The following is a 72,089-nucleotide window of genomic DNA, read 5'->3' as shown; positions in this document are numbered from 1 at the left end:
ACCGGAACATGGCCAACTGGGCTAGATCAAGACCAGGGTACCATGCCCTGACGAACTCCAAGGCCCGCCTGGCGCCTGCCCGGGCCGAGGAGGCCTTCCACGCCTCGAAGTAGCCGACTGCCACATCCAGCCAGTCGGCAGTCCGACTGGGGGTGCATGAAGCCTGGGCGCCTAGCCAGAGGGTGGAGAGCACCTGGGCTCCGACACGCTGCAGCCGGCTGGAGACGAGCCTGGATGGCAAGGAGTTGCTCGTCGAGCGTCCGATGGGTGTTCGGCGCGATCTCTGTGCCAGCTTGCCTCCGCTCTTCGTGGTTGGCTTTGATGGCTTGGCTGGCGACGATGGCATAGCCAGGGAAGTACTCTGTGCAAGATGAAAAAAGAAAATATGAAGTCGGAAGACGGACTATATAATAGGCAGCAAACGAAAAAAAGAGGAAAGATACTCACCGTTGACCATGTCCTCAATTCGGCCGTAGCCGTCGTTCAGCGCCCTCTCCGCGTCGGCCCAGTTCGCTGCCTGGGTCTCGTACTCGGCCTGGAGGGTGGTCTCACTATCCTTCGCCGCCTGAAGGGCCACCTTGTGAAGCTCCTCCTGGTCAGCTAGCTTCTTGGCCAGGCAGTCGCGCTCCTGGGCCACCTTGTTGCGCTCCTCCTCCTTGGCACACAACGCGGTCTGGGCCTCGCCCAACTATTGCTACTAGGAGGCATTGGCCTCTACAAAGATAGCAAAGAAAGACAATCAGCAGGCAATAAAGAAAGAAGTACCAAGAGAGATCCAGCCCGACTGCTCAGCAGTCGGCCCAGATCTCGGGGACTACACCCAGCGGGTGCGTTGACGCGCCCCCGCAAGAGAAAGAAGGCGGAGTGCTTACTCCGGCTTTCTGACAAGTCGGTGATCCGCCGGGCCAGCTCCCGAACATGGGAGTTGAAGGCGGGCGCGCGGAGATTATGATAGTCCTGCAACAAAGACGAACAGGCAAGAAAGCAAGTTAGCACCCGAACCTACTTGAAAGTTCCAGGCCGCCTGCTCAGCAACCGGCCCAGAACTCGGGGACTACACCCAGTGGGCGCGCTAACGCGCCCCCACGGAAGAATACAAGAATAAGAAACAACAAGCAAGAAGCATACCCGGATGGTCGTTCACGATGCCAGGAACTCCTGGTTATAGTTATGGAGGGCGGCGGCCTGAGCCTGGAGCCGAGCCCGGACGTCCTGTGCTGCCATGTTCAACACGGCCGTCCCGCCCCCAGGCATCCACTCCGGCGAGCCGATGCCGGTGGTCTCCAGCTCCAGGGCCGACGAGCATATGCCCCTGGCCTCCTGCGGTTGTGGCGCCGAGGCCACCTTCTCTGCGCGCCGATGTGCCAGAGAGCGGACCATGGGGTCCGCCTCTGCCGCCAGTCCGCCGCCAGCCGGTGGCGCCGGGTGTGTGTTGGGCTGGCCGCCTTGGTCCTTGACAGTCGGTGCCGGCGGAGGCACGTCCATCCCCAGGGCGATGCCGTCGCCCCCCTCCCTCTCCATGGCCGGCTGGTCGCCGCCGGCTCCTTCAAGCGTCGTCGGGCCTTCGGGTGCGGGTGGCACGACACGGAGGGGGTGACGAGTTGCGGGGTTTGGCCGCGGCATCCACCTGGACCTTCGACACGGCATCGGCTTGCGCCTTTGCGGCATCGTCCACCTCCTCCTGCGCTGCTTTGGCCGCCACCGCCTCCTGCTCCTTGCACGCCTCCTGCGCGTTCCTCTCCGTTGCCGCCTGGAGCTTGGTGCACGGTCCATGCGACGGGTGTTGGCGGAGCCCTCCGCCATCCCAACCATGAAGGCGGCGCCCGACCGCTCAAGAGAGAGCGGGGCCCTGATCAAGCAAACAGAAAAGAGCTCAGATTGAATCTGCGAAGAAAAAAGAACGCGAGAAGGATTCAAAATGCTTACGTAGACACCGTTGGGGGATCCTTCACGGCCTTCCGAAAGAGGTTTGCCTTCGCGGCCGCCTCCTCCCGCTTGGTCGCCGCCGCCGAGCCCCTGGGCTTCTTCGGCCGGCTGCCGTACTTCGACGGCGCGTCCCAGCGCTTCTGTGCGCTGCCTGGAGTAGCCGACGCGACTGACGAGCTCGCGCTTGCCCGATCGGTGGCCGGCTGGCGGCACGGCGCGTTCTCCTCATTGTCGTCGTTCGGCCAGTCATCGAGGCCGCCTCCACCTCCGGAGCCGCCTGCTCCGCCAGCACCACCCGTAGCATCGTCTTCTTCTAGGGCGTCCGCCCCCAAGTTGGGGTCGTCCATGTCACTCACCGCTCGGTCGGGGAGATATTCGTGGTTCTGCCCCACAGTGCCGGCTACCGATTGGATGTTGGAGTTCTGCTTTATGGCCGACTGGTCAGACGGCAGATGAGAACCCAGAAACTAAAAAGAAAAGAGAAGGAGTGAAAAGTTGCCGCAGGTGGCGGATGCGCGCGCGAATACAGCTCCTTGCCGAACTGCCACTCCTCCGCCGGGAGCTTGCGGTTTGAGATATGGTTCACCAGGTGAGCCACCTCCGCATGTGGCATCTCCTTGGTGCTCATCCGGCACGGGTCCTGGTGCCTGATCATCTGGCAGATCATGTGAGGCCGGCCTTGAAGGGGGAGCACCCGGCACGCCACTGTGTCAAGCTCATGGCCGGGAAGGGGTTGTCGGCAGCCGGCCTCTGCACCACGACGAAGGTGCCGCACTGCGCCGCTACCCCCTTGGTGAAGGTGCCGAGCTTCGTGTATAAGAACTCGCCCCAGAGCTCGAGGGTGGGGAGGATGCCGAGGTAGCCTTCGCAGATGGTGACGAAAGCCGACAGCAGCACCATCGTGTTTGGTGTGAGGTGGTGCAGCTGGAGGCCATAGAACTGGAGGAAGGAGCATAGGAAGCTGCTCACCAATAGGACAAAGCCGTGCAGGCAGTGCAACCGGAAGATGACGTGCCCCTTCCTCCGGCACCGGTGAGATCTCCCTCTCGGGCGCCAAGCGTACCTTCATGTAATCCTCGTCGGGCAGCCGCCACGTTCGACGGAGCAAGGTGATGTGCTCCTCATGGATGTTGGACCCGTCCCATGCCCCGAAGCGCGCCATGAGCGCTTGAAACCTGGTGGAGGAGAGGTGCAATAGCAAGCACGCGAACCCGCAGCAGAGCAGCAGCGCTACGAGCTAACCGGAGACGGCGACGGCGAACTGCAGTGGCAGTAGAGAGAGGAAGGAAGAAGATGGTAAAGGAGGAGGAGGGTGCACGTGCGCCTGCCGCTCCTCTCCTCCCCCTACTTATAGCCCCAGGCAGCGAAGCCAAGGGAGCGGGGCATGGGGGTCGTGGGATTAACTGCACCCACATCCCCAAGACCCCGCGTTTATCGTGCCATAACAGCGTGCATTAACCACGCCCGGAATGCCAACCGTTCGCCTCAGCCACAGCAGATCCGCATGTGGGCTGAGGCACGGTAGTGGCGGGCCCCAGCCTGCGGCGACGTCCCGTCGCGCGCGTGGGTGATATGTCTCCGTCGTATCTACTTTTCCAAACACTTTTGCCCTTGTTTTAAACTCTAACTTGCATGATTTGAATGGAACTAACCCGGATTGACGTTGTTTTTAGCAGAACTGCCATGGTGTTATTTTTGTTCAGGAATAAAAGTTCTCGGAATGACCTAAAAATCCATGGAGCAACTTTTCAGAATTAATAAAAAATACTGGCGAAAGAATCAATGTTAGGGGGCCCACACCCTGTCCACGAGGGTGGGGGGCGTGCCCCCTGCCTCGTGGGCCCCCTGGACTTCCACCGACCTCAACTCCAACTCCATATATTTGCTTTCATGGAGAAAAAAAATTAGAGAGAAAGTTTCATTGCGTTTTACGATACGGAGCCGCCGCCAAGCCCTAATCTCTCTTGGGAGGGCTGATCTGGAGTCTGTTCGGGGCTCCGGAGAGGGGGATTCGTCGCTGTCATCATCATCAACCATCCTCCATCACCAATTTCATGATGCTCACCGCCCTGTGTGAGAAATTCCATCGTAGGCTTGCTGGACGGTGATAGGTTGGATGAGATTTACCATGTAATCGAGTTAGTTTTGTTAGGGTTCGATCCCTAGTATCCACTATGTTTTGAGATTGATGTTGTTATGACTATGCTATGCTTAATGCTTGTCACTAGGGACCGAGTGCCATGATTTCAGATCTGAACCTATTATGTTTTCATGAATATATGTGAGTTCTTGATCCTATCTTGCAAGTCTATAGTCACCTATTATGTGTTATGATCCGACAACCCCGAAGTGACAATAATCGGGATACTTCTCGGTGATGACTGTAGTTTGAGGAGTTCATGTATTCACTATGTGTTAATGCTTTGGTCCGGTACTCTATTAAAAGGAGGCCTTGATATCCCTTAGTTTCCATTAGGACCCCGCTGCCATGGGAGGGTAGGACAAAAGATGTCATGCAAGTTCTTTTCCATAAGCACATATGACTATATTCAGAATACATGCCTACATTACATTGATGAACTGGAGCTAGTTCTGTGTCACCCTATGTTATAACTATTACATGAGGAATCGCATCCTACATAATTATCCATCACTGATCCAATGCCTACGAGCTTTTCACATATTGTGCTTTGCTTATTTACTTTACCGTCGCTACTGTTACAATTACTACAAAACTGCTACTATTACTTTTGCCACTGTTACCGTTACTTCCATACTACTTTGCTACTAAATACTTTGCTGCAGATACTAAGTTATCCAGGTGTGGTTGAATTGACAACTCAACTGCTAATACTTAAGAATATTCTTTGGCTCCCCTTGTGTGGAATCAATAAATTTGGGTTGAATACTCTACCCTCGAAAACTGTTGCGATCCCCTATACTTGTGGGTTATCAAGACTATTTTCTAGCACCGTTGCCGGGGAGCATAGCTCTATTCTTTGAGTCACTTGGGATTTATATCTGCTAGTCACTATGAGGAACTTGAAAGATAAAAGAACTAAGATTTATCCCTCAACTACGAGGGGAGGTAAGGAACTGCCATCTAGCTCTGCACTAGATTCTCTTTCTGTTATGAGTAAGCTTGCGACACCTAAACCTGCTTCTGCTATTAATTCTGATATGTCGCATGTTATTGATGATGCCACTTCTACTATGCATGATACTTATGCTGAAACTACTTCTATGCTTGATACTACTGTGTCGTTAGGTGAATATCTTGATGAACAACTTGCTAGGGTTAGAGAGAATGAAATTCTTGAAACTGATATTATTGAAGATAGTGATGATGAAGGTTCTCCCCCTAAGTATGAATTACCTGTTGTTCCTGAGGGTTATTGTTGACATTCTGGGAACAGGGGTCCCCAGACTTGCCTGCCTGTGGCCGGCGGCGTGGCTCGAGCGGAGGCCCAGTGCAGCCCAGCTTCATCAGCTCAAGCTCAAGACCCTCGTGAGGGGCCAAGCCTCAGGGGGCGGACGGCAGGAAGCTTCCTTAGGAGCAGCCTCATCAAGCGGGCTCGCGAGAAGGCAGAGAGATCAAGGCAGGGTACCTCGCGAGGTGCCCGTGACGCAAGCCATGACGATCAAGACCAGGCAGGTGCCACGCGGGCGCCGGCCTGTGCAGTGTCCTTGTTTCCCCTTTGGTGCAAAGGGGGCAAGCACAGGCCAAGGCATCAGGCAAAGGTTACCATTTCAGTGCAATAAGACCAAGACCAGCGGAACGGCGGGATGGAGGTCACCGTGGAGCCCAGGACGGCGTCGCCGTCAGAGTCTTTAGCAGACGAAGACCAACTTTAGTCAGGATAAGTGTACTAGATGTTCCCCTTCAAAATGGCCAATTGTTGGCGCCCTTCCCGCTCATTATTTGGGAAGAGGCCCAGGGCCTCCATAAATAGAGCTAGCCACCACAGAGTAGCGGATCCAGATTTTGGGTAGACTAGAGAGGGAGAGAGGCGACAGAACTCACCCAAGCAGTTCATCGCACCAGCTTAAGAACACCCCTCGCGAGGCTGTTCTTCCTTTGTATTCTCCATCATTAGCCCCTAAGGCAATCCACCACACCACACACTGGAGTAGGGTATTACACCACAATGGTGGCCTGAACCAGTATAAACTTCGTGTCCCCCGTGTGTTCTTCTTTCTAGCCTAGATTCCTTGCGAAGCTTCGAGACGTGAGTTGGTAGGGGAGAGATCTTCGCGCGCACCCCAGAGTTCGAACCTCAAGGGTCTGCCGGAACCCGAAATCCGACAGTTATGTTATGGATGAAGAACCTGCTAGAGATTTTCTTGCTTGCAATGATAGATCTAATCTTAAGAAGCTATTAGCTAATCTGAAACAGAAAACTGTAAATGCTAGAATGAAATATGACCCTGCTTTTGCTACTTCACCTATCTTTGTTACTGATGAGGATTATGAATTCTCTGTCGATCCTGAGATAATAATTTGGTTGAATCTGATCCTTTTTATGGATATGAATCTAAAACTGTTGTGGCACATCTTACTAAGTTAAATGATATAGCCACCCTATTCACTAATGATGAGAAATCTCACTACTATTATATCCTTAAGATATTTCCATTCTCATTAAAGGGTGATGCTAAAATTTGGTTTAATTCTCTTGATCCTGGTTGTGTGCGTAGTCCCCAGGATATGATTTATTACTTCTCTGCTAAATATTTCTCTGCTCATAAGAAACAAGCTGCCTTGAGGGAAATATATAATTTTGTGCAAATTGAAGAAGAGAGTCTCCCACAAGCTTGGGGGAGGCTTCTCCGATTACTTAATGCTTTGCCTGATCATCCTCTTAAGAAAAATGAAATACTTGATATATTTTATAATGGAATAATTGATCCTTCCAAGGACCACTTGGATAGTTGTGATGGTTGTGTTTTCAGGGAAAGAACAGTCGATCAAGCTGAGTTGTTATTGAATAATATGTTGACTAATGAAAATAATTGGACTATTCCTGAGCCAATTCCTGAGCCAGCTCCTGAGCCAATTCCTAAACCAACTCCGAAGAAGAGAGGTGTTCTATTTCTCAGTCCTGAAGATATGCAAGAGGCAAAGAAATCTATGAAAGAAAAAGGTATTAAAGCTGAAGATGTTAAGAATTTACCTCCTATTGAAGAAATACATGGTCTTAATATACCACCTATTGAAGAAACACATGGTCTTGATAACTCGACATAGGTAGTAAAGGTAAATTCTCTCTATAGATATGATAAAGTTGAAATCCCGTCTACTAAGTTTGCTAGCCAATGCTTGGATGAATTTGATGACTTTATGGCTAGACAAGAAAATTGCAATGCTTATGTTGGTAGATAATTAAAGAGTAATTCTTACATTGATTGGACACTTGAGTGATTATATGGCTAGAGTTAAAAGGTGAACTTAAACTCATTTGTAAATATGCTTCTATGGTTACCACTCAAGTAGACCAAGTACTTAAAGCTCAAAGTGATTTGCTCGATGAATTAAATAATAAACATGACTTTGTTGTTAGAGTGGCTAATAGAACGGGTAAAATGACTCAGGAACCTTTGCATCCTGAAGGCCACCCTAAGAGAATTGAGAAAGATTCTTAGAGAAATAATTTAGATGCACCTAGTCCTTCTAAAAAGAAGAAAAGGAAAAATGATAGGACTTTGCATGCTTCTAGTTAACTTGTTGCAGACACACCTGAGAATCCCAGTGATATTTCTATTTCAGATGTTGAAACACAATCTGGTGATGAACATGAACCTAGTGATAATGTTAACGATAATGTTCATGTTGATGCTCAACCTAGCAATAATAATGATGTAGGGATTGAACCTGTTGTTGATCTTGATAACCCACAATTAAAGAATCAACGTTATGATAAGAGAGACTTTGTTGCTAGGAAGCAATGTAAAGAAAGAGAACCATGGGTTCAGAAACCCATGCCTTTTTCTCCTAAGCCATCCAAGAAAAAGGATGATGAGGATTTTGAGCGCTTTGCTGAAATGATTAGACCTATCTTCTTACGTATGCGCTTAACTGATAAGCTTAAAGTAAATCCTTATGCTAAATACATGAAAGATATTATTACAAATAAAAGAAAGATACCGGAAGCTGAAATTTCCACCATGCTTGTTAATTACACTTTTAAGGGTGGAATATCAAAGAAACTTGGAGATCCAGGAGTACCAACTATACCATGCTCCATTAAAAGAAACTATGTTAAAACTGCTTTATGTGATCTTGGAGCCGGTGTTAGTGTTATGCCTCTCTCTTTATATCGTAGACTTGAATTGAATAAGTTGACACCTACTGAAATATCTTTGCAAATGGCTGATAAATCAACTGCTATACTTGTCGGTATTTGTCAGGATGTGCCTGTTGTGGTTGCAAACGTCACTATCTTAATGGACTTTGTTATTCCTGATATTCCCGAGGACGATAGTATGTCGATTATACTTGGTAGACCTTTTTTGAATACTGCAGGGGCTGTTATTGATTGCAACAAAGGCAATGTCACTTTTCATGTTAATGGTAATGAGCATACGGTACACTTCCCGAGGAAACAACCTCAAGTTCACAGTATCAATTCTATTGGAAAAATTCCAACTATTATTATTGGAGGTTTTGAATTTCCTCTTCCTACTGTCAAGAAGAAATATGATATTCTTATTATTGGGGATGTTCATATCCCCATTGAGGTAACCTAGTGTTATTTGGAATTTCTCCGGTTCCATGTTATTCGGAATGAGTTTGTTAACAAGACTTGATCAACCTTGTTAGTGGATTCCTTTTGATGAGCATGAGATGGATGAAGTTAGAAGGCACAACCTTCTGTACCCTCCTTTTACTTTCTGTTATTTAGATTAAATAAAGCAAAAATAGTATTTTCTATCTGTTTTTTGAATTATCCATGCAATAAAAAATACCCCGAAAATAAAAGTTCTCCAAATGCCCTACAAATTTAGTATGACTTTTTCTGGAATATTTGAGAATATCTAGAACTGAGAACACAGCAGGGGGAGCTGGCACCTGGCCACGAGGGTCCAGGGCGCGCCCCCTGCCTCGTGGGCCCATGGTGGCCCCCCTCCACTTATTCCTGCACCCACACACTTCTTCTTCCTCCCAAAAAAATCACCATCCAGCTCAAGCACGAGTTCTAGCTCACTTTGCTGCCATTTTCGATCTCCTTGCTCAAAGCTCCATTCACAAAACTGCTTTGGGGGATTGTTCTTTGGTATGTGACTCCTCCAATGGTCCAATTAGATTTTGTTCTAGTGCTTTATTCATTGCAAATTTTTGCTGCCTAGGTGACCCTGTTCTTGAGCTTGCATGTCAAATTTATATGGTCCCAAGTAATTTTAATGCATGATATAGGCTCTCGGCACTTGTGGAAGTAGTTGCTATCAATTTTTTGAGTTTGATTCACTTTTATTTTGAGTTACTAAAAATTTCAGAAATTTTTAGAAAAAGATGAAGAGATTTTTCTTGAGGGGCGCTTCTAGCCAAGGCTCTAAGGATAAACAAGCTAATTAAGGAGAATGAAAAGCCCAAGTATAATCTCCCTCGTGTGGCGGAAGTACGGCCATGTGAATGGCCTTGTGATGATTTATTGAGAGCGGTCGGGATTCATGATGATTTTTATTCGTTGGCTGATAATGCGGGCCTCACCGACTTCCTCCATGACCAGGCCGAACAGTATTTCTTACTCACCAATACTTTCGTGCAAAATTTCTACTTTTATCCTAAGAAATCACCTCCTTTAGTAGAGTTTCATTTATATGATGTTTCTAGGGAGATGTCACTATATGAATTTTGCATAGTTTGCAAGATACCTTTCGGGGGCAGCTTAGAGGAACCACATCGTAAAGATGTGGATGGATTTATTGATACTATTACTGTAGGGGAAATGAGGAAGGTTTCTGATGCAAGAATCACTAGCATACATTTTCCTGTTTGGCGCTACTTTGCAATATTTGCTAGTCGATGCTTAATTGGTCGCGGAAACTGTGGAAACTTTAGTGTTCCTGATATTATTATTTTGTTTCATGCTTTATTTCATGATAACTCTGTTAGTATGGGATCTATTATTGCTAAACGATTAAGCCTGGACCGTACAAAGGGCCCCATCTTTGGAGGTATATATGCTGCACGCCTTGCTAAGCATTTCAGGATACCCATTAGGCATTTTGAGAAAGAGGAAAAACTGCTACCCCATACTTCTCTAGATTATAAGAGCATGGTAGCACATGAGTATATTGTTAAAAATGATGATAAGATGCTTTTGTATAATTTGAGATTTCATAAGAAACACAGTGAGACTATTATTTTGCATGTGCCCTCTTTGTTTGATTTAACTGCGGGCCCTTACCTCGTCTTGCCGGAGGCAGTCTATGCGCTCCGTGGCCAGACATCAGCTCTAGAGCCCGAGCCGGAACCACCACTTGACCCTTATCGACCATCCTGTTATCAGTGGGATCCGGAGGAGATTGCCAGCCAGTGGCAATATGATGACTCTCCTTAGTACACCGGAGAGAGTAGCCATGATCCTTGGGCATAGACCAACTTAGGCCAAAAGCCTAAGCTTGGGGGAGTACGTATTTCTCACCGATATTACATTCATGTTCACACACTCATTCTAGTTGTCGGTGCTCATACTTTTTCATTGTACTATCCATGCTAGTTTAATTTCTTTTTCTAGCTTTCTTCTTGTGCGTTTGATAAACCTTAAGAAAAACCAAAAAATAGTTAGTTTACTTTCCATGCTGTAGTAGTAGTAATTAAAAGAAAACCCAAAAAGATTTCTCGATTCTTATTTTGCTTGTTGGGAGCTTTCCTGTGTAAATAGTTTTATTTCTTTTCTTTTCTTTGGGGGTCGAGAGGAGAAGACCATAATGAAAATGCTGAGTGGCTCTCATATGCATGATTGTTGATTTAACCAAGAGCCCATATTATCTTGTCTTCTCCCTTGAATTGAATGCTTGCAGATTCCAGCTTAGTCCAATACACATGCACTATTATTATTATCCACGTCGTTCGGTTGTGCAAGTGAAAGGCAATAATGACGATATATGATGGACTAATTGAGATGAGAGAAGCTGGTATGAACTCGACCTCTCTTGTTTTTGTAAATATGATTAGTTCATCGTTCCTGATTCAGCCTATTATGAATAAACATGTTTGCAATGACAATTAGAGATTATAGTTGCTTATGTCATGCTTAATTAGCTAGGAGCTTATAATGGTTTACCTTGAGTGCCAATATGCTATTAAAATGGTTGTGATGTGGTATGATAGGGTGGTATCCTCCTTTGAATGATTCGAGTGACTTGACTTGGCACATGTTCACGCATGTAGTTGAAACAAAATCAACATAGCCTTCACAATATTTATGTTCATGGTGGATTATATCCTACTCATGCTTGCACTCGGTGTTGATTAATTTTAATGCATGTTCATGACTGTTGTCGCTCTCTCAGTTGGTCGCTTCCCAGTCTCTTTCTAGCCTTCACCTGTACTAAGCAGGAATACTGCTTGTGCATCCAAACTCCATAAACCCCAAAGTTATTCCATATGAGTCCACCATACCTTCCTATATGCGGTATCTACCCGCCATTCCAAGTAAATTTATATGTGCCAAACTCCAAACCTTCAAATGAAATTCTGTTTGGTATGCTCAAACAGCTCATGTATCAACTAGGGTTGTCTGTATCTTCCATTTTAGGCGAGTTATTCTCAAGAGGAGTGGACTCCGCTCCTCATTCATGAGAAAATGGCTGGTCACCTGGATGCCCAGTCCCATGCTCAAATCAAATCAACATAATTGCAAACAAAACTCCCCCAGGATTGTTGCTAGTTGGAGGCACCCATTGTTTCGGGCAAGCCATGGATTGATGCTTGTTGGTGGTGGGGGAGTATAAACTTTACCATTCTATTTGGGAACCGCCTATAATGTGTGTAGCATGGAAGATATCGAGATCTCATAGTTGTTATGTTGACAGTGAAAGTATACCGCTCAAAATGTTATTCATCTCTATTTCAAAATAGAGCTCTGGCACCTCTACAGATCCCTGCTTTCCTTTGCGAAGGGCCTATCTATTTACTTTTATTTGAGTCATCACCCTCTTATTAAAAAGCACCTGCTGGAGAGCACCGCTGTCATTTGCATGCATTACTATTAGTTTATATTGGGTATGACTATGACTGGATCTCTTTTACCATGAATTACAATGTTTAGTCAGTCCTTGATCTTTAAAGGTGCTCTGCATTTATGTTTTGCGGTCTCAGAAAGGGCTAGCGAGATACCATCTTGTTATATCATATTATGATTGTTTTGAGAAAGTGTTGTCATCCGAGTTTTATTATTATTGCTCGCTAGTTGATTATGCCATTGATATGAGTAAACATGAGACCTAAGTGTTATTGTGAATATGGTTAGTTCATAATCTTTGCTGAAAACATGAATGCTGGCTTTACATATTTGCAACAACAAGGGCAAACAGAGTTTGTAAAAGTTTTTCTTTATCACTTTCAGTTTGTCAACTGAATTGCTTGAGGACAAGCAAAGGTTTAAGCTTGGGGGAGTTGATACGTCTCCATCGTATCTACTTTTCCAAACACTTTTGCCCTTGTTTTAAACTCTAACTTGCATGATTTCAATGGAACTAACCCAGACTGACGCTGTTTTCAGCAGAACTGCCATGGTGTTATTTTTGTGCAGAAATAAAATTTCACAGAATGACCTGAAAATCCACGGAGCAACTTTTCAGAATTAATAAAAAAATATTGGTGAAAGAATCAACGTCAGGGGGCCACACCCTGTCCACAAGGGTGGGGGCGTGCCTACTCCACTAGGGCGCCCCCCTGCCTTGTGGGCCCCCTGGACATCCACCGACCTCAACTCCAACTCCATATATTTGCTTTCGTGGAGAAAAAATTAGAGAGAAAGTTTCATCGCATTTTACTATATGGAGCCGCCGCCAAGCCCTAATCTCTCTCGGGAGGGCTGATCTGGAGTCCGTTCGGAGCTCCGAAGAGGGGGATTCGTCGCCGTCATCATCATCAACCATCCTCCATCACCTATTTCATGATGCTCACCGCCGTGCGTGAGTAATTCCATCGTAGGCTTGCTGGACGGTGATGGGTTGGATGAGATTTACCATGTAATCAAGTTAGTTTTGTTAGGGTTTGATCCCTAGTATCCACTATGTTCTGAGATTGATGTTGCTATGACTTTGCTATGCTTAATGCTTGTCACTAGGGCCCGAGTGCCATGATTTCAGATCTGAACCTATTATGTTTTCATGAATATATGTGAGTTCTTGATCCTATCTTGCAAGTCTATAGTCACCTATTATGTGTTATGATCCGACAACCCCAAAGTGACAATAATCGGGATACTTCTCGGTGATGACCGTAGTTTGAGGAGTTCATTTATTCACTATGTGTTAATGCTTTGGTCCGGTACTCTATTAAAAGGAGACCTTAATATCCCTTAGTTTCCATTAGGACCCCGCTGCCACGGGAGGGTAGGACAAAAGATGTCATGCAAGTTCTTTTCCATAAGCACGTATGACTATATTCGGAATACATGCCTACATTACATTGATGAACTCGAGCTAGTTCTGTGTCACCCTATGTTATAACTATTACATGAGGAATCGCATCCGACATAATTATCCATCACTGATCCAATGCCTACGAGCTTTTCACATATTGTGCTTTGCTTATTTACTTTATCGTTGCTACTGTTACAATTACTACAAAACTGCTACTGTTACTTTTGCCACTGTTACCGTTACTTCCATACTACTTTGCTACTAAATACTTTGCTGCAGATACTAAGTTACCAGGTGTGGTTGAATTGACAACTCAACTGCTAATACTTAAGAATATTCTTTGGCTCCCCTTGTGTCGAATCAATAAATTTGGGTTGAATACTCTACCCTCGAAAACTGTTGCGATCCCCTATACTTGTGGGTTATCAGTGGGCTGGCAGGCTAGTCCTGCCGGTTGGCGTCGCGTGGCGCACAGACGGTGGGCGGCCGGCTCGGCGCCCGGTATGGGAGCCACCTAGCTCTGGCTTCGCGTTTCGAAATAACCAGGCGGCGTGTCTGGCCGCGGCCGACCCCTAGCTGTCGGTTCTTCAAAGTAGGAAGCTGCTGAGGCCTCTCGCCTTTTCAACCGCGATGCCCCACCAGCTTCGGGGACTACTGTCGGAGTAAACGACCACGGGTAGCCTTATATGCTCCCCATGACGTTTCAAGACACCGGGGCCGGCTGTGCCCCTCAAGCATCCAAGACAAAGGGCCGCCTCCTTGTGGCCGGCTGGTCCAAGCGGCCGGCTGTAGGAAGGCGGCAAGGCCCAAAGAGTGGCCCAGAGTGGGACGACTCCTAGCAGGCGGCCACCGGAGCGGCCGACTCCTAGCAGGCGGCCCACCCTTGCACCCTCAAAGTTTGCACCTGCATAACAGCGACGAGATGGGGCATGGCTACAGTGCAGCCTGCCACCCTCGAATCCCGGAGCAGGTGTGGCCATAGTGCAACATACCGGGCGGCCATCCCTAGCCCGGCGCGACACTATTGCCACGTTGACTATGACATCATCCATGGCAAAGCTGCCATGCTCCCACGATGGGCTGTCGGTATGGCCCACAGACGACGGTCCCTACCCGCTAGTGAGATGCCAGAAGGCGGCATGCCTAGACCAGTCGGCATAGGGGGAAGCCGGCTCCCAACAATCGGCCCTCCCCCTCCCTAGAAGTTTGTGCGTCATTAACCAGATGAGACGGGGTGTGGCTACAGTGAACACCCACCAGGTGGTGGTACTGTAGCCACGCTTTCCCCAACCAAGCCACCGTCATCAGGGGCGAGGCTACAGTGATGAGCAGCCGACACAGCCCACATGCGGTGGGCCCAACCTGTCGGCCAAGAGCCCGGCAGGCGGCGGGACCCAGCAGCTGGCGGGGAAGGCGGCAAACATAGACACTAACGGCCTGGGCCCATGCCCAGCCGGATTACCATTGTACCCGTGGGGGTAGGCCTATATAAACCCCCCAGGGCACCCATGCAAAGGGTTGATCTCTTAGAGTTTCACACACACATATAGAGAGAGGAGTAGAGCTATCCTTGCCCTTCTTCCTCCTCTAGTCGAACAACTCAAGGAGCAACTTGTAGCTACTTGTCGATCTAGTGATCATGCGGAGACCCCACAGAGCAGGACTAGGGGTGTTATCTCCTAGGAGAGCCCTGAACCTGCGTAATATTCGCCGCGTGCATGTCTACGCCTTATCCCGTTTCCAGGCACCAGCGACATCTTACTAGCTCCCACAATGATTAGCCATCCGTTGGCATATGTCGCACCAACCACCCGACAATCGACAAAACCTTCTGGTTGCATCATATACAATTCTTCTTCCAGAAATCCATTCAGGAATGCAGTTTTGTCATCCATCTGCTAAATTTCATAATCATAAAATGCGGCAATTGCTAACATGATTCAGACAGACTTAAGCATCGCTAGGGTGAGAAAGTCTCATCATAGTCAACTCCTTGAACTTGTCGAAAACCTTTCGCAAAAAGTCGAGCTTTGTAGAAAGTAACATTACCATCAGCGTCAGTGTCGGTGTCAAAACCAGCGGATCTCGGGTAGGGGGTCCCGAACTGTGCGTCTAGGCGGATGGTAACAGGAGACAAGGGACACGATGTTTTACCCAGGTTCGGGCCCTCTTGATGGAGGTAAAACCCTACGTCCTGCTTGATTAATATTGATGATGTGTGTTACAAGAGTGGATCTACCACGAGATCAAGGAGGCTAAACCCTAGAAGCTAGCCTATGGTATGATTGTTGTTCGTCCTATGGACTAAAGCCATCCGGTTTATATAAACACCGGAGAGGGCTAGGGTTACACAGAGTCGGTTACAATGATAGGAGATCTACATATCCATATCGCCAAGCTTGCCTTCCATGCCAAGGAAAGTCCCATCCGGACACGGGACGAAGTCTTCAATCTTGTATCTTCATAGTCTTGGAGTCCGGCCGATGATGATAGTTCGGCTATCCAGACACCCCCTAGTCCAAGACTCCCTCAGTAGCCCCCGAATCAGGCTTCAATGACGACGAGTTCGGCGCGCATGTTGTCTTCGGCGTTGCAAGGCGGGTTCTCCTTCAAACTTCATGTTCCTGTCGAATAATGTCCGGCTTTCTTATAAATGTTGCGCTCCTTGGCTTCTACGCCCAGTAATGGCCTTCTTCCACGTGTCGTATGAATGCGAAAAGCTAGGGTATTTTTACATTTTTCCCCTAGCCGTGCGAACGAGCCGCCTATAAGAGAGGCGAGGATCTAGATCCAACTCACACCATCCTCCTTCCACAAGTACTCATCGAAGCGCCTCTGACAAAAATCCATTCTATCATGGATAGTCGACGCGGCTCCCCCTCTCGCGCTCCCAGCCCTAAGACAGGAGATTGGGGGAGATGCTCAGTTCCACACAGCGAGCTAGTGGCGCTCCAAACCGAGGGATATCTTCCCCGATCCTTCATGGTTCCGGTTCGAGCCGGACTGGCCACCTTCCGGGGTGGAAAGCAGGCGGAGAGCGTTCCCAACCCCTCCAAAGGAGAGCGGGTATGCTTTGTCCCTTATTTAATAAGGGGACTCGGATTTCCCATACATCCGTTTCTCCGAGGGCTCCTGGAGTTCTACGGACTCCAGCTTCACCACCTTACACCTGCCTCCATTTTGCACATCGCGGGCTTTGTAGCTCTTTGCGAGCTGTTCTTGGGCATCGAGCCCCATTTTGCGTTGTGGAAGAGATTGTTTTGCCTCGTACCCCGTTCTCACGAGGGGTCGATATATCAAGTGGGCGGAGCCGAAATATGGCGCATCGCCGGGACCGGATATCCATCCGGCACCCCGAAGAAGGCGTCCGAAGATTGGCCTTCGGAATGGTTCTATATGGAGGATGCACCTCTGCTGGATCCAGTTCGGATCAGCCTTCCGGAGTTTACCAATGCTCCCTTGAAGAAACGCCTGAGTTGGCGCCCGCGGAGCCCTCAACGGGAGGATGATGGGAGCGTCCATTATCTGATGGGCCGGATTAGGTTACTGACCCACTCCGAATTGACCATGATTGGAATCATGGCCACGTGCATTATGCGAGGGGTGCAGCCGCTCCAATATAGGGGCCACCCCATGTGGGATTTCAACGGGGAGAACGACGCCAGCCGTCATGGCCGCAAGGGGCCAAGATCGGCCGCGGATCTGGTGAAGATCCTGTCCGGCTTGTACAAGGGGGAGAAGGAGGACTTTCTCCAGACGAGCCCATTGAATGGGTTCTCCATGAATAACCCTCGGAGCTGGGTAAGCGAACGTTTATTCATCCGCCCCGTGCTTTTTGAAGTTAAATGCCTTACTTTATGATTTTGTCGCAGGAACTGCGTCGGGATGTGGAGGCCATACACAGTCCGGCTCCACAACCCGAGGATCCGGGAAGATCCCTTGATCCGGCCTCCAAAGAGGATCCGGACATAAAGGTGGAGCTAATTGACGGGGTGTTCCACCAACTCAGCATGGACAATGCTTTAGTCGCCATTACGGCTGACTACCCCGGATTATGTCCGGCTTCTCAGGTAATTATGACTGGAGTTCTGACACCATTACTTCGTCCTTGCGTATTTTGGATCACCGTATACCAACGGTGTCTTGCAGGAGGTGCCTTCAAGGCGAGAAGCCGAACCTACGGCGGCTGACCAGCAAGGGTCAGTTCAGCCCAGCAGGCGGAAAAGGAGTGCAACGCGAATCGAAACGTCGCTGCAACGGTACGGCACACCGTTGTTTTTAAGGGAAGGATCCCTAGGAGGTATATTAATGCTCGTAACTTTTCCAGGAGAAAGAGCGCTCACCGGACAGTGTCCGAAGAGGTTGCCAATCAAGCCTCCGCTAGCCATGCTCCAACGCGTGGTCCGGAAGGGGAGGCGAACACAAGGCATGAGCCGGATGCTCCTCCAACGGAGGATGCCGACAGGCTGTCCACCACCCGTTCTGAGGTGGAGAGCACCATGAATCACAGGCGTCGTCGGACAGTTCTTCGTGACGCGTGCTTCTCCCCAGAGGCGTTGAATGCCTTTGATGCGGGAGACGCGCACCTCCGTGCCGCTCAAGATGGTTTAACCAGAGCCACGGAGCAGTATGTGAAGGACATATGGGTAAGTAATTTTAATAGATATATATGCCAGTAGCCCCCGAGACTTAAAATAGTTAAAATAACTGATTTAAGGATCATTTATTATGCAGGATCTTACAGAGAGAATACCCACCTATCCCAGGAACTTCAAGAGTGCAAGGCCCAACTTGAGGCCGCACTGGCCGCCACAGGGGGATCCACAGAGACCCCCGCTAGTAATACGTACTTTGAAAAGATAAGTAGTTAACAAAGTGCAGCGTGTGCGTAAATCTGACAATAATATTGCAGAGGGCGCCGGACTAGATCCGGACAAGCAACAGCTACTGTGCCAGTTGAAGGCCGGCGAGAGGGTGCTTATGAAGGTGCAGCAGGAGAGGAACAAACTCCAAGATGCCCACACCCAGCTTGGAGAAGAGCTAAAAGGTGTTCGGGCCCAGCTGTCTAGCTCCTTGAAGGAGAATCAGCGGCTTCGTCGCGACATCTATAGTAAGTGCTTGAGCAAACTCTTTTGAAAAGAAGAGTTCGGCGAGGAAGTCGGTTGACAGAAATATGTCTGTAGGTGTGCGCACAGGTCGCCCTATGGAGGAAATGCCCGGTTCAATGGGTGACCAACTTCCCGAGCTGGTGTAACTGCTTGAACATGTTCGGCAGGCGATGAGTGGCGGCGTTCAGGCCTTATGGCCTTCCGTCTCCCTACCTGAGGGCCTTGGAGGGCTTGCTGAGAAGCTTCAGGGAGTACGGCGACGTCTCTGTCTGTGGAAGATATCGGCCTGCCGTCAAGGTGCCAGGGAGGCCTGGGCCATGGTGAAGACGCGGTACCCGAAGGATGACCCAAACCACATCGCCGAGGTCGGACCTGCGGGGCCTGATGGGAAGGAGATCCCTGTGAGCTTGATGTACGGCCAAGTAGAGCTGGCCGCGAAATATTCCCAATAGGACTGTAAATTAGACAGCCTGTTAGATGGGATTGAAGAGGAGTACAATCAGTCAGTTTGACGATGTAATTTTAAAATGACATGTAAAATGCCTTCTAGCCGGATTTTAGATTGTTTGCCTTTGCGGACCTTTTCGCTTCAACCTCGGGACCCAACAGTCCGGAGTGTGTCTGAATACCCTGACGGTTATAAAAGAACCGGGGCATGCATGGAGACAAGGCGTAGGGGTCATAATTGCTTTATCAGACAAGTGCCCAACTAGCTGTGTTATATTACATGGTTAGTAAGAAACATCTTCCAGGGAGAATAGTTCCGTTAAGGGTTCCTTTCCCTGGGAGGCATGCCCTAAAGTGCATGTCCGGACTGCGAAAATAGCAGAAAAAGCATCTGGGGGCAGATAAATAAGTAAGTAATAAATCATCTTTCAGGTCACCGACCGAATATTCCCTTAAGAATGCTAGCCTTCGGCTTCACCCAGTCTGAGGTACACATCCGGCTGACCCGGCAGTAACAATCGCAGAGGTGCTCCCTTTACCTCCTAGCCGAACAATCGGGAACGTAGGGGTAAGCATAGGAGCCAGGCAACCCGGCTTGGCCAAAACTTAAGTCATATCGATGCATATAATGGTGATCAAAAGGTACATGCGGAAGTGTGACACATGTGGTGGGCATGAAGCCCATATAAATAAGCTTCTGTTAAAGAAGCCCCCAGGTATAATGAGTGCTAGGAGCACATCAAGTGTGTGCGAACAATGCGCAAATCAGCCTATCAAAGGTATTGAAAAAAAAGTGGGAAGAAGGAGGAGGACAAGAGACAGTGAAAATATAAAAAGGTGGACGAAGGAGTGAGACGAACTCTGGGTCCGGCGTTAGGCGTAGAATCTTCGGAGACGGGCTGCATTCCATGGGTTCGGCTCGAGTCGGTTGTCAGATGCGTTACGTAGACGGTATGCTCCGCCGGTCAGGACTTGGTCGATGATGAAGGGACCTTCCCACTTGGGCTTAAGTTTGTCCTTTTTCTTGTCCGGCGGGCATAGAACAAGTTCGCCAACATTGTAAGTTTTGGCCCGTACTTCTCTGCTTTGATATCTTCGAGCCTGCTGCTGATAGAATGCGGAACGAGCTTTTGCCACATCCCGCTCCTCCTCTAAGGCGTCCAAACTGTCCTGCCGATCCAACTCGTCTTCTCTCTCTTCGTACATGCGCACACAAGGTGAGTCATGAATTATGTCGCGGGGCAGAACTGCCTCTGCACCGTATACCATAAAAAATGGTGTGAATCCAGTAGTGCGGTTTGGCGTGGTCCGCAGCCCCCAGAGTACGGAGTCAAGATCCTCTACCCAGTGTGTGTTAGATTCCTTGAGGGACCGCACTAGTCTGGGTTTAATGCCGCTCATGATTAGACCATTTGCTCGCTCGACTTGACCGTTAGTTTGGGGGTGATAGACTGAAGCATAGTCGAGCTTGATGCCCATGTTTTTGCACCAGAGTTTAACCTCGTCGGCCGTGAAATACGTGCCATTATCAGTGATGATGCTGTGGGGGACGCCAAAATGGTGTACTACCCCGGATATGAAGTCTATCACAGGTCCGGATTCTGCCGTTTTAACCGGCTTGGCCTCAATCCATTTGGTGAATTTGTCCACCATGACCAATAAGTATTTGTGCTTGTGGGTTCCCTCTTTAAGGGGTCCAACCATGTCAAGCCCCCAGACCGCGAACGGCCAGGTGATGGGTATAGTTTTGAGGGCGGTGGGTGGCATGTGGCTCTGATTAGCAAAGAGCTGGCAACCGACGCATCGTTGGACTAAGTCCTGAGCATATGCCCGGGCTGTTGGCCAATAAAATCCTGTACGGAAGGCCTTGCCTACAAGGGCCCGGGCTGCAGCGTGGTGCCTGCCGAGTCCGGCGTGAATTTCAGCCAGGAGATTTCGCCCTTCCTCTTTGGAGATACACCTTTGAAGGACTCCAGTTGTGCTTTTCTTATAAAGTTCTCCCTCATGGACCTTGTAGGCTTTAGATCACCGAACTATGCAGCGGGCCTCATTTTGGTCTTCGGGAAGTTCCTGCCTAATTAAGTAGGCTAGGAATGGTTCCGTCCACGGGGCAATTACTGCCATTATTTCGTGGGCTGAAGGTGTTATTTCATTGGCTGAGCCGCCGATTTGTCAGAATGGTCTGAGTTAGGTGATGCAGCTGGTTCCGGATTGTTATTTCCGGACTCCTCTTCCCATAATACGGATGGCTTAAAGAGCCGTTCCAGGAAGATGTTTGGAGGGACGGCATCACGTTTTGCGCTGATGCGTGCCAACACGTCTGCTACCTGGTTGTTATCCCGGGCTACATGGTGGAATTCGAGTCCTTTGAACTGAGCTAACATTTTTAGGATGGCGTTGCGGTAGGCTGCCATTTTCGGATCTTTGGTGTCAAAGTCTCCATTTACTTGGGATATTGCGAGGTTTGAATCCCCGCGTACCTCTAGGCATTGAATGCCCATGGAGATTGCCATCCGGAGGCCATGTAGAAGGGCCTCGTATTCGGCTGCGTTGTTGGAGTCCATGTACATTATTTGAAGTATGTATTGGACTGCGTCTCCGGTTGGGGACATCAAGATGATGCCAGCCCCCAAGCTAGCCAACATTTTGGATCCGTCAAAATGCATGATCCAATTGGAGTACGCGCCGTACTCTTTAGGGAGTTCGGCTTCGGTCCATTCGGCGACGAAGTCAGCCAGAACCTGTGACTTTATAGCTCGCCGTGGTTTGTAGGTTATGTCAAATGGTAAGAGCTCAATGGCCCATTTTGCAATCCTGCCCGTCGCATCGCGATTGTTTATAATGTCGTTGAGAGGTACTTCAGAGGCCACCGTTATGGAACACTCTTGAAAGTAGTGCTGCAGCTTCCGAGATGCCATGAACACCGTGTACGCTATCTTTTGATAGTGTGGGTACCGGGACTTGCATGGAGTTAGGACAGTGGATACGTAGTACACTGGTTTTTGAAGAGAGAATTTGTGCCCTTCTGTTTCTCGTTCGACGACGAGTACCGCGCTGACAACTTGATGTGTTGCTACGATATATAACAACATTGGTTCGCCCAGGTTGGGCGCGGCCAGGACCGGATTTGTTGCCAATACGGCCTTTATTTCTTCGAGTCCGGCCGTGGCAGCATCCGTCCATTCGAAATGTTCGATGCGCCGGAGGAGGCGATAGAGGGGCAGTGCCTTTTCTCCCAAACGGGAGATGAAGCGGCTTAGAGCCGCCACGCATCTAGTTAGTTTTTGTATTTGCTTGAGGTCTTTTGGGATATCCAATTGTGATAGAGCTCGGATCTTGGCTGGGTTTGCTTCAATTCCTCTACCGGATACAATGAAGCCCAAGAGCTTTCCGGCTGGTATGCCGAAAACGCATTTTTCCGGGTTGAGCTTAATGTCATATGCTCGGAGGTTGTCGAATGTCACCCTCAAGTCGTCTACTAGAGTTTTGACGTGTTTGGTCTTGACGACCACATCATCTATGTATGCCTCTACTGTTTTGCCTATCTGGGTAGCCAGACATGTCTGGATCATGCACTGATATGTTGCGCCGGCGTTTTTGAGTCCAAAGGGCATTGTGTTGAAGCAGAATGGCCCATATGGAGTAATGAAGGCCGTTGCGTCCTGGTCTTTTTCCGCCATCTTGATTTGATGATATCCGGAGTATGCGTCGAGGAAGCACAATGAATCGTGCCCTGCGGTAGCATCGATGATTTGGTTGATGCGAGGGAGAGGGAAAGGGTCCTTTGGACAGGCCTTGTTAAGGTCTTTGAAATCGACGCAAAGGCGCCAGGATTTGTCCTTTTTGGTACCATTACTAGGTTAGCTAGCCAGTCCGGATGTTTTATATCTCTGATGAATCCGGCTTCTAAGAGTTTGGCTAGCTCCTCTCCCATTGCCTGTCTTTTGGGTTTGGAAAATCGCCGAAGAGCTTGTTTGACTGGCTTGAATCCTTTTAGGATATTTAGGCTGTGCTCTGCCAGCCTGCGTGGGATTCCTGGCATGTCTGAAGGGTGCCAGGCAAAAATGTCCCAATTTTCCCGAAGGAATTCTCGTAGTGCGGCTTCTACATCAGGATTTAATTGTGCCCCAATGGAGGCCGTCTTTGTGGGGTCCGTTGGATGGACCTGGAATTTGACTATTTTGTCTGCTGGTTTAAAAGAGGTGGACTTGGACCTCTTATCGAGTATCACATCATCCCTATCCACCATGGAGCGCAGCGCAGTTAGTTCCTCTGCCGCTAGGGCTTCGGATAATGCCTCTAGGGCCAGTGCGGCTGTCTTATTTTCAGCGCGGAGTGCTGTATCTGGATCACTGGCGAGAGTGATTATTCCATTGGGTCCGGGCATTTTGAGCTTCATGTACCCGTAATGGGGTATAGCTTGGAAGATTGTGAATGCCTCTCGCCCTAACAAGGCGTGATATCCGCTGCCGAATGGGGCCACTTGGAACGTGACCTCTTCGGACCTGTAATTGTCCGGCGAGCCGAACACTACATCCAGTGTGATTTTTCCTGTGCAGCGTACTTCTCGACTAGGGATTATTCCCCTGAAGGTTGTGCTGCTTCGCTCAATGCGGCTCCAGTCAATTTCCATTTTTTGAAGGGTTTCTTCGTAGATGAGGTTTAATCCGCTGCCGCCATCCATGAGTACCTTGGTAAGACGAAAGCCTTCCACTATCGGACTGAGGACTAATGCGGCTGGTGCTCTAGCTGTTCGGAATTTAGGTTCGTCGCTGGCATTGAAGGTGATAGCCGTGTCGCTCCATGGATTTGTTGTTGCTACTTGGTAGACTTCGGCAAGGCTGCGGATTGTTCGTTTCCGCATGTTATTTGATGCGAAAGTCTCGAAGACTGTTAATACCGTACTGGTACTACTGGGCTGGTTGTCTCAGGCTAAAAAGCCTTCGCCACTTTTGGCCACCTGTCGTAGTATCCAACATGCTCGAAGGCTATGTGTTGGAGTGGCGCCCTCCGTACTATGGATTTTGCAGGGTCCGTTGAGCCATCCCTCCAGTACGGTTCCGTACCCTTTAGGGGGTTTTTGCTTCTTGGTTTTTAACCCGGGCGCTTGAGTATGACGCACCCTTTTCTTTCGGACTGGGGCTGGATTCAGGGCCGGATTGTTCCAAAATCTAGTTTCGGTTTTCCATGCACTCTCCATCGCGCAGTATTTGTGTACAATGGTCGCTAGGTCGGCGAAGTGTGTAACTTCGCGACGACTGATGGCGTTTATGATTCCCTTGTCCGTGCAATTGTTGCAGAAAATTGAAATCGCGCTTTCTTCACAGCAGTCCATTATCCTGTTCATAACTAGGAGGAATCTGGCCCAGGTGATGTACTGTTTCATCGGGCTCTTGCCGTATTTGAGATAGATCGCTTATGTTTGGGTGGCCGGGTGGAATTAAGTTCGGAACCCCGCCCGATCTGAGGCTCAAAGGCCAAGAAGCTTCTAGATTTTGAAGCTTGGTTTGTTGGATGCTTTCCAACAAATCTGGTCCAGTGCCTGACTTTATGTTCAGTATTTGATTGGCGTCCGTCCCTCCGCGGGAATCCGGCATGGAGGGATCGGGAATCCGGACATAATTGGTTTTTAACATAGAAGAAGAGTCGCCGCATTGTTCCTCTACCACAACAACGTGGTGGGTAACCTGGGGAGAGTTAATTTCTCTCAGATCGGTTTTAAGCCCAATCTGATCGTAGTCGGTAGCGACTCCCAGGGCGGCGATGCAATCCAAGAGCCCGTTTACGGAGGAGAGCTCGATCGGATCTAGCTGCTCGGCCAATTCCGAGCTGACGTGAAGATCGCTTTTAATGACCTGAGAAGTCATTGTCGGAGCGGTGGCCGAACAGGCGGTCATAAGAAAACCGCCTAGCCGGATAGTCTGGCCGGCGGCCAAAGCTCCCTTGACGACGGCGCCGTATTTAAAGACGGGAAAAGGCATCCTTCCTAATGGCGACGGCACAGAGGAACTCTCAATGAAAGCACCAATGTGGGTGTCAAGACCGGCGGATCTCGCGTAGGGGGTCCCGAACTGTGCGTCTAGGCGGATGGTAATAGGAGACAAGGGACACGATGTTTTACCCAGGTTCGGGCCCTCTTGATGGAGGTAAAACCCTATGTCCTGCTTGATTAATATTGATGATGTGTGTTACAAGAGTGGATCTACCACGAGATCAAGGAGGCTAAACCCTAGAAGCTAGCCTATGGTATGATTGTTGTTCATCCTATGGACTAAAGCCATCCGGTTTATATAGACAACAGAGAGGGCTAGGGTTACACAGAGTCGGTTATAATGGTAGGAGATCTACATATCCGTATCGCCAAGCTTGCCTTCCACGCCAAGGAAAGTCCCATCCGGACACGGGACGAAGTCTTCAATCTTGTATCTTCATAGTCTTGGAGTCCGGCCGATGATGATAGTTCAGCTATCCGGACACCCCCTAGTCCAGGACTCCCTCAGTCAGTCTTCTTCTTGAAGATCCATTTATTTTCTATGGCTTGCCGCTCATTGGGCAAATCCATCAAAGTCCACACTTTGTTCTCATACATGGATCCCATCTCAGATTTCATGGCCTCAAGTCATTTCGCGGAATCTGGGCTCATCATCGCTTCCTTATAGTTCGTAGGTTCATCATGGCCTAGTAACATGACTTCCAGAATTGGATTATCGTACCACTCTGGTGTGGACTATACTCTGGAAGACCTATGAGGTTCTGTAGTAACTTGATCTGCAGTTTCATGATCATCATCATATGCTTCCTCACTAATTGGTGTAGGAATCACCGAAACTGATTTCTGTGATGAACTACTTTCCAATTCGGGAGAAGGTACAACTACCTCATCAAGTTCTACTTTCCTCCCACTCACTTCTTTTGAGAGAAACTCCTTCTCTCGAAAGGATCCATTCTTAGCAACAAATATCTTGCCTTCGGATCTGTGATAGAAGATGTACCCAACAGTTTCCTTTGGGTATCCTATATGAAGACGCACTTCTCCGATTTGGGTTCGAGCTTATCAGGTTGAAGCTTTTTCACATAAGCATCGCAGCCCCAAACTTTAAGAAACGACAACTTTGGTTTCTTGCCAAACCATAGTTCATAAGGCGTCATCTCGACGGATTTTGATGGTGCCCTATTTAAAGTGAATGCAGCCGTCTCTAAAGCATAACCCCAAAACGATAGCGGTAAATCAGTAAGAGACATCATAGATCGCACCATATCCAATAAAGTACGGTTACGATGTTCGGACACACCGGTGTTCCAGGTGGCGTGAGTTGTGAAACTATTCCACATTTTTTCAAATGAAGACCAAACTCGTAACTCAAATATTCACCTCCACGATCAGATCGTAGAAACTTTTTTTCTTGTTACGATGATTTTCCATTTCACTCTGAAATTCTTTGAACTTTTCAAATGTTTCATACTTATGTTTCATTAAGTAGATATACCCATATCTGCTTAAATCATCTGTGAAGGTAAGAAAATAACGATACCCGCCACGAGCCTCAACACTCACTGGACCGCATACATCGGTATGTATTATTTCCAATAAGTAAGTAGCTCGTTCCATTGTTCAGGAGAACGAAGTTTTAGTCATCTTGCCCATGAGGCATGGTTCGCAAGCACCAAGTGCTTCCAAAAGCCCATCAGCATGGAGTTTCTTCATGCGCTTTGCACCAATATGACCTAAACGGCAGTGACATAAATAAGTTGCACTATCATTATCAACTTTGCATCTTTGGGCTTCAATACTACGAACATGTGAATCAGCATGATCGAGATTCAACAAAAATAGACCACTCAACAAGGGTGCATGACCATACAAGATATTACTCTTATAAATAGAACAACCATTATTCTCTGATTTAAATGAATATCTGTCTCGCATCAAACAAGATCTAGATATAATGTTCATGCTCAATGCTGGCACCAAATAACAATTATTCAGGTCTAAAATTAATCCCGAAGGTAGATGTAGAGGTAGTGTGCCGACGGCGATCACATCGACCTTGGAACCATTTCTGACATGCATCATCGCCTCGTCCTTAGCCAATCTTTGTTTAATCCGTAGCCCCTATTTCAAGTTGCAAATATGAGCAACAGAACCACTATCAAATACCCAGGCGCTACTACGAGCATTAGTAAGGTACACATCAATAACATGTATATCAAATATACCTTTCACTTTGCCATCCTTCTTATCCGCCAAATACTTGGGGCAGTTCCGCTTCCAGTGACCAGTCCCTTTGTAGCAGAAGTGCTCAGTTTCAGGCTTAGGTCCAGACTTGGGTTTCTTCCCGGGAGTAGAAAGTTGCTTGCTATTCTTCTTGAAGTTCCCCTTCTTCCCTTTGCCCTTTTTCTTGAAACTAGTGGTTTTATACCATCAACACTTGATGCTCCTTCTTTATTTCTACCTCCGCAGCCTTTAGCATTGCGAAGAGCCCGAGAATCATTTTTGTCATCCCTTGCATATTATAGTTCATCACGAAGCCTTTATAGCTTGGTGGCAGTGATTTAAGAACTCTGTCAATGACACTATCATCAGGAAGATTAACTCCCAGCTGAGTGAAGTGGTTATGGTACCCAGACATTCTGAGTATGTGTTCACTGATAGAACTATTCTCCTCCAGCTTGTAGCTATAGAACTTGTTGGAGACTTCATATCTCTCAACTCGGGCATTTGCTTGAAATATTAACTTCAACTCTTGGAACATCTCATATGCGCCATGATGTTCAAAACATCTTTGCAGTCCCGATTCTAAGCCGTAAAGCATGGCACACTGAATTATCGAGTAGTCATCAGCTTTGCTCTGCCAGACGTTCACAACGTCCGCGGTTGCGTTTGCAGCAGGCCTTGCACCTAGCGGTGCTTCTCGGATGTAATTCTTCTATGCAGCAATGAGGATAGTCCACAAGTTACGTACCCAGTCCATATAATTGCTACCATCGTCTTTCAACTTAGCTTTCTCTAGGAACGCATTAAAATTCAAAGGAACGATAGCACGGGCCATTGATCTACAACAACATAGACATGCAAAAACTACCAGGACTAAGTTCATGATAAATTAAAGTTCAATTAATAATATTACTTAAGAACTCTCACTTAGATAGACATCCCTCTAGTCATCTAAATGATCACGTGATCCAAATCAACTAAGCCATGTCTGATCATCACATGAGATGGAGTAGTTTTCAATGGTGAGCATCACTATGTTGATCATATCTACTATATGATTCATGTTCGACCTTTCGGTCTCAGTGTTCCGAGGCCATATCTCCATATGCTAGGCTCGTCAAGTTTAACCCGAGTATTCTGCATGTGCAAAACTGGCTTGCACCCGTTGTATGTGAACGTAGAGCTTATCACACCCGATCATCACGTGGTGTCTCGGCACGACGAACTATAGCAACAGTGCATACTCAGGGAGAACACTTATACCTTGAAATTTAGTAAGGGATCATCTTATAATGCTACCGCCGTACTTAGCAAAATAAGATGCATAAAATATAAACATCACACACAATCAAAATATGTGACATGATATGGCCATCATCATCTTGTGCTCATGATCTCCATCACCGAAGAGTCATGATCTCCATTATCACCGACCTGACACATTGATCTCCATCCTAGCATCGTTGTCGTCTCACCAACTATTGCTACTACGACTATTGCTACCGCTTAGTGATAAAGTAAAGCAATTACATGGCGATTGCATTTCATACAATAAAGCGACAACCATGTGGCTGCTACCAGTTGCCGATAACTCTGGTACAAAACATGATCATCTCATACAACAATTTATATCACATCATGTCTTGACCATATCACATCACAACAAGCCCTGTGAAAACAAGTTAGACGTCCTCTACTTTGTTGTTGCAAGTTTTACGTGGCTGCTACGGGCTTCTAGCAAGAACCGTTCTTACCTACGCATCAAAACCACAATGATTTTTCATCAAGTGTAATGTTTTAACCTTCAACATGGACCGGCCGTAGTCAAACTCGATTCAACTAAAGTTGGAGAAACAGACACCCGCCAGCCACCTATGTGCAAAAGCACGTCGGTAGAACCAGTCTCATGAGCGCGGTCATGTAATGTCAATCCGGGCCGCTTCATCCAACAATACCACCAAATCAAAGTAAGACGTTTGTGGTAAGCAGTATGACTGTTATCGCCCACAACTCTTTGTGTTCTACTCGTGCATAAAACATCTACGCATAAACCTGGCTCGAATGCCACTGTTGGGGAACGTAGTAATTCAAAAAAATTCCTACGATCATGCAAGATCTATCTAGGAGATGCATAGCAATGAGACGGGAGAGTGTGTCCACGTACCCTCGTAGACCAAAAGCGGAAGCGTTTAGTAACGCGGTTGATGTAGTCGAACGTCTTCACGATCCAACCGATCCAAGTACCGAACGTACGACACCTTCGTGTTCAGCACATGTTCAACACGATGAGGTCCCTCGAGCTCTTGATTGAGTTGAGGACGAGGGAGAGTTCCGTCAGCACGACGGCATGGCAACGGTGTTGATGATGTTACCAGCGCAGGGCTTCGCCTAAGCACTACGATGATATGACCGAGGTGTTGAACTGTGGGGGGGGGGCACCGCACACGGCTAAGAGAACAACTGTTGTGCTTTGGGGTGCCCCCTGCCCCTGTATATAAAGGAGGGAGGAGGAGGAGGCCGACCTAGGAGGGGCATGCCTATAGGGGGAGTCCAACTAGGATTCCCAATCCTAGTTGGAGTCCCCTTCCGTTTCCAAGAGGGGGAGAGAGAGAAACAGGTGGAGAGGGAGAAGGAAAGAGGGGGGGCGCCCCTCCTAGTCCAATTCAGACTAGCCAGGGGGGGCACCCTGTGGCCCTCCTATCCCTTTCCACTAAAGCCCAATAAGGCCCATTAATCCCCCGGGAGGTTCCGGTAACCTCCCGGTACTCCAAAAAATGCCCGAACCTTTCCGAAACCTTTCCGCTGTCCGAACATAGCCTTCCAATATATCAATCTTTATGTATCGACCATTTCAAGACTCCTCATCACGTCCATGATGTCATCCGAGACTCCGAACAAACTTCGGTCATCAAAAACACATAACTCATAATGCAAATCGTCATTGAACGTTAAGCGTGCGGACCCTACGGGTTCGAGAACTATGTAGACATGATCAAGACACATCTCCGATCAATAACCAATAGCGGAACCTGGATGCTCATATTGGCTTCTACATATTCTAAGAAGATCTTTATCGGTCAAACCGCATAACAACATACGTTGTTCCCTTTGTCATCTTTATGTTACTTGCCCGAAAATCGATCATCGGAATCATTATACCTAGTCCAATCTCTTTACCCGGCAAGTCTCTTTACTCGTTCTGTAATGCTTCATCCCGCAACTAACTCATTAGTCACATTGCTTGCAAGGATTATAGTGATGAGCATTACCGAGAGGGCCCAGAGACACCTCTCTGACACACAAAGTGACAAATCCTATTCTAGATCTATGCCAACCCAACAAACACCTTCAGAGACACCTGTAGAGCATCTTTATAATCACCCAGTTACGTTGTGACGTTTGATAGCACACAAGGTGTTCCTCCGGTATTCGGGAGTTGCATAATCTCATAGTCTGAGGAACATGTATAAGTCATGAAGAAAGCAGTAGCAATGAAACTGTAACGATCATATGCTAAGCTAACGGATGGGTCTTGTCCATCACATCATTCTCCTAATGATGTGATCCCGTTCATCAAATGACAACATATGTTTATGGTTAGGAAACATAACCATATTTTATTAACGAGCTAGTCAAGTAGAGGCATACTAGGGACACTAGTAGAATGCATGTGCATTGCCACGGGCTTTTGAAACATTTTACTGAAGATATGTAAACATAATGCATGTTAATTTTCTCATGTAGATAAAAGATAGCACGACACAATTGGGTAATAATTGAAGTCCACTTTATTTGCAATGTAAATTGATTAAAAAGGTAATTTGTTGATGTATAAATATAATACAATTATCTAACCAAAAATGTGTTACAAATTAAAATCTACTTGATGCGCTTATGAAATTCTCGCACAATATCAGAAATGTTGTCTATCCAATTTTTTTAGCTTACCTGCCCAGCCTTATCCTGACCTCAGCCACTCTCTCACCGCACCCACACCTCTCACTCTTTCACCCATGCACCCCTCACTCTCTGTCTTCTTGTGTTGACAGTACATAAACGATGAAAGTGACCGTCATGAACTACATTCTTCCTCATCTCTCAATCCAAATAGATTTTCCTAACATAGTTTCACCAATTTCTTCTATTTATGCGATGAAATGTTGTAACATTTTGTGTCGGATACCCCTCTAAACACTACAACCTCCGCCACCTAAGATGTCTTGTACCCCGCGCGCCTTCAAATCCGTTAATCCCCTGCCCCTTCTCAGCCAGGGACGACCCACCTCCAGTTCTTCTTCTTCCTCATGTCACCACTATGTTTTTATTCGAACACTCTATCGACCCGCCCACCTCTCCCTGCCTAACCACCTGCCACCCTACAACCATCGAGTGTTGCCGCACATCGCCCCTTGCTTGAGTCACCACCTCCGTCGACGCTAGCCATCCCTCTAAAACCTACCACCATATTTGGTGCCCATGATCTCCCGCACCTCGCATTTGAGACCATTAACCTCTTGTCTTTCCTCCACCGCCAACACCCCCTCGTATTTGAGACTGTTAACCTCTTGTCTTTCCTCCACCGCCAACACCCCCTGGTGCGACTACTATTCTTATTCCTCCCTCCGCCTACCTTTTCTTTGCCCACTCTATTGACCCGCCTACCTATACCTACGGAACCTCCCCACTGCCATCCACTAATAGCAAGTGTTGTCACACACTACCTCATCGCACCCTACCCGAGTCATCACCTCCGCCGCCGACCAACCCTCTAAATCATGCCATTCTCGAGCGCCGATGACCTTCGACACCACAATCTCAATGGTTGGCCATATATGAAGAAAAAAGAAGGATCGAGATGGTTCTTTGAAGAAGTCATACCATGTATTGATGCACATCATGTTCATCGATGATAGGCATACTCTCTTCTCTCGCCTTCATTATCATCTAATTATTGTCAGCCAGTAATTATTGTCAATGCGAATAAAATCCTTATAAGCAACTAAAAAAGTACTAGTGCTTAATCTTCTAATTAGACCAGTTATTTCTGTCAATGAGAATAGAATTATTATCAACAGTAAAAGGAGTTGCCACATAATATTGCTTCAGCATTGGTCACACAATTTCAGAGTTCAGAAACTGCTTTCAGAAATGAGTTCAGACTGGCCTTGAACTTGGCATGAATAAACTATAAAAAGAATACAATGTAAATTAGCTAGTTCACTTGTTGGAGGAGTGGTTCTACTTCATGGCGTACAACGCCTCCACCTTCGTCACTTTGAGCTGAAGAGTGGAGAACCTCTTAGTCATCTTGTTTATGTTAGTACGTACATGTCCTCCATGCATGAGGCTGAACTGGGTCTAGGCGTTAGCCACCTTCCCGTTGATCTCCACGTACCGGCGCTACAACTCCAGCCGCAGTGACGGCCGGATGAACCCCCATTCAGAGACACTCTACACAACATCTTCCACCAGCCTCTCTACCTCCAGGAACCACTTCGTCAATGGACATCATTGATGCAAAATCCTGAGCAGAACCATTGACACAGAATTAGGAGCCATTGGCTGCTGAACAAGATCAAGATTGCCATGGTGTTCAAACCTTTATACATCCCATAGATAGACATGTCATGTAGGCATATGTTACCTTTGCTCCATGTGGAAAACTCGTGACAAACCATGTGGAGTATTTCATCTATGAAACCAATTAAAAAATCATGGTTAAAAAATGAAGAAGATTATAAATGGCTAATGCAGTTGTGTTAAAATATGATAAGTCAAGGGAGTCACCATTGTGTCGCAACCTGAAGCATTCCATCAGAGATGATCCATGCACCTGCTAATATTTGAAAAGAGCAGAACATCACTCAAGCAAGGAGATAAATGGTACTCAGAAATTGAACAAACGAAAAAATGATCACTGAAATAACAAAATGAAATATGATACCTATCATTTTTGATACTGGGAAGCTACAAAATAGAAAACTACATTTAGATGGGAACAATCAAATATCCTAAACCGTGGAAATATTATAGCTATGGTTTCCTATTTTTTTCTCTTCATGTCATTATGAACTCTTGTAACTCTCCTATCTATTGTACTCAGTTGCTTCCAGGTTTGTTGTGAATTCCAAGTTGAAACTGTGTTATCTTCTCCAATAGCTTCTCCATGGTTTCGTACCCCCATGATGACCAGAAAATTGTAAGGTAGCTATACTAACTTATCAGCGATGATGGTAGAATGATTAGGAAGATTGTTAAGCGTGTGGCACCTGGAACCGATAAGAATGCTTCGGATCGTCGAGTCATCTCTGAATTTCCTCTCGTTCATGTCAGATGCAACCTTTACTTCTCCCACATTCGCACCTTATGTCTGTTAGTACAAGTTAAAGTGAAACTCAATCCCTCTACCCCAAAAATTGCATAGCCAACATTTCAAGACGATGAAGTAAATATAAATGTTTGGTTACAGAGTTCAAATCCAGCAGGGGTAACCTCATCTTCCATGTGACTTTTCAGGCATAAGCCTATATTCATATCACAAAGCAAATGAAGCCTTGACCAAATTCAAGGAAACTAGTATTTGTTATTTCCTTGCATGAAAATTGCCAGAACTTGTAGGCCTAGAGACAACAACGTACACCATGATCAGTTCATTCAGAGTTCAATTACAATATGAATGAGTACATGCCTGAATTCCAAACACCAAAACACAACACGTGAGTAAAACAGGTAGTATATTTCTGACTACACATACACAACGCTAAGATGTACACTACCCAGATAAATATCTAAAGCATCAAAATTGCGTACCTCGACAAGCTTGAGAGCCGGAATCACTCTGCAAAGAAAACCCCAAATGAGAAAAAACTACTTAGTGCAAGTTAGTCAGGCAGGGCACATGCGCAAGAAGCGAGTAGAACTCGTGCAAAAGAAGTTGTATAAGGACGTACGTACCCGATGACACGACGGCCGCCGTCGAGCACATGTAGCAGTTGAACGTCCGCTGCAACACGTGATCGTCCGCACACATCTCCTCAAATACGAGGGCAGCGGGCGACGGGTGGAGACGGGAGACGATCGAGAGGAGCGGTGGTTCGGGGTGTTTTTTTGGGTGCGTGCGTGGGGGTGGGGGAGGGAACGAAAAAACCCGGACGAAAGTGATAGGATGAAAAAAAAACATGGAGACTATTCTATCAACTGAGACATTAGGAGTAGAGATTAATTATGATATAATAACTCACCCACAAATTTTAGCAAGGCTGTTGGTGAGTTCATGGACATATGAGTAATATGAATACAGCCTAGAAGCCAAAACATCAACAGTCCTCCTGTTGAGATTCTTCAAACGAGTAATGCTAGCGTTTGCACATGCTTTAACATGAAGAGACCATCAAATTGGTATGTTTCACTAATGATGACACAGTGGAGGAAATTCTTGGACGTACCTCATCATATTTCTTGTGATCTGTAAGGAAAATCAACACAAGCAGGTAGCAGTATATTTCAATCTCCGGGAGTCCATGCTTGATTGAAACTTGAGCCGCTAGAGCTGCAGCATCAACATTCATCTCACTACCATCTTCATACAAGAGGTAACGCCGTATGAATATCGATCACCTCTGAGCAAGATAATACTCCAGTTTCAAAATATTGACGTGTACAGAATTAAACAGAAGCAAGTTCTAATCCCGTACGCACCCAAGCATGAGATTGCCAATTACCAATTAAGCATCAGAACATAAGGAACCTGGTTCGACATAAAGTTCAATAGTGAAACTCAATTGCAAAATATGGAATTACTCTAGGCTCGTACTGCATCACCATACGATAACAGTTGCTTTGTGGTTGCAGCAATGATCTAGATTATGAATTCTAATAAGCCAGGTAATCCAGAACGATCTAAAGTCATACATAACACGAGATACCCAAGACTGTCAATTACCAATTAATCGTCAAAACAGAAGGAACCTGCTTTGTCGCGAACTTCAACAGTGGAACTGAATTAGAAAATCTAAAGGCTCGGATTGCATCACCACATAGGGTTACTCTACTACAATGGCCTAGATTATGAGTTCCCATTTACTTCTAAAAGGCCTATAAATCCAGAACGATGCACCATGTCAATCGGCAGCCAAGACACATGTAACACATGTAGATTAACAAACATAGCATTAGATGCTCATGTCCTTGACGTTGTCATCAGAGTCAGGCATAATTGCGTGTTTATTACAAATCACGAGAGCTCTAAAGTTGCTGGCAGAAAAAAATACCTTGGGGAGGAGCGGGGAGAGGCGGGTGAAGGCCTCGGAGGAAGGGGGCAGCGCGAAGGCAAGGAAGGCCACGACGTCGGGGGCGGCGATGCAGCGGCGGGGGGCGACGGTGAGGCGGACGGCGGGGAGATCAGGCGGACCTCCTTGGTCAGCGACCCCGCCTCGACCATGGATGCGATCTCCTTCAGATCTGCAGGCATGGCGAGGCAAACACACATGAGCTACCGCCCGCTGAGCGCCCACGACGCCGGAAGCTGAGCTAGGATTTTGGGGGATGGGGGGGGCTGGGGGGCGAGAGGGACGGGCTACTCATGCTGCAGGGTGGAGAGAGCGGGCGCGGGCGTGGGCGCGTCGGTGGCCAAAGGAGCGGCGGCAAGGGCGACCTGGGCGGAGTCGTTCATCTCGATGTCCTCCGGCATCGCGTCGTCGGCGACGAGGTCGAGGTGGGGAAAGGGGCAGTGCATGCGGCGCAAGAGGGGTAAAATTAGTAGTAGCAGATCGATGAATATGAGTGTTTTCTCCAATGAATAGGTGACCAACTCGAGGGCTTTTTTATTCCAAACTAATCTTTACCTACTCCTTTACGGAAGAAAACAAGTATAATTGGATAAAATAAATGCGTGGAAGGAAAAATCATTCAGGGCGGAAAAGGAGGGTGGATACGAACAAACGGCGTAGGAAGGAGTAGAAAGAAGATTAGTAAATTGGATTTGTTTTCTTAAAGTCCGTTATTTGTTTTCTTAAAATTCATTATTTGTTTCCTAAAGCAAAATTGCATTGATGAGATGGATCGGTTGATTGGGTAAGTTAGGAAAGTAAGATCTGTGACTTTTTGTACGGTAGGAAAGTGTTTGTTTATAAGGAAATAGTGAAGAAAAAATAAATCGGTGGCGTGGTGGGAGCGGAGATGAAAAAAACAGCGAAAAAACCCGGTTGAAAGTGGTGGGACGAAAATAAACCGTGGATACTATTCAACCAACTCAGACATTAGGAGTAGAGACTATATTTTGTCTATGTATTCATACATATACTAAGTTTCCGGTTAATACAATTCTAGCATAAATAATAAACATTTATCATGATATAAGGAAATATAAATAACAACTTTATTATTGCCTCTAGGGCATATTTCCTTCACTGCGCACTGTCGTTGGAGGAGGAGGGAGATGGACGCCGCTGCCCCCACGCGTTACCGCCGGTCGAGGACTGCGCCGCCACGGCCGCCTCACCACAGGGGCTTCGCCCCGCGGCGTCCTCAACGACGGCGGCGGTAGTGGGAGGCGATGGAGGGGGAGGGCTGAGGGCGATGTGGACGGTGACTCCCCGGGGGCGGCGCGGCGCCGCCGCCTCGGAGGAGAGAGGTCGGAGGAGAGAACGAGATCTGTGCCTCACGTCACATCATAGTGACTTGTTGGCGCTGAAAGATATGTTAGTAGCGATTATTTCCAGTTGTTGCACCAAGATTGGTGGTTGGGATTACAAATTGACAAAGGAAGTGATACCATCTCATTGAAAAATTGGGGCATCTTGTATCTATTAAACATGAAAATATGTCTATGATATATCTAATGATGCATATTTAAATGTTTATATGTAGATAATTTGCTCTACTGTTGACCCCTGGAAAAACATAGTTACTTATATTTTTTTGAACACATAATTACTTATACTTAAAGCATACCCGGGCTTTTGGTGAGTGCTCGCGAGGTGAGAGAAACAAAGCGTACACTTTTCTTCTGAGTGTTTCGAAAAAGTCTCGGCCAACTTGATACTATCCTTCGTGATATACTCTGGTCTTGCTAATGCATAAAGTCGGATGCTTATTGTTGTAGACAAGGCACTGCTTGCAAATCTATCAATTCTCGAGTTGTTTTCATCGCAAAATGGTGAATTGCAACACGTTGAGTTGGTATTACCTCGATTTGATAATCTCCTGCTCATATCTTTGTTATTTGAGATACCGTACAGTTTGCATGTGATTTTCTTTTCTTGGCCCACTCATTTTTCAGTAGCAAGGAAGATGTCGGTGAACATTTAGACCTAGAGTAGATCGTTTTCACATCTAGTTTGGGCTAAAATAATGCTTGAAAGATCAGCTTAGGTAAAATGATGAGAAGATATAAAAGGAAAATCGGGAGCTGGTTCTTCCTCATTTATTTGTATCAGCTATGCATGCATGACTATAATAATGCCGTGCTATAACTAGACAGACGCCATCTGAGAGCTGCATAAATTAATGATAAATCCTTTCTATATATATAAAGAGATGTCCTTGTCGAGCTCTTGACCTCTCGAGGCTCCCTGATCCTATAGAACGAATAGACTAGAAATATCGAGGCGCTTAACCACTGTTCACTGTGCCGAACCAATAATACCCCTTGCGAGTCGCGCCCTAGGCATAGCATGGGCGTTCAAAAAGTGAACTCCAACCCGTGCATCAACGCGCAATGCGTAATGCAGCAACTAATCAAAAATCAAGATATGTAAACGTAAACCAAACTACTTGTAATCAACGCGAAATGCGTAATGCAGCAACTAATCACAAATCAAGATACGTAAACCTAAACCAAACTAATATATCAACGCCAAAATGCGTAATGCAGCAATTAATCAGAAAATCAAGATATGTAAACGTAGACCAAACTTATGTAGCAAATCTTTCATTGCCCTTGCTGCAACCAAACGATTTCATCATGGCTGGCTACATCGCAGTACTAGTTTTCATGCAAAAAAGAATATAAAAAAAACAACATGACCATATCGTACTACTGACTCGCTGACCCGAAAGATATTGGTAGGAAATAACGTTTATTTCCAGTTGCCGCGCGAAGATTGGTGGTGATTGGGATTGCAAATTGACAAAACAGGAAAAAATGGTACTTGCAGTACATTTTCAATAATTATGATAAAAGCAACACACCCACCATCATCCTGTCAGCAGCAATGAGAGTGATCCTTTTCGAAAAATCCCTCCTCCAAAATTCAAAAACAGAGCGACTCCCCCAGTTTCGTTTTCTGTTGAGGGGCAAATCGGTCAGATCCACACCAACAGTCCACTCAAAGCCGTTGTTATCCCGAAAAGCCAGCCAGCGCCGCATAATAAAGCAAAAAAAAAAAGGATAATAGAAAAAGGAAAATGAAAACAAAAGCAACAATCTCTCGTAATCTCTCTTAATCACGCCTAAGCTCCGCCAAAACTCCGGATTAAGACCGGTAATCTCCCCCAAACGCCCCCGGAAGTTTCCGGTTTCACCTTCGTCCGTTTTTCCTCCCGCATTTCTCACGGAGAGAGAGAGAGAGAGGGCAGTACCAGTCTCCAGCTCCACCAAACCAGCAGAGCTCTCTCTCTAGTCCTCTGCCCCTCCACTCCGCTCTCCCTCCCCCACAGCGCAGTAGGGCGCACGTTATCGGATTCGGCAGCGCGCGGCCGAGATCCGGGCCGCCGCCGCCGCCGCACGATCTCGTCGCCGCGGGAGCTGCATTGCGCGGCTCGCCGTCTCCCCCGGCGTTTACCGGGGGCGGCCCCGTCGGAGGCGGAGGGGCGTGGGGCGGGTCTCGTCCGCGATCCACCAGATCCGACCTCTCGCCGGCCGCAGCGGCGCCATGGAGCCCGACGCGCCGCTCGACTACGCGCTCTTCCAGCTCTCGCCCCGCCGCTCCAGGTGAGGAAGCGGGACACCAGGAAGGAGATGTCTCGGCCTTCCGTTGCGGCTCGCGTGGGCTGAGGGTGACTGGCTGACTTTTGAGTGTCTGCGCAGGTGCGAGCTCGTGGTGTCCGGCAGTGGGCGGACGGAGAAGATCGCGTCGGGGTCGGTGAAGCCGTTCGTGACCCACCTGCGCGCCGCGGAGGAGCAGGCGGCGGCCCAACCGCCGCAGCCGGCCATCCGGCTGCAGCTGGACCGGCGCGCCGCGTGGTTCAGCAAGGGCACCCTCGAGAGGTTTGCTGATATGGCTTATGCGGCGGTGCTCGGGTCGGTGGTCTGTCGATTGTCGAAGAGATTGGATTCTGATAGGTGCTTGCTTGGTTCCTTTGTGCTTGAAGGTTCGTGCGCTTCGTGAGCACGCCCGAGGTGCTGGAGATGGCGAATACATTTGATGCAGAAATGTCGCAGCTAGAAGGGGCTAGGAAGATTTACGCGGCACAGGGAGTAAGTATCAACTATCAAGCAGTTCTTTCAGCATGTTATATAGTCTTATCATTCGTCTAAAATTGGCAATTCTTTATGCAGACTGCTGTAGGTGCTACTCCGGGTGCAGCTGGTATGCCCTAATGTCTTGTGTCTTTTCATACCTCATACAGTTCATTAACACTCGTTCATCATGGGAAACCGAGTCCATCTTAACTGGAGTTACTCAATGGGAGCTGATAAAATCCAGGAGCAAGAGATCGCTCTCTTGTTGAATTGGCTTGCATTAAGAATTTAGGGACCATTGATTAATGCTAGATACATTGATGCCACTATATCTATATTATTCATCACATATTAACATGAACCTCCATTAATAAGGTAACACATTAGATAAATGTGGCATTATTATAGTCATGTATGGCTGTATGCGATGCTTCTGGATATAATTTATGTAAACTCTTTTTGTGCTTGTCAGCTGAAGCCTCAGCAGCAGCTGCAGACATTACAAAGTAAGCCCACCTCTTATTTCAATTGCATCTCATTTACCTCCTTTGCCAGATAAAATTGGTTCTATTCACGATTAGTTTGTAGTTTGTACTTTGTTGAGTAGATCAATATAGAGATGAAACATGTCAACTTAGTCTTTTGCCAAGTCTTGCACATGTTGTGGTTTATACTCCATATAATTATTGTGGAATTGATGTTCCCATCATGTTAGCTGCTTTATATACCTCTAGCAAAAATTCTGAGTGCAGATGTTTGTAGCCTGTGGACGATAACACCGTATGAAGTTAATTCCTTTATCCTGGATGTTTAATTCTATATTTATTCCGTGATTACAGCTCATGCACTTTCCGTGGTTATATTTCCGCCTTCCTTTTTTGGGAGCTTTGAGTGAAACAAACTGCCTCTCCTTTAATTGGTCTATGGTGCTTATGTAAGGATTACTTGTTATTAGTTTGACGAAATGTTATTGACTGGAAGACCATGGATATCATTTTTTTCTTACACTTTTGTTTATTTATATATTATATACAAGACTCAATCTACTTCTTACTAAATTAGAATGATTGATATGCATTCATGTGGCATTGCAATGTGGTATGAGTTTTTGATAGATAAGACATCTTACTTGAACATAATTGTTGTCCATAGACTGTGTTGTGATATCAAGTAATTTACAGTTTCACCCTTTTAATGCAAGCTGAAATATCTTAACCATCCATAATTTATGCCCTGGTTAATTTTTGTGCAGGAAGGAGCTTCTTAGAGCAATCGATGTCCGTTTAAGTGCACTTAAACAAGACCTTGTAACGTCTTGTGCCCGGGCATCGTCCGCAGGGTTCAACCATGACAGTGTCTCTGAGCTTCTCCATTTTGCGGACCACTTTGGTGCCAGCAGGCTGAGGTATGATTGAAGCTTGTCAAGCCCATAATTCAGTTATAAACTTATAATCATATATGCGCACGGGTATTACTTGAAAGTTTTGGTGGTGAGCGTTATGTAGTCCAAAATTACAGCTAACAGCTTATCCAGTAAGCATATCCCATTAAGGCACAATCCATTAGCCACAAAGCTATTTTGGTATATCCAAAAGTTGATCTACAGATCTAGCACAAGTGAGTCCCCATCAGCAGTAGACTAATGTGCTCAAGTAGATCTAATTGAGGATATAAAATAACAGGCAGCTGTAAAGAGAAAGTTTATCATCTTTTTTATCAAATGCCATTATAATACACGTCAACTTAGTTTTATGTTGATTAATATGGCATAATTAACAAATTGAGATGCTAGATGGTGGAAGCTGTAAACTTAGAAACTTTAGAACTCAAGTTTAGGAAATAATTCAAGCACCCTAAAGTTATCATTCTGGAAATTGGGAAAAGTTTGCAGAGAAGGTTCTTTAGGAATTAGGAGGGTGGGTCATGTTTAATTCGAGCATGATGAGAAGTTCAGCTTTACAATTCATTCTCTGCATGATATAGCATTGTGCATTGAGATATGGTATCTTCTGTCACGGTCGTTGTTTTATTATGGTCCTTTGTTGCCTTTCTTGATGAATGATGTTTAGATACATATGACAACTTGAACTTCTTATATCCAGCGAAGCATGCAACAAATACATGTCACTTTGCCAGCGTCGTCCAGACATCAATCCTCAGCATTCACCCCCAGCACCTTCATCACACTGGAAGAGCTTCGAAGATGGGGATCTTCGTGACTCCTGCAGTTCAGACATGTCTATAGATGAGCCACAGGCTGATCATGGTGGATCCAGCAATAGATCTACAAGTTGTGGTAGTGTCCCTTATATCGATAGATTAGGCAACAGCCAACATTCAGTTGATGTTCCATCAGGATCGAGCGCTGAACAGCAATCCAAGCCAACCATCCAGCAGACAGTAGATAAACAAGAAAACGAAACTGATGCTCCTCCTGCTCCTGCTAAAGAGCTTTCGAGGCGTTTGAGTGTGCAAGATAGAATAAGCATGTTTGAGAATAAGCAAAAGGAGCAAACTTCAACTTCTGGTAACAGCAACTCTGCAGGTACTGCTAAGGTGGTTCCAGTGAAAGGTGAGCACCGCAGGGTGCCTTCTGTTGCGTCCATGGACAAGTTGGTAAGGAGGTGGAGCAGTGTCAGTGACATGAGCATTGATCTGGGTAACAATGATAACAGTGGCTGTAATGACAAAAGTGAAAATGGAACTCCAGCTGGGACACCAACATCTGCCTATCTGGAGGCCAGTTCAAAAGTAAGAGCTGATAAGGATGCTAGTGCGGTGAAGAATCCAGACACATCTCAATCTTGGTCACGTCAAAAGGATGGTGACAAGTCCAAGGATTCTACCACTACAAATGCTTCTTCATCCTCAACCTTTAATACTACATCTCCACCCTCATTATCAGCCATTGTTACCGAGGCTCCTGAAAAGCAGACTGGGTCTTGTTCGGTAGATGACATGGCTATAGCCTCTAGTACTGAGAGTGAGTTATCCTTTGACAAGGAGCAGGGAGTTAACCAAGGACAAGGTGACACAAGGTTGTCAGAGCATGTTGCTTCAAATGTTTCCACTCAAAACCGACAAAAAACATCTTCAAGGCCAGCGGCGGAAGCTTTCCCGAAACATTATGGTAGTTTAACTAGTCCATCGTCAGAGGATCATGTCCAGATAGATAAGGAAATAACTCCTGTTGCTCATGAAGTACCAGTTGCAAGTGAACAGATTGGACGTAAAGATAGTAGAGGTTCTCGCCTTCGTTCAAAAGAGATGCATGCTGGAGCAGACGCGGTTGTGAAGAAGGATCGATCCTTTCGATCAGTTGGGAAAGTGTCAAGTGGTGTCGATCTCAAATCAAAAGCCACATCCAATTCCCGCACTAATGTTAGGGGTTCATCTGGTAGGGACGAAGCTGGCTCTACAGAATCTGAAGTTCATGATGCTAGCTCGCGGCGGAAAAGTCTACCACGGAAGGTAGAGGATGTGCGGAGAAAGGTTGCTGTTGGGTCTGAAATACTGCCTCAATCGGATTATTCTAGTCGCCAGGGATCAAATTTGAGCAGACAATCATCTAATGCTGAGCAGGAATTGAGTTTGCTGGGAGGTAAAGTTAAACCAGTAAATGATGCAAATGCTATTCCCTTGGAGCAGACTAGGGCGACGAAACTGGCGAAGGGGAATCAAGATCGGCATGATGAACTGCAAATGAAGGCCAATGAGTTGGAGAAACTATTTGCTGCACACAAGCTAACCACTTCCAGGAGAGGAAAGTCTACAGATGCACAGGTTGATGACACACCTAGGTTAAGTGAGGTAAAGCCTACACAGGTTCTTCCAGAGAAGATTTGTATGAAGCAAACTGTGATGGAGAGTAACAACTTTGATGCCAATGAGCTTCTGAAGATAGTGGACAACGAAGGGTATAACAACAGCACACCAGAAAAACTTGGGATGCTTAGCCTAGAAGAGTCACGGGGAAAATTTTATGATCAATATATGCAGAAGAGGGATGCAAAACTAAAGGAGGATTGGAAGCTGCAGAAAGAAGAGAAGGAAGCAATATTAAAGGCAATGCATGAAAGTCTAGAAAGGAGCAAGGCTGAGATGCGGGCCAAATTCTCTCGATCTGCTTTACAATCAGTTTCACGAAATAAGGATCAGGTATTAGATTCTACATGGATTAGTGCTGTACTTCAACAGAAAATAGTAATTAAGAAATTCTGTTATTTTGTAATGCTAGCGTATACCCCAAATGCTGTACTCTGTTTTTTTTCTACTAAAGGTAAAAGGCTAGTTTAGTTTTTCTGCGAAGTACTGAAAGTATGTTTTTCAGCAAGTATAGATGTAGAATGAATGCTGCAATCATTTGACATATTGCAACTTGCAATGATGCGCACTTGTGGATTTTGCTTGTTAATAATTTGTTATATTTGCCTTTTCCAGGGGGCAGATTCTTTCCTGGTAGAAGATGAAATGAACAGTGACTACCTATCTGGTGATTGTTCTTCCAGGAGTGCTGATTCCAGGAAGCATTTTTCAAACAAAGTAGCTTACACACAAAAGAAATCCATTGATCCTGTCCATAGTCATAAACATTCGTCAAGAGCTGTAAGACCTGGTTATGCAAATCGCAGGAACCCACCAGAAAATCCTCTTGCACAGTCAGTTCCCAATTTCTCCGACTTCAGAAAGGAAAATACAAAGCCATCAGCTGGTCATAGCAGAGCTACTGCAAGGGCTCAGCCAAAAGGTTTTTCCCGTAGTAAGAGCATAATTGAAGAGTCAAAGAGTATTTTGAATCAAGATCAATCAAGGGGGTCACAGTCTATGAGAAAAGACTTAAATGCTAGTGAATTAAGGGACACTTCATCAGTGAACAGGGATATTTACAACTGTGCTCCCTCAGGAATTTCTAGTAACACCCATAAATCTGGTGTACCGAAGTCGTTTATTAGGAAAGACAATGGGACTCACCCTGTTGTCGGTATAACCGGATTTCGACAACCAATGTTTGCAAGTGTCTTACAGGATGAAGATGATGATTTTCCAGATCAGCAAGAGGATTCCCCAGATGATGCCAAAGATGAAGAATACGAAAGCATTGAAGAGAATCTCAGGGAAAGTGATTTTCCTGCTGATTCAGACAGTGAGACTCCAAAACTGAGTCAGGATTTTGGAAATTCAGACGATCCAGGATCAGAAAATGGCGATGTTTCTTTTCCACGGGAAGCATCCAGTACCAAGTTCAATGCTTTTGCAAGAAACATGCATGATTTACCTGGTGAATTACCAGCCCCCTGGAGCTCGCATCATCCACACCTATTGCCTTATGCAAATGATACCTCGGATGGTGATGCTTTTGTCGATTCACCAACCGGCAGTCCATCACCGTGGAACTCTCATTCGCTGGATCAAATAACAGATGCTGATGTTTCCCGGATGAGAAAAAAGTGGGGCAGCGCTCAGATGCCTTTTGGTGGTGCCAATGCATCTCAACAGCCACGTAAAGATGTCCCAAAAGGGTTTAAGAAGCTGCTGAAATTTGGGAGGAAGAATAGGGGTGATGGTTTAGTAAATGACTGGGTTTCTGCTTCAACTGCCTCAGAATGTGACGATGATATGGAAGATGGCCGGGATCTGGCAATAGGATCCTCTGATGATTTCAGAAAGTCAAGAATGGGCTATCTTTCTTCATATGATGGTTTTGTTGAGAACGAGGTTTTGACTGAACAAGGTATTTTCTTTGTATAATCCTCTATGCATGCTATTTCAAGTATCATATCTTCGAGTATTTATTGCATCGTATGCTTTAACCCATTTGAAGTATAGTGTCATGACCTAGATTACGCTTGTCCCCCATGACAACTAGACCCACCTTTTATTGGCAACAACTCATACTTTCCAACGCTTCTTTCCATACTTAGATCAGAATAAAACCAATAGGGTAAGCCTTCATTTTAGTACAAGTGTCTTTCAGGGTCCTTCATGTTTCCAGATAAAAGCAAATGACACTTTGTGTGAAGTCAAACTATTTGTGTGCAAGTTGACTCACACTATCTTCAGCTTATTTAAGAACTCCAGATGTTGGATTCAGTATTATAACCAGATAAATTAAAGTGACGGTGCTCATATCCTCTCTTTACATGTCACATATACTAACCTTGGAATCAATTGTTTCTATCTCTTGACATGAACGTATCGTTTGCAGCACAGTTTTTTTGGTAACAAATATTAAATCCCCTCGTTCACTCACCTTTTTGCACTGATCACATTTATGTTCTCCCCAATTTCAACTCCCTATTTTCTTTATGATACTGACATATGGGATGAAGTTCTGCTTCTCAGTGACATGGGTGGACCCAAAACTAGAATCCAAAAATAGGGCCTTCCTAGATCATGTGCATGCAGTATTGAAAGAGTTGTGTATGGGAATGATACATTTACATTAGTGGATATTTGCTTAGACTTCTGACTTTTGAGTCTTAAGCTGTACGTGTCTTTCAGGCTTCAGTTTCTGTTTTATTTTGCTCTTCATTTGTTTTCTGCATATTCTGGTTACTTAAGATCTGAATTTGCAGAACAATCGCTGCGCAGCTCCATTCCAACCCCCCCTGCAAATTTTAGACTGAGGGAGGATCAACTGACTGGTAGCTCAATTAAAGGTATACAAATGTCTAGACATGTAGTATATTCTTATGTTTTTTTTGACACGTGTAGTATATTCTTATGTTAAGCTGCTCAATTTGAACATAACCCACTGTTCATCTTTATCAATAATTATTGTTTCTTGTTCTGTCATTGGTAATCTTTGCCAAAAGTCTAAAGCTATCTTCACGCCAAAATTGCAGCACCACGTTCATTCTTCTCCCTGTCGACATTCCGGAGCAAAGGAGGCGATGCTAGGCTAAGGTGACCCTCAAGCACCAGAGCTGGATTGTATAAAATTTCTTCTGGAAGTAGGTAAAGATATCAAATTTTCACGGATGGTACGCGGACACTGCTAGCTTGTCATATATAAATACATATCCTGTATCTATGGTAATTCTTATAAGCTGCAAGTTAAGCGTTTCCACTGTTGTTGTTTGCTAATTCTTTTTCCTTAAATCTTTTTTCATCTCTTGTGTAGAGTTGGACTTCTAGATTTTTTTTGCAATTTTTCCACTTGGCCCAGAGACATTGTATTATTTTTATTATTTTTGTGATATGCTTGTATCTCCCACCATTTGTTTCGTCGTTCACACACATATATCACAAATCCATTTCAAAGCTGTGTATTGTTCAGTAGATCATACCGTTTTCTGCCATATACATATGCTTTTTTACATATTGCTGGAGCATTTCTTGTACAGGCGACATGTGATGCATAATGGCCCCCCTTCTGTGTAAAGTCTTCTTATTTTCTGAACCATATCTTGTGTATTACTCCCTCCGTTCCAAATTACTTGTCTTGGATTTGTCTAGATACGGATGTATCTAGACTCATTTTAGTGCTAGATACCTCCGTATCTAGACAAATCTAAGACAAGTAATTCGGAACGGAGGGAGTAGTTGATTTGGAATGTTTGGGGCCAAATTCGTGTCGGAATTCTTGGACTTAAAACATGTAAACGAGTTGTATTCTCTGCTGACATGCAAACTCCCCATGGCTTCCTGTACCAGAGAGGTTACGAAAGGTTATACCAGCATTGTTAGGGTGAAATGATCTGCTCTTCTTGCATTGTTCTCAACTAAGAACTTGTAAACAAGAAGAGACATAATCAATACCCTTTTGTCCAGCCCGCGCAAGTAAATGCAATCAAATTCTTGTACAGGATCCATGTGCATGCATTACAAGTTTACACCACTCGGGTGTAGCAGTTGTGTGTGGCTACTGTGTGTGTAGGCTCCCACGTTCCACGTACTAGTAACTAGTGTAAGCCTTCCACGTACTAGTAACTAGTGTAAGCCCCGACCTAGGGCATGTAGAGGCATGTCATGGACTCTGTAGATAGATCATGGCATGGCTCGTGCTACATCCTGCCACCGTCCATGCACACCAATCGTACATCTCCTGTAACTGCATCCAGCCCACTTTTGACTGCATTCGAGCAGAGATAATCTTGAGGGAATCTTTTGCTAAGACTTGGGTTGGACTGCTCACATTTGAGAGGCGGCCGACGCTTCTACAAAATTTGTAAATAGTTAATGGAAATGAGAGTTCAACTACATGACAGTGCTATGTGGTGTCATCTAGCGAACCTATACCAACTATATGCCCATGTATAGCCACCCTAACAACAGTAAGGACATGTACTATTGTATGACGGTATTCATAGACAGTAATATAGACAACCCATATAATGATTTATCTGTAAATAGTCTATTTTTGGCCAAAACTAATTGCGAGGAGAAATTACAGATGTACAACAACAAAACTATTGTCTAATTTTTTTCCCTACAGACGTCGGTAGATCTACACACAAACTCTTTCTTTCTCCTCTTTCTCTTTCCTCTACGTCACTAAATTTTTTATGTGGCAACTCTTACAGACAACTAACTAGGCATCATGGTACATGGCCCAAGAAGATGAGACTTATTGAAGAAAACTCCCCTCTCTCTCCTAAGGGCTCATTCGGTTTGGAGGAAATCAAAACGTAGGAATTAGGAGTAGTATAGGAATATGATAGGATGGCACTTGCCATCCTAAGGAATTGACTTGCCTCGTTCCTACGCGTAAAATGAGCTTTGAGTGGATGTGTAGTTTCCTCCAAAAACATGAGAAATGAGTAGTATTCCTACGAAATTCCTGCACGCATTTCCTACGAACCGAATGCATACATAGGAAATTTTCCTCTGGAATCCTTATTCCTATGTTTTTCCTACGAAAATCCTCCAAACCGAATGAGGCCTAAACATGTGATACAAAGCAGTTTCCTTTTCCTACGCTGGTGCACCCCCCCCCCCCGCCCCCTCCCTCTGCATGTTCCCTGGCGACCATGGCACGGTGGGGAGCCTCGGTTCCTTATGTTCAGTGTGTTAGGTTGTCGGGTGATGCCGCTCGGGCGGTACCGATGTCGCCACCGCCTCGACGGTGTCGAGGAGCTGCAGTTATGTTCTAGGTAGGCCTTCAAGATGGCGGTGGAGGTCTTGCTAGAGGGTCATGTTTCTTCAGCTCAGCCCACATCGCCTTGTTGATCCCTCTAGCATTGTCGTAGAGTCGGAAGTGTTTTCTTGGAGGTGGATGGTGCAAAGATGTCGATCTCGTCTGAGAGATGTATTGGTCTCCTTCTATAGTCTGTGTGATGGCCGGTCCGGTGGCATTGGGTTATGGCCTCGTTGCGTGTAGTGCTGGCATCCTCCCCTCTGCAAGTGGTGTTGCCTTGGTCGTGTTCTCACTCATGCTCGCACTTGAGCAAGTTTGTTCTTTGTTGGAGGACTTGGGCTACTATTGTCTTGGTCATTGCTGTTAGGGCATGTCTCTCTCTAAGTAGTTTTGGTGATTGATGACAATGCTTTTGCGGATTAATCGTGTGCATTGAGTTTTTCAGAGATACATTCATTGGCACGAGACGATTCTTTCCCCTCGGAGCTTTAAGTGAAGACGGTGTAGTCTCTTTCGTTTCGGTTTTGGTGGACTTGAGTCGTAGGAGACACAGTACTATCAAGAGGGGGTCCACAATGGAAAGGCTATGGTGGAATCAACACATACACTTCTTCTTTGCACCCCCAGCTCCTTTCCTCTCCTTGGAGTTTGTCGTTTCAACAGTAGTGGAGATTGTGAGGAGATAGCGGTAGTACCGCTGCCAGCGCGGTAGTACCGCCCATGGTCCTCAAGCGGTAGTATCGTTGTCCTACAGCGGTAGTACCGCTTGTGTGCATCGGCGGAAGTACCGTCCTAGTTCGGCATTGCTTCCGCCTCGATTCAAGGATGTCTTTTCTCGTGTCGGGTTGTGCGTCAGTAGTAGCGGCAGTAGCAGCGGTAGTACCGCCCGTGAGCGGTAGTACCGCGGCTACCGCCGCTACTAGTGCTGCCCAAACCCCCTTTCTCTCTCCCATTCTCCCTCTTATGCCTCTGCTCTCAGTCTCCACGGTAGTAGCGCTGCTACCAGGAGTAGTGCCGCTCCACTGAGTAGTAGTATCGCTCTGCGTGGGCTGAAGAGGGGGTAATGGTTGGATTGGTTCCCCTACTATAAAAGGAGGTCTTCTTCTCCAAGTTGACCTACCTCCTTTCCCTCAAGCTCCATTGTTACTCCAAAGCTCATCTTCGCCCGATCTCTCTCCCTAGCCAATCAAACTTGTTGATTTTCTAGGGATTGGTTGAGAAGGCCCGGATCTACACTTCCACCAAGAGAAATTTGATTCCCCCCACTAATCCCTTGCGGATCTTGTTACTCTTGGGTGTTTGAGCACCCTAGACGGTTGAGGTCACCTCGGAGCCACATTCCATTGTGGTGAAGCTCCATGGTATCGTTGGGAGCCTCCAATCAAGTTGTGGAGATTGCCCCAACCTTGTTTGTAAAGGTTCGGTCGCCGCCTTCAAGGGCACCACTAGTGGAATCACGACATCTCACATTGTGTGAGGGCGTGAGGAGAATACAGTGGTCCTAGTGGCTTCTTGGGGAGCATTGTGCCTCCACACTGCTCCAATGGAGACGTACTTCCCCCAAAGGGAAGGAACTTCGGTAACACATCCTTGTCTCCACCGGCTCCACTTGTGGTTATCTCTTCCCTTTACTTTGTGCAAGTTTATATTGTGTTGTATCATTTGCTTGCACTTGTTGTTGTGGTTGTTTGCATCATATAAGTTGTTCACCTAGTTGCACATCTAGACAACTTATTTGTTGTTAAACCTAATTTGTGAAGAAAAGATAAAAATTGGTAGCTGCCTATTCACCCCCTCTAGTCAACCATATCGATCCTTTCAATTAGTATCAGAGCCTCGTCTCTTTATTAAGGGTTTCACCACCCGAAGAGTATGGTTGACACCGAGGAGTAAGTGCCCGAGGCCGTGGAGTTGACTTCGATCACTTAAGAGGTGTATGATGGCCGAAGTCAAGTCCATGCTTAAAGAATTTCTTGAGGGGATGAAATCCACTCCCGACCCCTTGCTTGTGGTTAAACCCATGGCATCGGAGTCGGAGGCCAATTCCGCCAAGGAAGCAGCTAAAGATACATGTTCCTTCCCCTCATGACAAGAATGGGACGGGAACCTTTGCCTCGGTTCCCCCTCGCCCGGTCTATGGAGGACCGGTCCCTACCGATCGCATTAATATTCATGGCCCTCCTCCCATGCTTGTTAAGGGTGATTTTGCTAATTGGATCTTTCGCATTAAGTCTCATTTGAATCATTGTTCAACTAACCTTTGGATAATTATTGAGCAAGGTTTCTACCCTCACGATCAAAACAGCTTCACCCCAAGAGAAGAAGTGGACAATCAATACAATCACTCCTCTTTGTTCATCCTTCAAGAAGCGGTCCCTCCTGAAGACCTAACACACCTACGCCTGTTCACTCGTGCAAAGGATTGTTGGGAGCACATTGTTTCAATGTACAAGGGGAGCTCAAGCATTCATCGGTCCAACTTTGAAGTGGTCCTTGATGAGGCCGATGAATTTGTGATTCTTGAAGATGAGGATCCGCGTAATCTTTACCGAAGGGTGACTACTCTTGCGGTTGCCCTCCAAGATCATGGAAGCAAGGATACAGATGACACTTGGATCAAGCGCAAGTTCCTCAAGGCCATCATGCCCTTCAACAAGGCCATGTCTTCTATGATTCGTCAAAGGCCGGACTTTCACTCCTTAACCTCAAGTGAAGTGTTGGATGAGTTTATTTCCATGAACATCATGAACAAGACCGCCGACAATGCTCTTGCTCGAGTCCGGTCAAAGAAAAGCACTCCGTCCCTTGCTTTGAAGGCCAAGGCAATCTTGGAAGAAGAGAGGAAGGACCTGGATTTGCACCCAAGTCAAAGAAGAAGAACAAGAACAAGACCAAGAAACCCCTCCCACTTAAGGAAACTTTTGTCAAGGCGGGTGAGGGTACTCATGAGAAGAAGAACAAGGAAGTGGGTGGTAATTCCAAGAAGGGCAAAAATGCCCCTAACAACAAAGCCGACGACTTTAACCCTTCTTATGTTTTGTGTCGTGCTGGGCATGTTTATGCTAAATTTGTTGGTTCTTACTATGAGTACATTGAATGGTCTATTTGGGTTCCTAAGACCCTTGTTGCTAACATCAAAGGACCCATTCAAGAATGGGTACCTAAATCCAAGCATTGATCTCTTGTAGGAGTTTGCTTTCGGTGGGGTGTCATGGTTGCTCGATAGTGGAGCAACAAATCATATGACCGGGAGCAAGGACTTGGTGGTGGATGTGCATCCAATTCCATCTATGCCCACCCACGTCCAATTTGGTGATGCCTCAACTTCTAAGGTACTGGGACTTGGTAAGGTGGTCATCTCTCAAGATTTATCTATTGAGAAAGTCATGCTTGTTGAGTCCCTTGCATACAATTTACTTTCCGTTCGTCAACTTTCACTTATGGGCTTTGCAACATTGTTTGATCTTGATACCGTGGCCCTTTTGTGGAGCAAGACTCTTAAAGTAGCCTTTGTTGGGCATGTCGAGAACGGTCTCTATGTGGTGAACTTTTCGGAGCGTCCCACTAAGATAGCGACTTGCCTAATGACTAAAGTTGATGTGGGTTGGCTTTGGCATCGCCGACTAGCCCATGTCAATATGAGATCTTTGCAAAGTCTCCTCAAAGGGGATCATGTCCGTGGACTAACAAATGTGAGTTTTGCCAAAGACCGTGCTTGCAATGCTTGTATTAAAGGAAAGCTTCATGAAACGGCTTACCGTCCCACAACTAGCATCTATTCAAAGAGGCCCTTGGAGCTCCTTCACATGGATCTCTTTGGACCTCCATCCTTTGATAGTCTTGGTGGAAGAAAGTATTTCTTAGTGATTGTGGATTACTATTCAAGATATACATGGGTATACTTCTTCAAGAGGAAGAGTGAGACTCAACAAACCGTCATCAACTCTGCAAATGAAGCTCAACGTTAATATAATGCAAAGATCTTGATGATTAGAAGTGACAATAACACCAAGTTCAAGAACTAAACCTTGGATGAGTTTCTTAGTGATGAGGGGATCAAGCACCAATATGCCGCACCTTATACCCCTCAACAAAATGGTGTGGCAGAAAGGAAGACCGAACGTTGATGGATGCAGCAAGGACCATGATGGCGGAATTCAAGTCCCCGTACAACTTTTGCGCTGAAGCCATCAACACCGCATGTCATGCGTCCAATAGGCTCTACCTCCGCAAAGCCTTGAACAAGACTCCATATGAGATACTTACCGGCAACAAGCCCAACCTCAAGTACTTCCGGGTGTTCGGTTGTAAGTGTTTCATTCTCAAGAAAGGTGTTTGTTTGTCTAAATTTGAACCTAGAGCTCAAGAGGGCATATTTGTTGGTTATGCTACAAACTCTCATGCTTACCGTGTTCTCAACAACTCCACCGGACTCATTGAGGAGACGTGTAATGTGGAGTTTGATGATTAACGACTCCCAAGTGGAGCAAAGTGGTCTTTGTGACATAGGTGATGGAATTCCTCCCCAAGACATAAGAAGAATGTGGATTGGTCAAATACTCCCCATTGAGGAACCCCTTATGGCCGAAGGAGAGGGATAATGCTCTACTCAGGGAGAGCCATCACCTATGCTAGACCCACACGCTTCCGGAGAGCAAAATGAAGGTCCTCAACCCCATGAACAAGATCAAGGGCAAGATCAACCTCGTGGAGATGGTGATGCACCGAATGATGCCTAAGATCAAGTTCATGCCTCCGAGCTTGCTCATGATCAAGAGCAAACTCAAGGTGAAGAGCAAGCTCAAGACGGTGCTCAAGATCAAGAGCAAGCTCAAGATCAAGAGCAAGTTCAAGACGGCGCTCAAGATGTGCAAGATGATACTCAAATGCCCATCGAGGAACTTTTGGAGCGCCGTGCCGCTAAGGTGGCTTCCAAGCTCGAGCGTCAACAACATGTCATGGAGAATGTGCTTGGAAGCTTGAGAAAAGGGGTAACTACTCGTAAACAATTGTCAAATTTTTGTGAGCATCACGCGTTTGTTTCGTGTGTTGAACCCCAAAAGGTACATGAGGCGCTTCATGATGTGGATGGCTTAAAGCTATGCATGATGAACTTAGCAACTTCGAGCGTAATCAAGTTTGGGAATTAGTGCCAAGGCCAACGGAGGAACATTATGTCATCGGAACCAAATGGATCTTAAAGAACAAGCAAGATGCGAATGGTGTGGTAGTTCGAAACAAGGCAAGATTGGTGGCACAAGGCTACTTCCAAGTCGAGGGTATCGACTATGGTGAAACCTTTGCCCCCGTTGCTCGTCTTGAATCTATTCGCATGTTGCTTGCATATGCTGCTCATCATGATTTTAAATTGCAACAAATGGATGTGAAGAGTGCATTTTTTAATGGTCCTTTGAATGAGTTGGTGTATGTCACCTCCGGGATTCGAGGATCCCAAGTTCCCCACTCATGTATACAAACTCAATAAGGCGCTCTATGGCCTTAAACAAGCCTCCACGTGCGTGGTATGAGCACCTTACCGAGTTGTTGCAAGATCGTGGTTTTGAAATTGGGAAAATTGATCCCACTCTCTTTACTAAGAGGGTCAAAGGGATTTGTTCATATGCCAACTATATGTTGATGATATTATTTTGGTTCTCCTAACAAATCTTTCAATGATGAGTTTGCCGCACTAATGACCAAGAAGTTTGAGATGTCTATGATGGGAGAGCTGAAGTTCTTTCTTGGGTTCGAAGTCAAGCAAAGAAGAGAAGGAACGTTCATCAACCAAGCCAAGTATACCCAAGACATGCTCAAGAGATTCAAGCTAGAAGATGTCAAGCTGGTCAAGTTTCCAATGCCCACCAAATGCAAGCTTGACAGTGATCCCAATGGTAAAGCGCTGGATCAAAAGGTATACCGTTCCATGATTGGATCCTTGCTTTACCTTTGTGCATCTAGACCGGATATCATGTTGAGTGTGGGAATTTGTGCACGGTTTCAAGCCGCACCTAAAGAAAGCCACTATGCGGCAGTCAAGCGAATCTTTCAATATTTGGCTCATACCCCAAACTTTGGCTTATGGTACCCCAAAGGAGCAAGCTTCGATCTCATGGGTTACTCGGATTCTGATTAGGCGGGAGATTGTGTGGAGAGGAAGTCAATGTCCGGAGGGTGCCAATTCCTTGGTCGCTCTTTAGTGAGTTGCTCTTCAAAGAAACATAATTGTGTGTCTCTCTCATCCACCGAAGCAGAGTATGTAGTTGCCTCAAGTTGTTGTGCACAATTGCTATGGATGAGGCAAACTTTAAAGGATTACGGTGTCATTTGTGACAAAGTGCCTCTTCTATGTGACGATGAAAGTGCAATCAAGATTTCTCACAATCCGGTGCAACATAGCAAGACAAAGCATATTGAGATTTGTCACCATTTTATTCGAGATCACATCAAGCAGGGAGATATTGATATCATCTACATCAACACTCAAGAGCAACTAGCGGACATTTTCACGAAGCCTCTAGATGAAGCAAGATTTCATGAGTTAAGGCATGAGCAATGTGGCTTGAATCTAGGCACACCCCACCACACTCATCATTATATCTTGTTTTAGATGTAGGCATGGACATAGGGGGGATATTGTTCTCTCAATGAAGTCTTCCTCCCCCCATTATGCATAAATTGATCATGTCTTTCACATTAGCCATTTTTGATGGTACTTGTGTTTCAAAGATGAGTTTTGGTCATGGGCCCAAGGTTAATTTTTTTGCGGTGCCATACCACTTGACTCAAACATAGGTGGCCTCGGCCACCGCCCTCTCTTTGAGAGTTGTGTGGTTTTTATTTCTTGTCCTCTCATGGGCATTTTTCTGACCGTGTGTTTGCTCCCTCGCCTCTTCGTGTTTTCTCCTTGTTTGATCTAAGCCTATTTTCTGTCTTGTCTTCGAGTTGTTGGCTGGGCGGTACTACCGTTGGTGGCGCATGGTACTACTGCTGATGGACATCAAGCGGTACTACCGCCCGCCCGAGCGGTACTATTGCTACGGAGCGGGACTGGGGGTTATGTCGGGGCAGGGGGAGTTTCCTTCTCCCCCATACCCATTCACTCGACCCCCTTGTCTTCTTCGTGTGCCAGGGATGAACTCGCAGCGGGAGGGCACCGGTGGGCCATCTCCTTCAGGCCGTGTTTCACCTTTTCCTCCGATGGGATCAATCCCCACCCCTTCCTCTAGCCATGGATGCTGCTATTGCCCCCGATCTCTTTCTCTTTGCTTCTATGTTTCAGATCTAGTCTTTAGGGGCAATAGGCTTTGCATTCATCAATTTTTGGCCAAATCGAGGCTTGAGTACGATGGTGAAGGCTTCTAGTCTGTTTGGATTGATGTTTGGTAGGTTTATTTTTGTATTTGGCATCCCGACAGTATCGGATTTGACCGCGATAGTAGGAAACCGCCGTCCCCCACCTGGAGCGGTACTACCGCTCCCCTGGAGCGATACTACCTCTTGGACGGTACTACCACTTCCAGAGCCTGGTACTACCGCTGGATGTCAACTCCCACCATACTCGTACCAAATGTTGATGCTTGTTGCTTCTTTTTCTGGTGGCTTATGCTCGTTCTCTCGTGTTGTTTCTTGTGTTCGTGTGTTTGGTTCCAGGTGATGGCCCTTCAGAGCAACATGTCCGTCGTATCAACCCCGTGCGTTCTGGTTCAAATCGCTATCGCACTCCTGAGTTAGGGGCTGCTTCCTCAAGTGTTCCTCCTCCTCGTCAGCCCAAGAAGGCTGTTGCGAACAAGCCCAAGCCTAGGGCCAAGTCTATGACAGAGAGGACTGCCAAGGAGTTCTGGGAAAGGTGTCGATGCAACCTATATGCGGAAGATCAAGAACCCACTCTTGTTAACCGCTCGTTCTAAAACCATTTTCCGTATGCTGTCTACTTTGATGTGATCAAAGCAAAGAAAAACCTCTATGTTGATGTTCGCTCCATCAACATTGCTTATATGGAGAAGGATCCTGCCTACTTTGGCGAAGCTCTACAGATGTGCACTCAGTTGAACATTGTCAGGATCATGGAGTTCAACAAGGACTTTGATGCGGATTTGGTGGCTCAGTTTTATGCCACGGTCCATCTTGGCACTGATGCAGAAAGGACTTTGACTTGGATGACAAATATCAAACTTTTGTCCGTCAAATGGAAGGCGTTCATGGAACTGTTTGGGATTGAAGATCAAGGGCTTGAGAATCCGGTTGGCTTTCATCCTCACTGCAGTGCAGCGTATACTCACAAGCAATCTCTATGGCCTTACTGCACCTTGAAGATTAACCCCGAGACTCAGAAGCAGACTTACGAGCTGCCCGCCTTTCTGGACATCCTTTATCGCATCCTTAGGGAGACTCTTTTCCCTCGCATTGGGAACTTGGATATGGTTCACTCGTTTCTCGTGGACATGCTACTTTTCTGTTAGCATGAGAAGGAAGAAAACACTGGTGATTCCTTGGATATCTCTCATGTCATGTGGTCTGAGCTTGTCTCCGCTATCTCTGAGCGCAAGTGCCCTATCTATGCTCCTTTTCTCATGTTGCTTCTTGAGAAGGCTTGGGGGCACACTTATCCTAGTGTCATGCTGGAGACTGGGGAGTTGGTCCCTCATGAGATTAAGTGTTTGAGGAAGAAGGAGAACTGGGGCACTTCGGTTATGAAGTCTGGGATTTTGTCAGGAGGTGACGAGGTTGAGGTAGAGGCTGATGCTGACGATGATGAGGACTGTGTGCCCTCTGGAGCAGAGCCCTCATGGGCAAAGAAGCTCAAGCACAAGATGAAGAAACTTTTCTGCATGGAGTCTCATGGACAGTATATGGCTCATGTGTCTGAGAAGAAGGCCAGGAACCGCCACAAGGAGCTCATGTGTCAGTTTGGTGCGATAGTTGCCAGCGGATCTGAGGGAAAGATCATCGATGATGAGGAGTGGGTTCAGCAGCACTGCCCTTGGTCAGACTCAGACACCGAGCAGCCCCGTGCCGATGATGGAGGAGTGAACGATCACGCGGGGATGTGATGATGGAGATCGTTAGTTATGCTATCACCTGTGGCCGTAGCAACACTCTTTGCCCTTTTGGTGTCTCGATTCCAAAGCGGGAGAGAGTTTAGGGATTTGTCGAGTTGCGAGTGTGTCTTATTTGCCTTGTCTTTCTCTCTCGCAAACTCTTTTCTCATCTTTTGCGTTGGGTTGGCTTGTGCTCATGAGACCTGGTACCCTATCATATGGTGTGAGACATATGCTACCCTATCCTATTATTATCTTTGTATGTCGAGTACTTTAGTAGTTTGTGAGTTCATGCTTATCTCATATGTCTACTTTGCTCACTTGCTACTCTATTGCATCCTAGCTCATATATGTCTCTTCTTTGATGCAAATGTTGTCAGACTATAAAATATAGGGGGAGTGTTGATCCTAATGTGTGTACTTTGCAATCCAAAGGCACCTCTAGTTAAGTGCACAAATCTAGGGGAGCCCCGTCTATACTTTTTAGTCTCTGGGATTCACTTATTCTCATGTCATTCCTTTGTGCAAATCCCGTGTTGTCATCAATCCACCAAAAAGGGGGAGATTGTTAGGGTATGTCTCTCCCTAAGTAGTTTTGGTGATTGATGACAATGTTTTTGCGGACTAATCGTGTGTGTTGAGTTTTTTTTAGAGATTCATTCATTGGCACGAGACGATTCTTTCCCCTCGGAGCTTTAAGTGAAGATGGTGTAGTCTCTTTCATTTTGGTTTTGGTGGACTTGAGTCATAGGAGACACCATACTATAAAGAGGGGGTCCGCAATGGAAAGGCTAGGGTGGAATCAACACGTACACTTCTTTGCACCCCCAGCTCCTTTCCTTAGCTTGGAGTTTGTCGTTTCAACAGTAGTGGAGATTGTGAGGAGATAGTGGTAGTACCGCCGCGAGCGCGGTAGTACCGCATATGGTCCTCAAGCGGCAGTATCGCTGTCCTACAACGGTAGTACCGCTTGTGTACATCGATGACAGTACCGTCCTGGTTCGGTACCGCTACCGCCCCGATTTGAGGATGTCTTTTCTCGTGTCAGGTTGTACGGCAGTAGTAGCGGCAGTAGCAACGGTAGTACCACGGCTACCACCACTACTAGTGCTGCCCAAACCCCCTTTCTCTCTCCTGTTCTCCCTCTTATGCCTCTGCTCTCAGTATCTGATACGTCTCCAACGTATCTATAATCTTTTTATTGTTCCATGCTGTTATATTATCATTCTTGGATGTTTTACAATCATTTTATATCATTTTTTGGTACTAACCTATTGACATAGTGCCCAGTGTCAGTTGCTGTTTTCTGCTTGTTTTTTGTATCACAGGAAATCAATACTAAACAGAGTCCAAACGCAGCAAAAGTTTTGTGGATTTTTTTGGACCAGAAGACATCCAGTGGGCCAAGAAAGTACCCGAGGGGAGCTCCGAGGGGAGCACAACCCACCAGGGCGTGCCTGGGGGCCCAGACGCGCCCATGTGGGTTGTGCCCACCTCAGTGGCCTCCTGCACCGCCTCTTTGCTCTATAAATACCCCAATATTCCAGAAACCCTAGGGGAGTCGACAAAAATCAATTCCAGCCACCGCAAGTTTCGGAAACACCAGATCCAATTTAGACACCATCTCGGAGGGGTTCATCATGTCCATTGGTGCCTCTCCAATGATGCATGAGTAGTTCTTTGTAGACCTATGGGTCCGTAGTTAGTAGCTAGATGGCTTCCTCTCTCTCTCTCTCTCTCTCTCTCTCTCTCTCTCTCTTAATTATCAATGGTCTCTTGGAGATCCATATGATGTAAGTCTTTTTGTGGTGTGTTTGTTGGGATCCGATGAACTTTGAGTTTGTGATCAGATCTATGTTTTTATCCATGGAAGTTATTTGAGTCTTCTTTGATCTCCTATATGCATGATTGATTATAGCCTCGTATTTCTTCTCCGATACTTTGGTTTTGTTTGGCCAACTTGATCTATTTATCTTGCAATGGGAAGAGGTGCTTTGTGATGGGTTCGATCTTACGGTGCTTGATCCCAGTAATAGAAGGGGAAATGACACGTATGTACCGTTGCTATTAAGGATAACAAGATGGGTCTATTTCTACATAAATAGATCTTGTCTACATCACGTCATTGTTCTTATTGCATCACTCCGTTTTTCCATGAACTTAATACACTAGATGCATGCTGGATAGCGGTCGATGTGTGGAGTATTAGTAGTAGATGCAGGCAGGAGTCGGTGTACTAATCTTGGACGTGATGCCTATATAATGATCATTTCCTGGATATCGTCATGATTATTTGAAGTTCTATCAATTGCCCAATAGTAATTGTTTTCCCACCATTTGCTATTTTTCTTGAGAAAAGCCACTAGTGAAACCTATGGCCCCTGAGTCTCTTTTCATCATATTTGCCTTTGCGATCTATTTTCCTTTGCTTTTATTTTCAGATCTATTAAAACAAAAATACCTTGCTGCACTTTATTTATTTTTCGATCTATTTATCCTATCTATCACAACTTTATCACATATTCTCGCCAATTCAAGGCATCATTACCCGAAAGGGATTGACAACCCCTTTAACACGTCGGGTTGCGAGTATTTGTTATTTGTGTGCAGGGGTTGTTTACGTTGTGTTGCTTGGTTCTCCTACTGGTTCGATAACCTTGATCTCATCACTGAGGGAAATACCTACCGTCACTGTGCTACATCATCCCTTCCTCTTTGGGGAAATACCGATGTAGTTCAAGCAGGCATGAAAAGGAATTTCTAGCACCGTTGCCGGGGAGGATGTTGTAGGGTGGTACCCTATGTGGAGATCTTTCACGAATTGGAGGGGAAATCCCCAAGAACACGAAGAACACAAGAGAGGGGAAACACTCAAATTGACTAGATCCAATCACATATATGCTAGATCCAAGAACACACAAGAGGTCACAATGATCCAAGAACAACAAAGGAAATATACAATATACTAGTTCATCCCAATCCTATGAGGAGAGAGGTCTTGATGATCCTATGATGGGGATCCTTCCCATGATGGGGGCTTAATATCCACTAGGGATCTTCTCCTAGGAGGTCTTGATCTCCTAGAGGAGTGGGTACAAGGAGCAAAGCTCTCTAAATCATCTCATATACTTTGCTATCCTCTAAATGAGCTAGGTGGGAGGTACTTATAGTCTAGGGACGAAATAGAGGGAGAGGGGGATACAAAGGTCCAAAATGACCCTGAAAACGCAGACACTCTCGGAGTAGTCCGGGCACCCAGGGCAAGATCGGCCGGGCACCCGGACCGGTCAGGGCTTCCACTCGACAGGTGGTAGCAGGGGGCCGGGCACCCGGGGGTTGACAGCCCGGGCACCCGGGGGTGGCTGGAGGCATCCAGGCGAGGGGGCCGGGCGCTAGGGGCCGAAGGTGCGGGAACCCGGGCAGGCGGCCTGTGGCGCTGGAGGGGGGGGGGCGGGCACCCGGGGCCTCAAGGCCGGGCACCCGGGCGAGTCCTGGGCCGCGGCTGGGCCAAGTGAGGCCGGGCCTCTGGGGCTGTAGGTCGGGCACCCGGGGTCGGCTGGGAGTAGCGCCATGGAGGGGCCGGGCCTCCGGAGCCAAAGTGTCCGGGCACCTGGGGTGTCCAGAGCCTCTCCTTCTTCTCTCTTCTCTGTTCTCTCCTCCTTCTCCTCGACTGTAGGTGCTTGGGTCTTCGTGCTAGCTTTTCCATCATCAACACCTTAATACCTAATCATGCACAACACCTCCGTTTGAGGTAGGACCCAACTCTCGAATGAATTTGAGTGGAGCTCGAAGAGGAAAGAGTTCACCTCGTTCTCGATGGCGCGTGCGCATGCTCTTGTCCATGATCTTCTCCGTCCTAGCAGTGGTGGTGTAACGTTCATGGTGATGGTCGAGGGATGCTCCGCATCATCTCCCCCCCTTGGGAGAGATCCATCCACGGATCGTGATCTTCATCACCATGGGAAGGAGACGGCGTCGTCGTGTAGAAGTGGATGACCACCAAGCACTTACCATGTCGAAGCTCAAAATGGTCACTCTCCAATGTCACACCGTCTTGTAATTCCTTCAAAAGGAGCAAAGATAACAAGCACTTGGAAAAACAAATGTGGTTGGCATTAAAGCAAAACCAAGCATTCAAGAGGTGATTCACCCAACAATTGTTGTCATCAAGCATGGCATATGGTGTGACAAGGGAGTGTGGCATGGCATATAAGCACATAAATTGAGCACATGGAAAAGCATCATGGAAACAAACAAGTAAATGCAAGGTAGCAATGCAAATATGTGTGACAAGAGGGTAAGCATCTACCTCAGCTCATAGCAAGCATGCATAAGACTCTCAATGAACGGTCTATGGTAGGCATAAGAGTCATTCACAACACCCAAGAAGATGATATGACTAAACACATGCGTCAAGTGCAAGACAATCCAAGCATAATGTGCATAAGGTGTAGTGAAAATCGAGTGGCACTCAACACAATAGCAAGAGCAATTGTTCATCATGTGTGAGGCAATCAAATCAATCATGTGACAAGCAATGGGACATGGCATATGTGAAGTAATGACATTGTTGCAACCAAACATGTGATAGGAGCAAGTAATCCAAAAATTGGATGCAACGCACAAGTCATATATATCATGATGCATGGAAGTGTGAAAATGGCAAGTCAAAGCAAGATCTCTAACAAGTGCGCAATCAAGTGGTCCAAGATGACCAATAAGTCTGATGGTGCAAGCAACACAAGTAGTATGATCCTCAATATCCATGCTCAAGAAAGAAGTCACCTTGAAGGCGTGTCCTTGTGCATTCTTCACAATGCCGAAACACAAGCAAGTGCGATGTAGAAGCATCATGATCGAAGGTGGTTCGCTCTCAAGAGCTCTAATGGAGAACTCATGTGAAGTGGAAGTCGAGACGAAATCAGTATCCTACACATGCACACAACAAAATAAAGAACATATGCGCATGGTAGGTAAACACATCATCCATCATGATGGTTCTCTTCTCTTGCACATAACCGTTAGAAGCACAAGTGCACGAATAATAAGATGCAACAATGGATATATTCATGACACTAGGTATATGGTGCAAAGAGGTAAAACAAGCATGCTTCACAAGAAATATGTCAAAAGCTCCAAATATATTCGAGAATGCTATGGGGGCAATCTCATTATCAAGACTAAAAGCATTGTTGCACTCAATATATGGCAAATCATTTAGCATGAGAGAGGCAACACATGGAGATATATGACAAGAAGCAATAACAAGCATGTGCAAAGCATGTAGATGGTTGTCATCAACCGCATGAAGTGAGCAAGTATGAATCATGGGTGATGCAACAAGGCAAGCAATCATAGTAACCAAGTCGTGCAAGCTAGTAGTGCGAAGATGCAGCATACTAGAAGAAATCATGCCAATCAGTCATGTGAGCAAATAATAGGCATAGGCAATGCACATGACATATCGCAAGCACAAACACAAAGCAAGATCATAGTATCATCATAGGCAGGGGTCATAGGTAGAACATGTCAATAACAAGTAATATCTCCACCAAGCTTGCAAATACACATACAAGTAGTAGAATCAATCATCATGTGTAATGCAAAGCATGGGTCACAAATGCATGTCAATGCAATGGAGACTAAGGCATATCCTAGTGGTGGGAAGGGGCTGATGCCTTCCCACCCACCCAGGTTCAAGGCACGGTACTTGCAATTTGGGTTTGTTGCATCAATTATACTGTAGGGGGTTCCCTTATAGTCTTTCTATAAAAAACAAATGCATGTCAAAGGCATAGGAATGAGCATATTATGCAAAGTGAACATGGCAAGATGGGAATATAATATGTAATGGACAATAACCCATAGCCAAGTGAGGGCCATGTAAAAGAAATGCGCGAAGTGTTTGCGCGAAGAGAGCGGTGGGAAAGACAATCCATGGGATCCCAAGTCATCATTTCTCTCTAGAGCTCGTTTTGTCAACTCGTGGGATTGCGAGGTTGATAAGTATTCATGTGTACCTACACAAAAGAGACACAAACCAAAGAAATTGTGTTCATGGTAAATGTACATATCATCCATCATGATGTGTATGTGCACATGTGAGTTAGTACAAGATAAGCATCGCTCAAAGAAATTTGATGCATGGTATAAGAACATGTCATCCATCATGAAAGAATAGTTGTTATGTATGACACGATGGGGACACAAATTGAGAATCCAAGTATATGGCACATCACTAGCATTTTTATTCATGGGGAGCATATGGTGCACACAATCAAGGGAAATATGCAAAGAATCGGATGTAGCAAAATCTCCTCAGGGGTATGAGGAAACTATGGGGGTCTCCTCATGAGCAATAGCGGAAGCATAATATGGAGAATAGTGACAACATGGCAAACAATGCATATCCGAAGCTAGGTGGTCATGGCATGGCATATGATATAAATGATGCAAAGGGAGCATATCAATATCATCACAAGAAAAACAAATGCCAATAACCATGGGCTTGTCATCTATGCCATAAGTGCAAATTGAGTTTAATCTAATGGCATATGCATAGTCACTATGAAGAGATTGCAAATATGACATATGGTTGATCTCATGCATAGCATATGACAAGTCAAGCGGATTGTCAAATATGATGTGACCGAGAGAATTATCACAAGAAATCCTATGTAACATGGCATCACAACTAATAGACTCCACATGGCAATCATCAAACTCATCATAAATGGGTAAATCATCGCATGGGGAAGTCGAACTAGCATGAAGCATGACAATAGGTGGATCAACATCATGCAAGCAATCCATGTCAAGAATGTCCACTAGTGGGACTAGAGCATCACCTTCACCTATGTTACCATTCTCATTCCACTCATGTAGTGTAGGTGAGGTGGCAAAGACCAAATGGTGGTCATCATCATCAACTTGATGGAACCATGTGGGGGTGCATCATAATCCACCATGGCCATCGTGTTGTCCAAAGGAAGGATGAAGTCGTCGCGAATCGACACGTCATCATATATGGGACCTAGCACCAAAGCAGAAGACACAATAGAGGTAGAGGTTAAGTCGTTAGAAATCATAGTGGCCTCACATGCCCTATAAACTACCTCACTCTCTCTATGTGGTGGTGGCTCACTCACTCCCTCAAGGTAGGTGCACTCAATGTCACATATGGTGGAGTCACTCAAATCACTAAGTGGTGGTGGTGGTGGCTCTCCTCACATGGGAATTGGGGAAACTCGTCATATATGGGGCTAGTGGTGAAGTCACTCTCACTTTTAATATGGTGGCACAAGTCACTCAAGTCTTCATACGTCGCAGTGGTCGAAGGTAAAATCCCATGCTCAACCATCTTGTCGTCGTCACTGTGGATGAAGGCCGAAGATGGCACATCATCGCTCTCCTCCATGACCGAAGGGAAAGTCCCATGCTCAATCATCTCGTCACCGTCGCTGTAGATGAAGGCCGATGTAGGCATACTCGTCGGAGGTAGGCGAATATGTCGTACGTCCAAAGGCGAAGATGCCGAAGTGGTGGTAGTAGTCGTAGCTCCGTATTGTTGGTACTCGTCTTGCGGTCTTCTCTTATGCTCATGAAGTTTTTCTTGATGGTGTCGCGTGGTACTTGCATCTTGTGGCTGCTCCGAAGACTTGCGACTTGAGCGTCTCCGCTTTGAAGATGACAAAGAGGAAGAAGACTTGTAGTTAGCCCACACATGTCAGATGTCATCCAATTGTGCGTCCAACTTGGTGTCGATGTAGTCCCTTGTTCGTGCTTCGCTTTGGTGGATGTCGACAGTGAGTCGCTCAATGCCTCACATTGCTTGTTGTAGTCCGAAGATGGGCGTTTTGGTGATGTAGTTGTTTGCGCCGTCGTTGTCATGGAAGACCGGAGATGAAATGCCTTGCCTATCCATCACAAGACTCGAGCAAATGTGAGTGGAAGAAAGGAAAGAACTAGACCAATGTACCTTATCCAATGTTGAAGATGGATCAATGATCACTCAATATTGTATCAAGGAAATAGCACAATTGGTACCGGATCTTGTCAATTCTCACACCTACACAAGTAAGGCTTATGGTGGAGCTCGGTGAGGATAGTGGCACAAAAATTGATGCAAAATGTTAGCAAGAGTCAAAAATGTTGGAAAAGATTCACAAATTCGCAAGTGAAACAAGTAGACCAATAGCAATATGTGGCACACGGAAACACACACACACGGATAAATAAATGGGGTCGTGCAACCAGGGAATGAGCACAAAATGTGGAATCCACGGAAAACGCTCGTGTTGCACAACTCAAGAGAGACGCTAGCACGATTGCTCAATAGGCGGATACGACACTTGTGCACAACCTATAAGATGCAAAATGTATGAGCCTTTGATCCCAAGTATGCTATGTGTATGATGTTCCCAGTGTTCTTCTCAAGGTGATCCAAGATGATCATGACAATCTTATGTGCAATGCGGTATGATGCTATGGCTATTGCTTGCAAGCTCTTTGCTCTCTTTTCCTTTTGCTTAAAAGCTTATTCTTTTTTTTGATATGGCCACTTATTCGAAATGCACAAAGCAAGCTAGCAATTGTGCATATGCTGGAACAATCTTGTGACACAAGGGATGATATGATGATACCAAGATGATACCAATATGATATGGTATGTATGCAATGGAAGGTACGGATCACTAGTGTGCACAAGTAACATTGCCGGCAATACTCAATGGCTAGTCTCGATAGGCAAGTGACGCAAAATGGGCTAAGGGGTTAACAATGTAATGGCAAGAAAGTACAATGATGGGATACCACGATACCAAGATGATATAGAGGTTGCCGTTCTTATTTACGGTTAGGTTGTCAAAATGGTGAAGTGGTCGATGTCGAGTCCTTGTCAAAGGTGAACGGCGGTGTTGTCGATGTCGAACTGTTCCTAGTTAGCCGAAACACCCTAGGAAACGGGAAAAACCGCAAACTCAAAATCTCAAAGGAAAAATGTCAAATGGTGGTAGCGGAATGCGTTGGTGGTTCCGGAGTTAGCAACACGGAAGTGGTGGTGGTGGTTGATGACGAAGTGACCATCCCTAAGTAGCCTAAACACCTTAGGAGACTCAAGTCACCATTCAAGCAACCACAAATGCTATATGGAACTAAATGGGTTAAGTTGCAGAAAGCGATGGTGGTATGGCGGATGATATGGTGGATGGCCTATGCAAACATGCCAAAATGCCAAATTTTTGATGGAGTCAAATGGTTTTGGAACCTATCTAGATGGATAGGGGATGTTAATAGCTACTCAACGAGCTAAAGAACGTCAAAATCGGACTCCAGGAGCAAAAGTTATGGCCGAAACGGTTTTTGTCGGTGAGCTGATTCGGGGAGGTGCGGGTGCCCGGGGGTGGAAGGTGCGGGCACCCGGGGTGGTCAGGGGGTTTGGGCGGAGAAGATGGCCCGGGGGTAAGGGGTGCGGGCACCCGGGGTGGTCAGCGGGGTTGCAGGGGGGGGTCCGGGTGCCCGGGGTTTGAGGTCCGGGTGCCCGGGGGTTGCGGATTTGGGCGGAAAATCGTGAAGAAAAGGAAGAAATTGGTGGATTTTGTGGAGGGAAAGGTGGAGATGGATGGAGGGAAGGCTAGATCCACATGAAACCAAGCAAATCCATGGATCAAATCCAACAAAATCTCATCAAACCAACAAATCACAAAAAAAAATTGGGGCTATTTTTGGTGAGGGAATTTTTGAAATTAGGACAAAATCACACAAAACAAGGCTAGAAAACGGCGGGGGGGGGGACTCCAAATTCGTGATAAACGTGGCTCATGATACCAAGATGTTGTAGGGTGGAACCCTATGTGGAGATCTTTCACGAATTGGAAGGGAAATCCCCAAGAACACAAAGAACACGAAGAACACAAGAGAGGGGAAACACTCAAATTGACTAGATCCAATCACACATATGCTAGATCCAAGAACACACAAGAGGTCACAATGATCCAGGAACAACAAAGGGTGATATAGTATGTATGCAATGGAAGGTACGGATCACTAGTGTGCACAAGTAACATTGCCGGCAATACTCAATGGCTAGTCTCGATAGGCAAGTGACGCAAAATGGGCTAAGGGGTTAACAATGTAATGGCAAGAAAGTACAATGATGGGATACCACGATACCAAGATGATATAGAGGTTGCCGTTCTTATTTATGGTTAGGTTGTCAAAATGGTGAAGTGGTTGATGTCGAGTCCTTGTCGAAGGTGAGCGGCAGTGTTGTCGATGTCGAACCGTTCCTAGTTAGCCGAAACACCCTAGGAAACGGGAAAAACCGCAAACTCAAAATCTCAAAGGAAAAATGTCAAATGGTGGTACCGGAATGCATTAGTGGTTCCGGAGTTAGCAACACGGAAGTGGTGGTGGTGGTTGATGACGAAGTGACCATCCCTAAGTAGCCTAAACACCTTAGGAGACTCAAGTCACCACTCAAGCAACCACAAATGCTATATGGAACTAAATGGGTTAAGTTGCGGAAAGCGATGGTGGTATGGCGGATGATATGGTGGATGGCCTATGCAAGCATGCCAAAATGCCAAATTTTTGATGGAGTCAAATGGTTTTGGAACCTATCTAGATGGATGGGGGATTTTAATAGCTACTCAACGAGCTAAAGAACGTCAAAATCGGACTCCGTGAGCAAAAGTTATGGCCGAAACGGTTTTTGTCGGTGAGCTGATTCGGGGAGGTGCGGGTGCCCGGGGGTGGAAGGTGCGGGCACCCGGGGTGGTCAGGGGGTTTGGGCGGAGAAGATGGCCCGGGGGTTCGGGTGCCCGGGGGTAAGGGGTGCGGGCACCCGGGGTGGTCAGCGGGGTTGCAGGGGGGGGGGGGTCCGGGTGCCTGGGGTTTGAGGTCCGGGTGCCCGGGGGTTGCGGATTTGGGTGAAAAATCGTGAAGAAAAGGAAGAAATTGGTGGATTTTGTGGAGGGAAAGGTGGAGATGGATGGAGGGAAGGCTAGATCCTCTTGAAACCAAGCAAATCCAACAAAATCTCATCAAACCAACAAATCACAAAAAAAATTGGGGCTATTTTTGGTGAGGGAATTTTTGAAATTAGGACGAAATCACACAAAACAAGGCTAGAAAACGGTGGGGAGGGGGACTCCAAATTCGTGATAAACGTGGCTCATGATACCAAGATGTTGTAGGGTGGAACCCTATGTGGAGATCTTTCACGAATTGGAAGGGAAATCCCCAAGAACACGAAGAACACGAAGAACACAAGAGAGGGGAAACACTCAAATTGACTAGATCCAATCACACATATGCTAGATCCAAGAACACACAAGAGGTCACAATGATCCAAGAACAACAAAGGAAAGATACAAGATACTAGTTCATCCCAATCCTATGAGGAGAGAGGTCTTGATGATCCTATGATGGGGATCCTTCCCAAGATGGGGGCTTGATATCCACTAGGGATCTTCTCCTAGGACGTCTTGATCTCCTAGAGGAGTGGGTACAAGGAGCAAAGCTCTCTAAATCATCTCATATACTTTGCTATCCTCTAAATGAGCTAGGTGGGAGGTACTTATAGTCTAGGGACAAAATAGAGGGAGAGGGGGATACAAAGGTCCAAAATGACACTGAAAACACAGACACTCTCGGAGTAGTCTGGGCACCCGGGGCAAGATGGGCCGGGCACCCGGACCAGTCAGGGCCTCCGCCTAGGAGGTGGTAGCAGGGGGACCGGGCACCCGGGGGTGGCTGGAGGCGTCCAGGCGAGGGGGCCGGGCGCCCGGGGCCGAAGGTGCGAGAACCCAGGCAGGCGGCCTGTGGCGCTGGAGGGGGGCCGGGCACCCAGGGCCTCAAGGCCGGGCACCCGGGCGAGGCCTGGGCCGCGGCTGGGTCAAGTGAGGCCGGGCACCCGGGGCGGGCTGGGAGCAGCGCCATGGCCGGGCCTCCGGGGCCAAAGTGCCCGGGCACCCGGTGTGTCCAGAGCCTCTCCTTCTTCTCTCTTCTCGCTTCTCTCCTCCTTCTCCTCGGTCGTAGTTGCTTGGGTCTTCGTGCTAGCCTCTCCATCATCAACACCTTGATACCTAATCATGCACAACACCTCCGTTTGAGGTAGGACCCAACTCTCGAATGAATTTGAGTGGAGCTCGAAGAGGAAAGAGTTCACCTCGTTCTCGATGGCGCGTGCACGTGCTCTTGTCCATGGTCCTCTCCGTCCTAGCGGTGGTGGTGTGACGTTCATGGTGATGGTCGAGGGATGCTCCACATCAGAGGATCTTCAACATCAAGCAGGTTCCTAATCACAAATCTCATCTCCTCACAATTTACATTATTTGCCATTTGCCCCTCGTTGTCCTCTCCCCCACTTCACAAAAATTTACCATTTTATTCGCCCTCTTTTTCGTTCGCTGTTTTCTCGTCAGATCTATTTTTGAGTGCAATCTTGTTGTGAAGTCATCATGACTCAAGAGAACACGAAGTTGTGTACCAACAACAATGATTTTATTAGCACTCTGATTTCTCCTCCCACCACTAGTGCGGAGTCTTGTGATATTAATACTGCTTTGCTGAATCTTGTTATGAAAGATCAATTTGCCGGTACTCCTAATGAGGATGCCGCGTCCCATCTTAACACATTCGTGGAATTATGCGATATGCAAAATAAAAAAAAGATGTGGACAATGATGTTGTGAAGTTGAAATTATTTCCGTTTTCTTTGCGAGATCATGCAAAAATTTGGTTTTCTTCTTTGCCTCGCAATAATATCTACTGATATTGAAGAATGCTCTTTAAATTTGCACTAGGCGGATTCTACTATTAAAAAGCCTATGGGAAGAATTAATGATGTTCTTATTCTTGTAAATAGTATTATGTGCCCATAGATTTTATTGTTCTTGATATTGATTGCAATCCGTCTTGTCCAATTATACTTGGTAGACCGTTTTTACGTACTATTGGTGTTGTGATTGATATGAAAGAAAGCAATATTAAATTTCAATTTCCACTAAGGAAGGGTATTGAACATTTCCCTAGAACAAGAATTAGGCCACCATATGAATCGATCATGAGGGCATCTTTTGGATCTAGAACCAAAGATGAAAACACTTAGATCCTACGCGTTATGCCTAGCTAGGGGCGTAAAACGATAGCGCTCGTTGGGAGGCAACCCAACTTGTATCTTTTTGATTTTTTTTCTTGTTGTTTTCAATAAAATACACAATTATGCCTCTGTTTAGATGTGTTTTGTGGTTTAAATTAGTGTTTGTGCCAAGCAAGGCCTTTGGGATGATTTGGGTGAGAGTTGATTTGATCTTGCTGAAAACCAGAAACTTTTGCGCTCACGAAAATATTTTTTGTTTTTATCAGACAAGTGTTTTTGAGTTGATTATTTTTGTAAAAGATTAATAAAGAAATTTATTCATGTCATCCTAATTTTTCAGAATTTTTGGAGTTACAAAAGTATTCGAAGTAGCCAGATTGCTACAGACTGTTTTGTTTTTGAGAGATTCTGTTTTCTTTGCGTTGTGTGCTTGTTTTGATGATTCTATGGTTTTCTTTGAAGAGTTTTTGCCATAGAAAAGTTGGAATACAACAGATATAATGCAAAAATAAAATATGAATGGGTTTGCAACAGTACTTGTAGTAGTGGTTTGCTTTCTTATAGTAACATCTCACGAAGGTTTTGTTGAGTTTTGTGTGATTGAAGTTTTCATGTTTTGGGTGATCTTACGATGGATGAAGGAATAAGGATTAGCAAAAGGCTAAGCTTGGGGATGCACGAGGCACCCCAAGGTAATATTCAAAGAAGTAGCAGCAACTAAGCTTAGGGATGCCCCCGAGTGGCATCCCCTCTTCTAACAACCATCGTTTACTTGGAACTATATTTTTATTCGTCACATATTATAAGTTTTGCTTGGAGCGTCTTGTATGATATGAGTCTTTGCTTGTTTTTCTTTGTGTTTTAAGTCTTGAATCCATGCTGGACACACCTTTTTGAGAGATCCAAAAATTATGCTATGCTTGCTCCTATGCTTCACTTAAACTTTTAGAGCCATGGAATTGCTCTAGTGCTTCACTTATATTTTTTTGAGCACGGTGTGCTTTGTTATTTTTGAAGAAATGCTCTCATGATTCACTTAGATTTATTTGGGAGTTAGTAATTTTTTAAGAAATTCTTTCTTGCTTCACTTAGATTATTTTGAGAGAAAGAAATATTATGCTCATGTTCTTCACTTAAATCCGTTTGAGCTTATCAAAAGCAACATATGAAACTAGT

General features: G+C 46.1%; 1 protein-coding gene across 1 annotated transcript; it reads left to right on the top strand.

The window, feature by feature from the left end:
• The first annotated feature begins 38,858 nt into the window (after positions 1-38,858).
• LOC123044214 (uncharacterized) lies at positions 38,859-46,959 on the top strand. Its single transcript, XM_044466888.1, has 10 exons — positions 38,859-39,223; positions 39,320-39,499; positions 39,604-39,709; positions 39,791-39,821; positions 40,167-40,200; positions 40,947-41,099; positions 41,797-43,852; positions 44,135-45,425; positions 46,270-46,353; positions 46,540-46,959. Exons 1-10 carry the CDS (start codon positions 39,165-39,167, stop codon positions 46,602-46,604), a joined length of 4,059 nt encoding a protein of 1,352 aa, XP_044322823.1. The 5' UTR covers positions 38,859-39,164; the 3' UTR covers positions 46,605-46,959.
• Positions 46,960-72,089: the final 25,130 nt, after the last annotated feature.

The sequence above is a fragment of the Triticum aestivum genome, chromosome 2B (assembly GCF_018294505.1).
Source record: "Triticum aestivum cultivar Chinese Spring chromosome 2B, IWGSC CS RefSeq v2.1, whole genome shotgun sequence".
NCBI lineage: Eukaryota > Viridiplantae > Streptophyta > Magnoliopsida > Poales > Poaceae > Triticum > Triticum aestivum.
The sequence above is the reverse complement of the archived record's forward strand: the minus strand, read 5'-3'. Positions and strand labels throughout refer to the sequence as shown.

What these genes read in the sequence shown, in the direction of transcription:
- LOC123044214 (XM_044466888.1), top strand. Translation starts at nt 39,165, where the DNA reads ATGGAGCCCGACGCGCCGCTCGACTACGCGCTCTTCCAGCTCTCGCCC. An exon ending in AGATTTACGCGGCACAGGGA is followed by an intron (nt 39,710 to 39,790) that starts GTAAGTATCAAC and finishes TTCTTTATGCAG; the next exon opens with ACTGCTGTAGGTGCTACTCC. An exon ending in TTTCACGAAATAAGGATCAG is followed by an intron (nt 43,853 to 44,134) that starts GTATTAGATTCT and finishes TGCCTTTTCCAG; the next exon opens with GGGGCAGATTCTTTCCTGGT.